The sequence below is a fragment of the Anabrus simplex genome, chromosome 2 (assembly GCF_040414725.1).
Source record: "Anabrus simplex isolate iqAnaSimp1 chromosome 2, ASM4041472v1, whole genome shotgun sequence".
In the NCBI taxonomy this organism is placed as follows: Eukaryota; Metazoa; Arthropoda; class Insecta; order Orthoptera; family Tettigoniidae; genus Anabrus; species Anabrus simplex.
Window position 1 is genome coordinate 350,361,004 of NC_090266.1, and position 72,089 is coordinate 350,433,092.

Consider the following 72,089-nt stretch of genomic DNA (forward strand, 5'->3'; position numbering starts at 1 on the left):
AGGACTTAGAATACGGCAGTAATCAATCATTTTACGGGAAAAAACACTTTAGAATAAAGTACACTCCATATATCTGTAAACTATTATGTGGCCCGATAATGTGATCATTGATATGTCCAAGAACTATAGCGGAGCTCGGGCACATGAACTCAGCTTTCAAATGCGTGCTTTATAAGTTGTGTTACAAGTTTACTACTAAGAACGCAACGGTGTTAAACATAAGTGGGATCCGATCTAGATTATATTTCGTACGCCGAAATGAAATTCACTTTTATCGCCTGACTACTGTTCATCATCGTAACTAGATATGTAGTATTGAATAATTATGATCATCTTGTAAGCACAAACCCTGTATTAAATATTACAAATTTCCTTGCTCAGCTGCATCATTACACAGTCGAATTATACTTTTGTGACTCCCTCTTACACGAAGTTTGGAACTTTAATAGTGGCAACATTGGTCCTGCCCCGTTACTGAGCACTGGACACTGATCGACACCATACGAATCGTGAGGTGGTCTAAGACGCGGGATTAGTGCATACGACTGTGCTTCACAATCTGAAGGAACGCCTGGGCTTGAGAAAAATTGCATCAAGATGAGTGCCGCGTGATTTCACGGAATACAGAAATGGTTACGATACGACGTTTTTCGTAAGCACTTGGAGCACTGTTAGTGCAAATGAGAGGCTTTCTTACGCCGTATTCTTAGGCTAGATGAGATATGAACCAAATCGTACGAGCCACAACTGAAACTCGGATCAAACGAAAGCCATCAGTGCGGGTCACCACGCAGATCGAAATTTCGTCAGAACCCCAGCAATGTGTATGACTGTGATGGTCTTATCCTAACGCACTACGTTCCTCCACAGCAGACTGTCAATGCGCAGAATTAGTGTTCATTTTTGGAACACAACCTGCGACCAGCTTTGAGAAAGAAGCGGTGACACTTTCTGCAGAACCCACCCATCATTTTGCACGACACCGCTTGGCCGCATACAGCGCAAGCTGTGGCAGATTAGTTCGGTCGATGCAGCTGGGAATGGGTGTACCATCCGCCATACTCCCCGGTCTTAAGTCCTTGTAACTTTGACTTGATTCCTAAGAAAAAGGATTCACTTCGTGGCGTTCACTTCAGAATCGTTCCGTGGATTCGTCAGGTAATAGACCGCTCCATTTGAACTATCAACACAATAGGCGATGCTAAAGATATCCTACGCCTTCCACATCACTGGCAACGGATTGTATACAATGCTGCTTACTACTTCTAAGGACAGTAGGCCTTCCTAACATGTATCTCATTCGTATCAGTTGTTATTAAATAGCTGGCACTATTAACATTCCAACTCTAGTGTTCGAGGTTGTAAGTGCTTAGCCCATGAACTACATCACGCGCTGTTGACTGCTGTGGAGGGTATATAAGTTGTGCGATAGGCTGTTTGCACTGATTCACTTATTCATGCCATGGGTAAAAGGGGCCATATAAATGAGCTGCAAACGAAAAATGGTAATGTGATTTTGTGCCAAAGCGGGCATGTTTTTCCTGAAACAGCACATTTCGTGAACTATTCGTGTGTGCATTGGTCAAGTACGTCTGGACTGACGAATTTAATCACTGTGAATAATGTATGTGACAACTAAGTAACAGCACCTGCCATTACCGTGAGAGGTGAACATTCTCTATGAAGATGAATGAGAGACGATCAGCACGCTGTAGTGAAAGCTCCCATAGTCAAAATAAACCATTAGGCTACCAGACGTGGGTCCAAAGCCAAAAATTCAGCCAGTTCTACAGCTCGTGAGGTCTACTGTGCTGAAGAATGTGCATTGACAAAAGCAGCATCCGTTTGCATGAGAGTATTACTCTTGGATCTCAGGTTATTAAAAGGATTGCCTACTGTGCTGCTCACGGTAATGGTTCTGGTTATTATTTTTTAATGATTATAGTGAGACTTCGCTATGTAGTTCTCTGTAGGAACTGGAAATGGCACTCGCGCACGATACGAGGTGTATCCGTGCCACATAAAATACTCTTCAAACGAATTTCCGCGTATCTACTGGCCTAGTATACATTACAACCTTACAGTATCCCCAGAGGAAGGAGTATGATTTACTCGCAGGTGAAATAATGTCTTCCCTCATAGTTACCCATTAGGTAAAACATAGGACTCGATGACGTAACCGAGCAACAAAACATCTGAAACGGTCATTTCAAACTAAAGTTCTTAATGTAGGTACAAAGTGGGAAGTGATTTGTCTTTCGATTGTTTGCAAAGCGATGATCACTATGTAACTAGTGCGTCATGTGGAGTTCAGCCATATGGTTTACCGCAGTCGAATTGTAGAACTCTGTGGAAATATTACCCATCGATGTTTATTACCATAGATACTGCTAGGCATATAAGTTAATATAATTCTAGAAATTGTTCCCATTATATGTCCTTTTTCATCTTTACGTGAGTGACATTTTACACTATTGCTGCTGGTATTTCGGATTCAGTGGTGCACTGTCTCACACCACTCAAGTCATATTCGAAATAAATCCACACTTCGTACCTTTATTATGCAGGCTATAATGTTAATACGTGCCCCATTTACGAAAGCAGAAAGTAGGTATTAATACCAAAGCGAGGAGAGGACATTGTTCCATTACTTCATAACATACACAAAAGGAACTCAGAATCCCTTTGGATTGAAAAATTAACACCGAAGCTCGAATAAATTCTTATTCTTTCTTGCACATTGTACAACTTGGCTTGTCTATAATACTAATACGCAGGGCAGGGATGTTTTGGTGTTCATTATTTCAGGAATTACGTGATGGATATATAAAGTATCGTGTTTATAGTTAAAAATACGCAAGTAATTTCGTAAAAATTTCGTGATAATTTTTAGTGCGATACACAATGATATAAAATTAATTAATGACGTTCCCAAGACATAACATTTATGGGAAAGTAAAGGTAAAAAATAGTAAATAATAAATTGAAAGAGCAAAGCAAAGTCACCTCCGTGCAGGCCATGAAGGCCCTTGGAGGAGTGGACCTCGGCACGTGATGGGGTAGAGTGGTTAGCTCTACGCCCGGCCGCCTTTGCCCACAGGAATTAACCTGGTACTCATTTTTGGTGTAGGCTGAGTGAACCTCAGGTCCATATGCACCTCCGGAAGTGGAAATATCGTTTCTTAAATTTTTACGACTTCCTCACGGGGATTCGAACTCACGTCCTTCCGGGTGAACCGAGCATGCCTTTACCGCATCGTCCAGACATCCCCTAAATAATAAATTGAACCTTCTGAAAATCAACCATACTCGCTTATATTTGTATATTAAAAATGCGGAGTGTATAAAAAATGTCGAACACCAAAACAATCTCCCACCCATTAATGTTCATTCATCAAATATCAGCATACAACAAGTGAAACATATTGTTCCTTCACACTTCTTCTCACTTCTAACACTACGAGATTTTACTGTGAAAAAAAGTTCACTATCGGTGTATATAACAGGTACCTACAATTAATGCGTATACATATGAACAAACTCTTTAAATACATCACCTCTTCCAGTATGTCAATTACATTTAGCGAATATTTCTCACTGAAAATTAAAATCTACAGCCTGTTTCCAGTCATTCGACCGGGTCAGGAATGGAATGAATGAAGCCCCCTCTAGCGGCGAGGATAGGAAATGTGCCGGCTGCCGAAGCCTGTCGCACTCCTTTGGGGCAATGATTAATAAATGATTAATGAAATGAAATTATATTGGAGAGTGTTGCTGGAATGAAAGATGACAGGGAAAACCGGAGTACCCGGAGAAAAACCTGTCCTGCCTCCGCTTTGTCCAGCACAAATCTCACATGGAGTGACCGGGATTTGAACCACGTTATCCAGCGGTGAAAGGCCGGCGCGCTGGCGCCCGAGCTACGTAGGCTTCAAGATTTATCATTATCAACTAATACATTACTAGATATTCTACATGTCTCTAAATAAGCTAAAAGCAAACAGCATTGTTCATTAACATTTGCAAACTCCGGTAATTTACTACACATTGCTCCAAGACTACCAAAACTATTCCCCACGACCTTGAAAGGCAACTTTCCTGGTTCAAGAATATAATATAATTTTTCAAATATTTCAATGTTACGTTCATAATTCAATAGCTCGGCTTCTAGTTTCTTAAATGATAATTCAGCACATATTTGTAATGAATTCTGGACTGCACCTCTATTCATAGAACTCACACCTTCACTTAATTTATTTGTTATCATTACACTGGGCACATTGTTTTAATTCACGTCCGCTTTTTGGAGATACAATTCGCGAAACTAATAAATGTTCTACAGGCTTCTTTTGTGTACGAAATTGTGATATAGGTTAAGTAATCAAGATGCAATTCAAAGCAACGACGGAAGCCTGAATAGTAAGAATTTTGCATTTGCCTGGATTACAAAAGTTTTCATCAACTAAGTTTTTACCCTGAGATCATAGTGTATATGAGCAATGCCGTGTTATTTTTTTTAGGAATTTAGTGAAAAATATATTAAATATCGTGTTTGTAGTTATAAATATGGAAGTAATTTCGATAAAAATTGATGATAATTTCCATTGCCTTACATTAAGGAACATTTTCTTTGTGATTCAAAAATACTCAAACAGATATTCCAAGAAGATAAACCAATTTGACCATCTCGTGATAGCAGGAACAGGAAATAATTTTCGTGTGAGGTCGGGATAGTCTTCAGCAAAGAAAAGTTTATGCTCTGATTTGATTTTTTTGCATTTCTAAAAGTACTTTTTATACCTGAAATAACACAATTAAAGATATTTCAGAGTTCTCTGTCATATTTCTACTAAGAGATTAAATGTATCATATAATCATATTAAACTAATCAAATTATCTCCCATGAGTACTTTAAGAGATTTAACACATTTCAGCATGTAAGCGTCACCGTCTGTGCAAATTGCTTTTAGGTTTGAAAAATTGATATTTAAATCATTAATTGTTTCTATTACCACTTGGCTCGTTGTAGTGGCAATTTCTGCTTGTCGAAATTAACACGAACAAGGATAACGGCTCTGAACTGATTTATCTAATATATTTCCAATAAGTACACAAAATATATACTTTACCATTAGAATCGGTCGTTTCATCATAAAATATTCAATCAATCAATACTTAACTGCATTTAGGGCAGTTGCTAAAGTGGCAGATTCCCTATCTGTTGTTTATCTAGCCTTTTTTAAATAATTTATGACTGGTTTGTCTGGAAAGATTTTCAACGATATTTGTCCTGTTTCCGCATGGTATTGTGGTACATATTCCCACCTCAACCAGCTTGCAGTTTTCCTTCAGACCCCTGTACATAATTCTTCATCCATGCCCTCACTGCAGGATGATCCACTTTTTCCAGGTAGATTTTTGCTTAAAGTTATATTTAATCGTAATCTTATTTCCATAATGCATTACCTTTTAATTAATTTTAAAATTAACTCTATTAAATAGCAGTGAAAAAAAAATATGAAGGGAGTGGGGAGATTCAACTCAACCCATTCCTGTCCGCTTTGACCATATTGTTGAGAAGTACGGCGTAAGTATAGTGCTGCGATTAGGAAGTTTCTTGATCCCGCCAATCTGATAAAGATTTTATTATCTTGAAGCAATTTTTGCTGTTCATTTTAACATTTATTTTCTAGCAAATACGGTTCTAACTACAAACCTGCCTCCATGGTTTCACCACTGTTAAATAGTATAATTAATATTTTCGTCCTTTCACGTTTTTTTTCTGTGTATGATGACTTTCTTCAATATTGCACTGTGTTTTCGGAGCAGAATAATGTCTACTTGTTAGCTGAACGCGATTTGAAAGTGTTTGATAGATTTCTTCACATGAATTGCGCCTTTTCCACTCAGCTCTTTTATTAAACACAAGAAGTTCTATTCGTCGTGCCTCCCAGTACTCTTTCAGATAATAAATAATAGTTAAAAACGAATGTATTTCTACATAAACGAAATGTTCCAAAGGAGCAGGGAAAACTTGTCATCGATGGTCCTACAGGCCATGAATGAAAATAATAGATTTTTGGGTTAATATACCTTTCCAAATTATTTCTTTAATTACTTTTCAAAATCAAATCAATCAATACTGATCTGCATTTTGGCAGTCGCCCTGGTGGCAGATATCCTATCTGTTTTTTCCTAGCCTTTTCATAAATGTTTTCAAAGAAATGGGAAATTTATTGAATATTTCCCTTGGTAAGTTATTCCAATCCGTAACTCTCCTTCCTATAAATGAATATTTGCCCCAATTTTTCCTCTTGAATTCCAACTTTATCTTCATGTTGTGATCTTACCTACTTTTAAAGACGCCACTCAAAGTTAGTCGTCTACTAATGTCATTCCACGCCATCCCTCCGCTGACAGCTCGGAACATACCACTTAGTCGAGCAGCTCGTCTTCTTTCTCAAAATTCTTCCCAGCCCAAACTTTGCAACATTTTTATAACGCTACTCTTTTGTCGAAAGTCATCCAGAACAAATCCAGCTGCTTTTCTTTGGATTTTTTCCAGTTCTTGAATCAGGTAATCCTGGCGAGGGTCCCATACACTGGAAACATACTCTAATTGGGGTCCTACCAGAGACCTATATGCCCTCTCCTTACATCCTTTCTACAACCCCAAAACACTCTCATAACCATGTGCAGGGATTTGTACCCTTTATTTACAATCCCATTTATTTGATTACCCCAATGAAGATCTTTCCTTATATTAACACCTAGATACTTACAATGATCCCCAAAGGGAACTTTACCCCATCAATGCAGTAATTAAAACTCACAGGACTATTCATATTTGTGAAACTCACAACCTGACTTTTAACCCCGTTTATCAGCATACCATTGCCTGCTGTCCATCTCACAACATTTTCGAGGTCACGTTGCAGTTGTTCACAATCTTGTAACTTATTTATTACTCTATAGAGAATAACATCATCTGCAAAAAGCCTTACCTCCGATTCCACTTCTTTACTCATATCATTTATATATATAAGAAAACATAAAGGTCCAATAATACTGCCCTGAGGAATTCCCCTCTTAATTATTACAGGGTCGGATAAAGCTTCGCCTACTCTAATACTCTGAGATCTATTTTCTAGAAATATAGCACCCATTCAGTCACTCTTTTGTCTAGTTCACTTGCACTCATTTTTGCCAGTAGTCTCCCATGATCCACCCTATAAAATCCTTTAGACAGGTCAATTGCAATACAGTCCATTTGACTTCCTGAATCCAAGGTATCTGCTATATCTTGCTGGAATCCTACACGTTGAGCTTCAGTGGAATGACTTTTCCTAAAACCGAACTGCCTTCTATCGAACCAGTTATTAATTTCAAAAACATGTCTAATATAATCAGAAAGAATGCCTTCCAAAAGCTTACATTCAACGCATGCCAAACTTACTGGCCTGTAATTTTGTGCTTTATGTCTATCACCCTTTCCTTTATACACAGGGGCTACTGTAGCAACTCGCCATTCATTTGGTATAGCTCCTTCAATCAAACAATAATCAAATAAGTATTTCAGATATGGTACTACATCCCAATCCATTACCTTTAGTATATCCCCAGAAATCTTATCAATTCCAGCCGCTTTTCTAGTTTTCAACTTTTGTATCTTATTGTAAATGTCATTGTTATCATATGTAAATTTTAATACTTCTTTAGCATTAGTCTCCTCCTCTATCTGTACATTAACTTTGTAACCAACAATCTTTGCATACTGCTGACTGAATACTTCTGCCTTTTGAAGAACCTCACATACACACTCCCCTTGTTCATTAATTATTCCTGGAATGTCCTTCTTGGAACCTGTTTTTGCCTTAAAATACCTATACACACCCTTCCATTTATCACTAAAATTTGTATGATTGCCAATTATGCTTGTCATCAAGTTATTCTTAGCTGACTTCTTTGCTAGATTCAATTTCCTAGTAAGTACCTTCAATTACTTTTTATTTCCACAGCCATTTCTGACTCTATTTCTTTCCAACCTGTAGCTCCTTCTTAGTCTCTATATTAATCTATTAACAATAATGTGGGTATTTACCATTTCTTAGCACCTTTAAAGGTACAAACCTGTTTTCACATTCCTCAACAATTACTTTAAACCCATCCCAGAGACTGTTTACATTTTTAGTTACCGTTTTCCACCCATCATAGTTACGTTTTAAAAACTGCCTCATGCCTGCTTTATCAGCCATATGGTACTGCCTAATAGTCCTACTTTTAAGACCTTCCTTTCTAAAACATTTTTTAACTACGACAAAAACAGCTTAATGATCACTAATGCCATCTATTACTTCGGTTTCTCTATAGAGCTCATCTGGATTTTACCAGCACCACGTCCAGGATATTTTTTCCCTCTAGTTGGTTCCATTACTTTCTGAATCAGCTGTCCTTCCCATATTAGCTTATTTGCCATTTGTTGGTCATGCTTCCTGTCGTTCGCATTTCCTTCCCAACCGACATTTGGTAAATTCAATTCCCCCGCTATAATCACATTCCTTTCCATGTCGTTTCCCACATAGCTGATTATCTTATCGAATAATTCTGAATCCGTGTCAGTGCTACCCTTTCTCGGTCTGTACACTCCAAAGACATCAAGTTGTCTATTATCTTTACAAATCAACCTTACACCCAGAATTTCATGTTTTTCATCCTTAACTTTTTCGAAGCTTACAAATTCTTCTTTCACCAGAATGAATACTCCCCCTCCCACCATTCCTATCCTATCCCTACGATACACTCTCCAGTTCCTTGTGAAAATTTCTGCATCCATTATATCATTTCTCATCCATGAGTCAACTCCTATTACAATATTTAGTAAATATATATATCTATTAAATTATTTAATTATATTCCTTTCTTTACAATACGTCTACAGTACAACACTAACATTTTTATGTCATCCCTATTTGACTTCCAGATTTCTGTACCCTTATCACCGCTCCCTAGACAACCCTGTTTCCCTGAATGTACCTCCCTATTACACTTCCAAACAAATTTCCCAACTTATACGTACCACTGCGGTTTAAGTGAAGGCCATCTGAGCGCAGATCCCTATCTCCTACCCACTCATTAAGATATAGAAATTTCCTTTTCAGCGAACGACTTCAAAATCAATATATTACCTGAAGAACTGAATATATTTCCCGAAAATGAATTTGAACAAAAATCTACTGGTCACGCCTCCCAGCCGCATATGTATGTAAAGTCATTCATTTTCCTATGCTATTGTATAAAGGAAAATGAACCTTAAATACATCAAACTGTAGGACTGCGTGATTTCGCCGAGCAAACAACATCCCTACAGTACGGTATGTCAAGGTCAATTCATCGTAAAATGGAACATTTTCGCAGAAATGGTCAATTTTTGCGGGAATTTACGATAAAATTCAAGTCTTGAATTAGTCACATTTTTAATAAATCGTACAATTACATCTTGCTGAATCTCTCCATTACAGTCGCATTTATCGTCAAAAAAGAAACACCTGACCCTGCCAATACGTTGCAATTTGTTGTTGCCCCCCAGACTCGATTTCAGTTCACAACGAGTGTAGTCTGCGTGATCCAAAGCACCATGAAAGTTTTAAGTTTTATGAAGTTGTATAGATATCTTTGGAAGATTTCCTTGTGATAACTACATCATGATGGAGGTAGCTAAAAAGGGAACTTTAGAACACGTACATGGGGAGCTAAATTATTCAAATTCAATATATACTTTAATTCCTGTACCTGTAGTTTATATACAATTGGATATGACAAAAATCAATGCTTAGGTATATACAGCAGGTTTTAAACTTACATAACATAAAACTACTTGCATGATATTTTTGGAATTTGCATAACCTAAAGACACATATACGAAATTGTATTATCTCACTTGAAGTATATAAAACTAATAATTTATGCAAGAAATACAGTACTGTTCAGCTCACATTGCTATTTATTAATGTTACCTTTACTGCGTTCAGAAGTACATAGCCAAGAAAATACTTAGGCACGAACATCATAGTTTTAAATTTACTTATCACAAGCCTGCAGATAGGATCATTTTAATTTGTCAAAATTAGCCTAAGGATTACAGTACTTCCTACGATAAGTAACATTCAAGATTTTCTTAAATATGGAGCTGGGCAACAATTGTATTTGCTGGGGGAGTTTATTTTAAAATAATTTTCCTCTGTTAAAAGGATCATAGTCGGGATATGTTTTACTTACACTTAGTATAAAATAATTTTCTTGACCTCTAGTTTCATAATAATTATAACAATTATTGTGCTAGTTTTGGTGGTTATAATTCTTTTTATTTTCTTCGCGTAAAGTAGCTTTTAATAAGATAAAACCATAATGTGTTAAAATATAATCTTGCTGAAACGCATGCCTACATTATTCTCTCTGTCTCAGTCCAAATATCAATCTAACAACCTTTTCCGCAATTTGAATAACATGTACATATGACTACATACCTCACTTTCCCACATTTAAGTACCAGATAATAAATGAGAAGGTATTAAAACACGGTATATTTAAAATAAATTTCCTCTCTTAAAAGGATCATATTCGGCATATGTTTTCTTATCCTTACTCTAAAACAATTTTCTAGACATCTAGTTTCATAATAATTATTGCGCTTGATGCTCAGTGTTAATGTAATCAGAAAAACGTTTAACAATGAAGGAGTTAATGTTAATGTTTGTTACATACAGTATTTCACTAATCTGTGCCTCCCATGTTAAATTATTACCTACTTTAATATTCAAAATTTTGGTTGACGTTACTTGTTGAATATTTACATGATCAGAAGTCAGGTCAATATATAGTTCTAAATTGATTTATTTCGTAATTATTATGCAGTAGATTTAGAACGATTTACTCGCAAGTTATATCCTTGAAGTACTTATTTAAGCGTCCAATTATTAAATTCTGAGTTTTGTTCAGTAAACTAGATATATTTGATTATGAGGTCAACGCTGAAGTGTAATCGTCGAATAGGACATCTTAAATGGTTTCTGGCTGTGGCGCATCATTGACGTGAAGAATAGCAACAAGAGGACCTAGAACAGATGTTTGTTGTACACCGTCGACACTTAGGGATGGCGCTCATAGAGATTTAGAATATTTATTTTTGCGTTTGAAGAAAACTGTTAACAGTCATCTGTTATTAAGATATGATTTTAATAAATGTAATATTATCCCACTGATGCCTAAGGAAACTGGCCCCGTGGTGTAGGGGTAGCTGGCCTGCCTGTTCTCCGAGGCCCTGGGTTCGATTCCCGGCCAGGTCAGGGATTATTTAACCTGGATATGAGGGCTGGTTCGAGGTCCACTCAGCCTACGTGGTTAGAATCGAGGAGATAAGCGACGGTGAGATAGCGGCTCCGGTACAGAAAGCCAAGAATAACTGCTGAGAGGATTCGTTGTGCTGACCACACGGCACCTCGAAATCTGCAGGCCTTCTGGCTGAGCAGCGGTCTCTTGGCAGGCCTAGGCCCTTCAGGGCTGTAGTGCCATTAGGGGGAGCGAGTTAGATTCCTAAGGCATCAAAGACTTGCGATAAATATATAAAAACTATTAATGAGCGTTTATTCCGTCGAGATATCAAGCAGCGTTTCAAAAACACTGCAATTGCATTTACAATTGACAAGCATTTTCCTAAACCAATCTGCGTTTCCTTAATTCTTTAATTCAGTCATTCGTTTCCAAAAACTCTATCATTCTGGTATAAGTCACTTAGCCTAGAATTTCACATAATGTTCTAATTAGAGCAAGTTCCTAATTGAGATCTATCCCACTTTTTCGAATACTGGATTAATTAGAGATAACTTTAGAAATGAAATGAAATGTCGTATGGCTTTTAGTGCCGGGATATCCCAGGACGGGTTCGGCTCGACAGGTACGAGGTCATTCTATTTGACTCCAGCAGGCGACCTGCGCGTCGTGATGAGGATGAAATGATGATGAAGACAACATACACACCCAGCCCCCGTGCCGTAGGAATTAACCAATTAAGTTTAAAATCCCCGACCCGGCCGGGAACCGAACCCGGGACCCCCTGAACCGCAGGCCAGTACGTTGACCGTTCAGCCAACGAGTCGGACACTTTAGAAATTCAGAGAATGTACCTGATTCTAGGGATATGTCTAATAACTCTGTCAAAAGTCCAAAGATCGGTTCAAAGCGATGCTTTAAAACCTATGGTGAAATTTCATTCCAGTCGAAACTAAGTTTGTTTTTTATGTTCCTTATTATGATTCTAACTTCGTTTCCTTTTACTGGTTTCACGATTTACTTAGGATACCTACTGTGAATAACATTACTGACAGTACATTTTCGTTTCTTTTACAATTTGTATTTACGTCGCACCGACACATAGATGGTGACGATGGGATGGGAAAGAGCTAGGATCGGAATAAAAGTGTCCGTGGCCTTTCTTAAGGTACAATCCTCGCATTCTCCTGGCGAGAAAAAGGGAAACCACGGAAATTCATCTTTAGGGCTACCGACAGTGGGTTCGAACCCAATACCTCCCGAGTGATAGCTGACAGCTACGTCTCCCAAATCGCATAGCCACATTCTCAAGAAAATTATTCATAAGATCAATACAGCTATTTACATAATTCTCATTAGCATTACCCTTGAACCCATGATTGTTTCCAGTTTGAAAGTAGTATATTAATTTATCGTATGGTTTACAATCACATCACAATAAAAGTATTTTAAAATTATTTTCACGTCTGAACACATTAAGTCAAAATGTCAGATTGGTATCTCTAATATAATTAACACCGTTTTGAGTAGCCATCAGGAACTCGGCTGAATCTCCTGTGAAGGCTGATAGAGGGCATTCTTGGATAATATGCTGAACAGTTTGTCTTTCAGCACCACAACTACACTCGGGAGATGGAATTTTCTTCCATGTATAAAGGGAGTCTGCACATCTACCACAATTAGTTCTGATTCGGTTTAGAGTACACCAAATTTTTCTGGCGAGCCCAAAACCTGGTGGCTTAGATGTGATGCATGGCATAGCTTGTTGTTCTGGTGTTGCTGAGGTCTTCCATAATTGCTTCCAGCTGTCAATCATGTTGAAATTACTTTCAGCAAGCTTCCTTGCAGTATTCAATGGAGGGTGGCGAGAGCGAAGTATCTTCCTGTTAATAACAGGGAGGTCATGAAGTACAAGAAGAGAAGAATTGTTGCACATATTATTGTACACCTTGATAAGTGCTTGTTCTCTTCTCACGGATGAAGGTGGTATGTGACTTAATGATGGCAGCCAGTATGTTGGAGTACATCTGATTGTCCCTGATATTAAACGCATGGTTTGGTTGAGCTGAGTATCAACAAGCTTAACATGAGCGCTGTTTATCCAGATTGCAACACAATATTCAGCCACGGGATAAACTAGTCCAAGGGCAGAAGTCCGAAGTGTAGAAGCTGTTGACCCCACGTAGTGCCGCACAGTTTCTGCAGGATATTATTTCTGGTTCTGAGTAAAGTAGTAAATCAAGTATTAATTGAATGTGGTAGCAACTTTCAGAGAATCATTTACAACATCATCGACTTTAATAGAGATATTTTCATGTACGTCAGTGCATACTGAAGGTTTGCAGATTGCACCATGCTAATGCCTATGCCATACAATGCCATTATTTTCCATTTATAAAAGTTATTTTGCACGAGTTCCAACGTTAATAAGGTTAAGAGCATCAAGTGGCTCGGTGGGGAGAGTGAGTTTATGTTACTCTTGAAATTGAACCTTGCCAGAGAAACCAAACTATTGCTGACGTAACGGTTAAAAAATGCGATCCCAGTAATTTTCACTTCTTCGTCAAGTTTCAGCGAGTTTGACGGGGAAATATTTACAGAATCTGTAAGAAGGAAGTGAGCTCCCAGACGAAACTATCTTTACATCGTTCTGTTTTCAGACCAACTTTGCTTTACGGGAGCGAAAGCTGGGTGGACTCAGGATATCTTATTCATAAGTTAGAAGTAACAGACATGAAAGTAGCAAGAATTATTGCTGGTACAAACAGGTGGGAACAATGGCAGGAGGGTACTCGGAATGAGGAGATAAAGGCTAATTTAGGAATGAACTCGATGGATGAAGCTGTACGCATAAACCGGCTTCGGTGGTGGGTCATGTGAGGCGAATGGAGGAGGACAGGTTACCTAGGAGAATAATGGACTCTGCTATGGAGGGTAAGAGAAGTAGAGGTAGACCAAGACGACGATGGTTAGACTCGGTTTGTAACGATTTAAAGATAAGAGGTATGGAACTAAATGAGGCCACGACTCTAGTTGCAAATCGAGGATTGTGGCGACGTTTAGTAAATTCACAGAGGCTTGCAGACTGAACGCTGAAAGGCATAACAGTCTATAATGATATTGTATGTATGTATGTATGTATGTTTTACCAGAAGAATACAAAACTAATACTGTAATGAATGCAAGCAATATAAAACTCTTCAATTCAAAATTGACTTTATTTCCCTTACCTTTATTGCATTCAGTTTTCCTTCACTTAGTAAAACCATGTGCAATTATTTCATTTTCAGTCTTGCGTCAGAGTATCTACCCTACTCATTGATTGTTTTAAGTAACCACTCGGAATTCTGGCCACAGTGAGCAATGATAATGTCGTCATCAGCATAAGCATAAACCTCAAATGCGCAACGGTGGCTTGTAGCAGTGGGGTATCTGAACAGTAGTACAAGAATCAAATCGAATCAAAGCATCAACAGTGGACATCCTTATCTTACTCCTTTATTAATGTTTACAGTTCAGATAATATAACTGTTGAAACGGAACATTGAAGGTGCTCCTTGTAGGACACTCCTTATGATTGTGATGAACTTATCTCTGCAAATTCTAGGGCTCCAAGTACTTCAGTTAGGCAGGTATGATTGACTCTGTCAAAGGCAAGCTTAAAGTCTAAGAGAGATAAATTTTATTTTCTTCTTGTAGGATGATTCACTCAGTCTGTCTCGAATGGCGCGCAGTGCGTTAATAATAGTGATGTGCGCGAGTGACGCTTGGACTCGCGAGAAGCCAGTCTGACGAGTCCGAGCCGCTCCGAGTAACCCGTGCGAAGTATTCGAGTCTCCACGGTGACGTCATTATCCGTAACTGCGACCTGTTGCCGAGCAGTCGGAATGCATACTCCAGTCATTAAGTATTATTACAACAACTACGTAAATGATGACCATAACGTGAAACACGCGAGTGTAAGACCGTAACATATTTGTTTCGAAATGTCATTCGTTTAGTTTGTCACACAATGACATTCTTCATTTTCTCCTTTGTCTGTATTTATTTGGTCTTTTTCATTACGGCGCCTCTGTAGCGTAACGGTAAGTGTTATTAGCTGCCGTCCTTGGGGGCATCGGTTCGATTCCCGGTGCCGCTACACATTTTAGAATGTAAGGAAGACTGGTATGTGTTTGAAAGGGTACGTGCAGCTCACGTGCAATGGGGGTTTTCCTGAAAGGTGCTACACAATCTCGGGGTGAGGACATGAGTTCTCATTTTTGCCTTATATCATCCATTAGGATAGCATTTGGTAATTTGAGATACGGAGTGAAGATTAGGAACATAATTTAACTATTCTTTGTAGTTATTACATACTTCCTCCAGGGTGATGGTGGTGGTGGTGGTGGCGGTGGTGGTGATGATTGTTTTAAGAGGAAGTACAACTAGGCAGTCTTCTATATAACACTAATCAGGGAGAAAAAATGGAATGGGTCCGAAACGTCGAAAAATTAAGGTATTGGCCAAAGGAAGTCAATAGCGTAAAATAATACCCTTTATAATAGAAATAGATTAGTCGAAAATGTATTTTTTTCCTGCCAGATCTCTAAAATGTCACAGTGTGCGCCGGTGAAATGAAATGGCGTATGGTTTTAAGTGCCAGGAGTGTCCGAGGACATTTTCGGCTCGCCAGATGCAGGTCTTTCGATTTGACATCCGTAGGCGACCCGCGCGTCGTAATGAGGATGAAATGATGATGAAGACAACACACACACCCAGCCCCCGTGCCAGCAAAATTAGCGAATAACTGTTAAAATTCGCGACCCTGCCGCGTATCGATCCCGGGACCGCTTTGACCACTGGCCAGCACACTAACCATTTAGCCGTGGAGCCAGACCGTATACTGGTGATGTTGTTGTACATAAGCACCTGTGTCCACACGTTCCTTACTTTTCGTTACAATAAAGTTTCGTTGTGTAGGCCTATACATTCATGTAAATATGGCATATTGTACATGTTCGGCTGTATATCTTCTTCTGCAGTAGAACAACGCATGCCCTAGTTCAATGTTCACAACGTTCAATTGATTGAAGGAATGCTCTGAGCATTTGGTGAGGTATCCAAGAATAACATAATTATATTGTTTCCATCACCGGTATTTTATCCTGCCGTATAATATCGTACTTATTTTTTCGGTAAGGTATTGTACGTATGATTTGGGATTAACGACTGTTTCAAAGGATGACTGAGTACACACTTCTTTAAAGTGATGTTCATTACCGCATCGCAACATTAGTTTGTACATTATATCACTGTGCATTATTGGGAAACGGAACCAATACTTATCCTTGACCTACCTACAATATTATGCATCGTGTTGTTCCCATACACAGCACACAGATAACGCTGCCAGCGTCCTCGGCCTCGAGTCCGGACTCGAGTACCTCGAGTTTTACGGTCCCAGACTCGATTCTTCGCGAGTCCATTCGCAGCCCATCACTAGTTAATGATGTATCTATCCGGGATACCACATGTACGGCAGGTATGTCAAGGTCACGAGCTGACTGACAGCTCTGCGTGCATGAGCAACAACTGTTACGAGCGCTAGGCCCGGACGTTATCAGACAGCACAAGCTTAGAGGGAAGTACATTACACGTATTTCATGCAATACATGTATATATATCTTCATAAAACAACATACATTATTAATTGTGTTGAACACGGCTTTTCCACAAAATGCGTGAAACACCATTCTTTGTAATCTCCGTGTACTAGGAAAATAAGTAAGTACTTTAAAGTTTACATAAAGCACGAAGGCCTAGCATCACAACTCTCCTGTGAACAATTATAAAGCAGAATAATGCCGAATATAATGCTACTTCTACATAACTTCTATAGAAAAACGTCTTGTTCGTATAGACATAAACAAAGGAAAATAGATTCCGATAAAAGTAGCATCTCCTCATTAACCGTTTTGACACAAAAATACACCAATACAAACACATACTTAGAAATTAATATGTAAATCCTAATGTCACATCGTATATGCAGTAGCTGTGTGTTTCAACCATTACATGCAGACCAAATCAGATGAATGGAGCCTGTCATCTACAGGCGAACAGCCCTGGATCAGCAACGTGGGGAAGTGCAAGCCGACTGAGGGGAAGCGACTTGGGTCCGCGTGCACAGATGATCCTAGCACGGGCACTGCGCTTACGGCGGGCAGGGTTTGACACCCATGGAGGCGTCTGTTTAGTATTTTGTAATTAAAGTTTAGCACGGAGACAGTTCTAATGTGTATTATCTTCAGAGCTCTTGCTTTCTGTAGAATCAGTACGATCATCATTTATATGATTAATTTCTGACTCGGATAAAAGTGTACCAATTAGAGGACGCAAGAGATCTCCTTGTGTAATTGGGCAGCATGTGAGCTAGGATCCTCTACCAAGACCATCAGAAGCTAGTGATTTGTTGGGTAAGCTCTTTCGCACAGCTTCATAAATTTATTCCTTTCTTGTATGAGCACTGAGACTTTCTGTTGGCGAGTTGTTAATCCTCCTCGAATGACATTAAAATTTTATGCTGATTTATTAAATCCTTCCGTGAGGTCTCCTCAAATAGTGTTTGGAAGTGGTTTTTGAATAGTGTCTTTGAATTCCTGGTGACTCGTACTCTGCCCTCATGATGGTAATACTAGTTTCTGACGACCTCGGCTTTGTTCCCGTACTCAGTGATTTACATAAGTTGTTTTGATATATCTGTTGTGTTCAACTCTGGAGTGGGTTCTTACCCCTTCAGCTTTCTTCCTATGAATTGCTAAGAAATTATTTCCTATTTCCTTAATACGTTGATAAGGTAGGTGATTTTTGGACCCGCTTTGTGTAACTTTCACAAGCATTTGTAGCAGAATTTCGTTGTGTGGTAGTATTGACGTCGGCGTTCCGCGCTGCATATTTCCGTGATTTATACCCTTCGCGGTTTCTCATATCTTGGACACCAGTCTAGTATATTTGCTACTTTCATTACGTATGAAACTGTTTCTTCAGGTCTTCGTTACGTAAAATATATTTTATTAAGTTTCCACGTACCCCTTCTGTGCGGTGTTCCAAGCGCCTGTTGCCGAATTTTATATATGGATAAGGACATTGCTTTCAGAATTCAAGTGGGCATACATCAGCGATTTTAGCATATTTTTTGTAATATCATGCTAATATATATACCTTCAAGGCATGACGCGTCAGTAGGACAGCACTAAGTGTAGCCTGGATATAACATATTTTGTAAGTTCCATTTGTCCTTCAGCTGGAGGCCTTGTACTAGTTCTGATAATATGGAACTAGAGATTCACTGGACAAACAGAGGAAATGTTTAATCTACTCAGAGTAAGTCTGCTATCATTTGTTATTTACATTGGTCTTGCTTATGTTGATGACATCGTCTTAATGGTAGACAATGTTCAAAGCTTGCAACATAACATCTTGGAATTTCTAAACAAAGGCAACTAATATGGTATGAGAACCACCACTTCCAGGATGAAAGTAACGATAGCAGCGGAGACAGGAGGGTTGGAACCAAGTTGTGGAAAATGAAATTGGTACAAGTGAATCGTTTCAAGATTTTGATATATGTATTTACTGAGAATAGAAATACAGTGTGTGAAGTAATACTAACGTACAGCATGGCCTATACACTGAGTCTACAGTTTTTATCCACGGCAGACGAAACTCTTCTTACATCGCTTTGTATTTAGATTGTTTTTACAGTATATGATTGGATATTAGGCGAACTAAAGGAATGTAACTACCAGTATAGAACTAACGAAGATGAAATTAATGGGATCTGATGTTAATACATACAGAAGGGAATGATTATACGTGATATTCCCAATAATGAGATGAAAGTGCAGTTAACTTCGACCACACTGCAGTAACCCCGACTTCAGAGATGAGGTCATGTGAATGTAACGAAGTCAGAAATATATTGTCTCTAGGACAATAATGGATACAGCCTTTGAAGGTGGGAGATGCAAAGGAAGACCTATAACAGAAATAGAAGACTTGATTTCTAATTATTTAAACTTAAGAATGGGGGAGGATGTGGGTAAAAACAGAAGATACCAGAAAGTGTAGTTAGACGATGGAGTTCGGTTATTCATTTTCAGAACATTTTTTGAAATCCCTTTCGTTATCAATCTGCTAACCTAAATTCAGTACGTGTACCTCACGTACATGTATACGCACCGCTCGCAAGCCCTTGACAGATTTTAGATTGTAATCTTAGCAGATTTCAGATTGATTACCCTAATTTGGGCAACTTTTAAATAATGAAATATCTGTGTGTGATATCAGTTTCCTCCGAAGTATGTAATTCTAATATTACCAGCTCTGAATTATACTTAAGTTTACAACTCACATGAATTGAAATTTAAAATATATCAAATGGAGAGACACATATTTTAATCGGATTTAGCTTTATGAAGATTTTATTACGGAAATACAACATGTATAGTTGTAGATGTTTTCATAATACGCCCTTACTTGTAAACGAGTAGATATAGTCTTTTTCATTGAACGAGTTCAGATCGGGGTCTTATAACCTAGACACACTAAAACATCTTTCTTTCTGTCGTATGGTTTCTGCAGACTTCTGTAACATTTATTCTACCAGTGATAAACAGAACCTGATCGGTCACTGGATATTCCCTCTGTAATTAAGTTAGCCTATTTATTGTTCGTACAATATCATCTATTCATAGAGATTTGACTTCAGGGTTGTTAATATCAAATACTACTAAAATATTTTGTTATCATGACACAGTCAGAGGAAATAACACTAGTTGCAATTGTAATAATTTCTATGACAAGAGTCGAGCTATGAAATTGATCCTGGTCCTAGATCGACAGTTGTAATTAACTCCGTCCTCTAAGCCACGAAGATTATCATAGAAGGAAAGGTATTCAGTTACCAAGTAGTTAGCTCAAATCCTTGAGGACGGGCATTCCGTGCCCATGTTGCTGGATTCGATCCTGGTTCCATTCGTTGCTATTTGAGCTGCTCATATACTACGTCTTCGTGCCAATAAATTTACCGAAACACAAATGACCTTCTTAGTTACAAAATTCAGACACTTCGCCATCTACGGACCCTGTAAAAATAGTCAGAGCACCTACAAAGAATACCATTACAAATATCGAAGTCTTATAATTGTTTTGTATTCCTTGCAACTCTTGCAACAACATCTTCCAAGATTTTGAACTTCTACAACAATGTTGTTGCTTCTGGAAAATTCGTAAGGAGTACTCAGGGACACGCATTCACTGAGACTACAGAGTGGAATTTGTGAGATTAAAATGCTCAACATAATTTCTAATGTATTGATAGAATGGAAGTTTAAAATAATTTGAATCGCACCCTTGCATTAAATGTAAAAATGTTCACTGTTGTACGGATAAAATATTTCTTGATAAATTAGTTGTTGTTTTATGTATTTTCTGTAACCTAGACACTACCTAACCCATTCTGCACTCTTCGATTGATAGGAAGGGCTAATGAACTCGCCCGTGCATCTGCGTATTAACCATGGGTAGGGAGGACCTATTCAACTCTTATCATATGGCCTCTGGCCGTTCATGCTCTGCAGATAGTACCAGACGAGCAAGAGTGCTTTCAAGCTTTTGGAAACCAAGATCACTGCTCATTGGGAATTAATTAGGTAACGTTTGTGAGCCAATATCTCGGCTGATAACAGTCCTCTGCTCATTGACGTGGATTTACTATGCACACAGATGGCGCAGATAGCATCAGGTGCTCGTGGAATATGTGTAAACAACCAAGATGCCAATAGGTATTCAAGCGAGTTCCCCTCAGGAATTCACTCACTTGTTTGTGCCACATTGTTACTTGGATTTATTTAATATACTTTATGATTGAACCATTGTAACTAAAGGAAGACAGCACACTTACGGAAGTCCAACAAAGCCTAGTGTTTACAGTGCAGGTAATTCTTTGGAGGAACACTAATACGCAATTATATTAGTTTCAAATAATTATGTAAATTATCGATTTCCTCATAGTAAATTAAACCAAATTCCCTCTTCTTCTTCTTCTTTGATACCTAATTACTTTAAGCACTATACGTGGATTCAGTTCACTTTTACAGTTAAATGACGTTCCTGACTTTGACAATAATGAAAGTGATAATGATAATTGTACCGGAGGTACACCTTCTCCGTCCATTTGAATTGAGCACCTTTTAGAAGGCCATCTGTGTTATCAATCTGAAACTAAATACTGGAAGAAGTTTGGGCCTTTAATCATCCAATGTCTCTACTATAGAATTATGTGCCCCCTCAGGCGGGAGGACAGACAATTATTTTTTCTGAGAAGTTAATTTTGTCCAAGGTTTTGAACCTGAAGTGTTTCTGGACTGTTTCTTGTGTGCTAAGGTTACTAGCAGTTCTATCACTTCCTTCTTCCTTAAGTTTTTAGCCAATCAGAAATTAGTTTATATATTTTTGTAGCCAATTATAATTGGGGGTGTGTACAGGCATTCTGTCTAGAGAATTCTGGAACTTTTCTTCTGCTATGTAAGTTGGGCTATTTTGGGCCAATTTTTCTTCTTCAACGCTCCAGTCTAGAGTGCATACGGTGTTAGTGGAGGCAGGGGAAGTCTTGCCCGCCGCCGGCATGCCCACAGGCTCAAGGTAATGACAGACATCATTCAAATATGTGATTGCTCCAGAATGTTAACTTGAGGGGAAGGTTTTAAAATTATTTCTTTATGTAAATCACTAAAGTATAATATTATCTTTCAAATGTACATTTTCAGGCAAGTGTAAGGATTCTATTCAAATCCCTGCTGCGAAAGATGTCACGTAGGCAATAAAGAGGGTTCACACTTTTTTAATTCTCATTCAACTTGGTCTGGGGGTGACTATGATTTTCTAAATCTCTGAATTTTTACACAATTTTGGAACTTAATATTTCCCCATCTAGTCACCCTGTGTCGCATAGGCTTAGCCTCTGTAACTTAGGGACATAAGCCCCTGCAGGTTTTTGTTTGCTACCTGCTTTACTTCGCACCGACACAGATATGTCTTTTGGCGACGATGGGACAGGAAAGGCCTGGGAATGGGAAGGAAGCGGCCGTGGAATTAATTAAGGTACAGCCCCATCATTCGCCTGGTGTAAAAATGGGAAACTATGGAAAACCATCTTCAGGGCTGCCGACAGTGTGGTTCGAACCCACTATCTCCCGGATGCGCGCTCCCAACTGCACGGCCAACTCGCCCGGTGCTCCTGTAGGACTTTAACGGTTTTTCAAAGTGTGTTTCAAAAGGAGTGCAAGTGTTTCTCCTCCTAGCATTTTGTTCATGGCAAATTTCTTAAACCTTTCTTTTGTAATCTAAGGCCATTTAGAATGGGCACTTCTTGCCTCTCTTTAAAGTATCATTAATTATGGACAAGTGTGTCGAGCAGAAGTGACAGTAAAGACTGCTTTCGAAGTTATCTAGAGTGAAATTTGGATAAGAAACTTGTGCCTTTGAGAGGCTGGACTGTAGTAAATTTTAGAGCTCAGTCTCCTAGAGTATAAATTTAGTGGAGCAAAAGTGATCTTTGAAATAGTGTAAATTGGAGCTTCAAGCTCATTTTGTGTAAATTATTGTGTACGTGAAGTTTGACGTAAGTCATTCTTGTTACCTGAGCTGACGAGCTCATCGCTATTCCACTCAACTGTTATTTGTTGTTGTTAATCTAAATTATTTGTCAAACTTCAAACTCAGAGAAATTTCAAAATTTAATGGTTTAACTTATGCTTTGATCTTTTCTCTGTCCACCCATTCACACCCGCACCCACGATATTACGGTATCAATAATAATAATTAAAAATGGTAAGATCATCGGGAATTGAGGGAGGAAATCGAACATGGGGCTCTATGAACCGAAGGCCACTATGCCGACGATTCAGCCAAATATTCAGACGTAAGGGAGACACAACGTTATTATTTGTGATTGATTCGACTTCTAATTTAAACAATGATATTACGTAATGACACGTCATATACTCTATAATAATGACCACTTCCTACCCTCCGGAATACTCCATTACTAGCGTAATATCCACTATTGAAACAACGACTTATTTTATGGCCATTCAATGGGTCCCATTGAATTTTCTCGGATTATGATGGAAAAGGGCATAATTTTCTTGGCCCTTGATTTCAAGAGAGTAAATTTCACTTGAAGAATTTTTTCAAGTTAATATTAACTGGATTATATGTACAAATCCTGCCTGCTGCCATTTCTTGATGGATACGGTACTTTTGCTTCCATCTCTTGGCACAGGCCAGAGTAAAGTGTAGCTTCCACCGAAGTCCCAGTCAACATCCATGGCTGTGACAATATGGAAGTTGCTGGGGTATGGGTAGTGCTGAGTAATGACATTCGGAGCATGACTAGTGCATCTGAGTGTTATGAAAGGTGCTGCTCATACGGTCAGTCGTGCAGCAATGGTACTTTTTGACCCAGTGAGGAAAGCAATGACAAACTACCTCACTCCTCATCTCTGCTAGTACGCTTCATTTTGGTGGTGCCATTGGTTTTTGGGGGTTTCCTTATAACCGCATAACCTTTGGTGGTGCTATTTGAGGATCCAACCAACCTCTGGGCTGATGACCTAACAGGCAGTTGTACAAATCTGTACTTTATTTCTTGTGAATAACTTTTAATCTCCTGTTGTATTTGGCCTCAATGTTTTTAATGGAATTTCTACAATTTTCTTATATCTTCGTTCAAATGCGTGCGACATATAATTTGTCTACGGTACCAGCTCTCTGTAGGAAAACCCACGTTGTCCTAAGTTTGCCCTTGCACTCTACTTTGTGATAATCACAAACACTAGGATGATCAGGAATTCTTGTCTTTTTTGGTGTGAAATTTAAATATGTTCGGCAAAGCAAATGCCTTCAGCAACTGATTTCAGTAACTCTCTTTGGTAGAATACCGGTGAGAATTTTTAGATGGCCATGTATTCCTTATACGATAGGGGTTCAGTGATTGCAGGTTTTCTGCTTCCTAGGCCCTCTAGTCTGTGATATGCTGGTAAATTTTTCACGACAGATGGATGGAGATCTGGCTAATATATGCTGTAGGCCTATATACAGTATGATATGCTGGAATACAATGGACACGATTACACAATTTGAGGTTCATCTGTCGTTTGCATATACTGAAGACTCACTGTGTACCACAAGGAATTTCATTTGGAAATCTCGAAATTATGATGTGGTCAGCCTGCATAAGGTGTTGTTCAGGGCTTCGAAGAACATTCTAAGGATATCTGAACTGTTGCAGAATGATTCCTGATGTTTCTAAGTAACGTGCTAATCTGTGAACAACTGACAATAGATGAGTGAGCTACAACATTGTCCTAAGCGTCGGGATAATGTAAAACGAACGAGCATTGGGTGTATGTTCTAATTTTTTGCTTACTTCGCTCAGATGGTTGCTACTAATGTATCCATTGGTTGACATTAAAATTAAATTTCAGTAAAACTACTGTAATATTGATCTTAACAATCACCGGAGGTGTATAGCAATGCTTTCAATAAACGTCGGAACTATGCGAATTATACTGCAAAATAAACTTTGTGTGATTATTGCTAGCCTGGTGCAGTTCTTGTATGGAAGAACTTCCAACGAAAATGGCGGTATCTGGCATGTGTGGGAAAACTGCGTGTTATTGCGTCGGAGGATAGTAATTGTGTGCATGATGTATGAGTTACAGGGATAATGGGACAGCACATATAGCCAGTCCGCGAGCCAAAGGATTTAAACATGTGAGATTAAAAACTCCGAATTACCGGGAATCGAACCTGGGGACCTCTGAGCCGAAAGCTACTACGATGATCATTTAGCCAGGGAACCGGACTATGGGAGTTATAATGCCACTTTTCACCCACTTGGATGACAAGGGGATCCTTGGAAGAAACCCAGCGAAAGCTGACAATATCAATAAAGTCTCATTAACATTAACGGGGTGTATGTAAGTATGACAATGTGATTGATATGGCCAGGAAACAGGATGGGAAGGAATGTGTAATGAACTAGGTAAGGGTAGAAACAGAAGAAGTTGTTGATAATTATGAGATTTTCCTAACAACAGGCAGTTATGGCGGGGCGGAGTACGTAGTTGAACTGTACATCATGAAAACCGGAGAAAGCAACAATGAAGAAGTGAAATGGGTACATTATTTTATTACAAAATTTAGGGCAAAAATTGCCTTACTATAAATAATGTTCACTGGAACAGATAAGGATGAGATAGTTACAATTGGCTTTACGTCGCACCGACACAAATAAGTCCATGGGGGCCCGCAAGGGGAGCGCCTGCCCCCCTGGAATTCTAAAACAGGTTTATGTTTAATTGTTTAATATTATACCAGATTATTTCATAAATTGAAGTTACTGACAGTAATCTAACACATGCTATAACCGGAAATTTCTGTAAACAATTTAGTGTTGCCAGCGTTATATTGGTTTTTATATTCAAGAAAAAAATTCTAATAATATCATACATTAGGCTGCTAATGGCCCCGCCTCTGTGGTGTAGTAGTTGGTGTGATTAGCTGCCACTCCCGGAGGCCCGGGTTCGATTCCCGGCTCTGCCACGAAAATTTGAAAAGTGGTACAACGGCTGGAAAGGGGTCCACTCAGCCTCGGGAGGTCAACTGAGTAGAGGTGGGTTCGATTCCCTCCTCAGCCATCCTGGAAGAGGTTTTCCTTGGTTTCCCACTTCTCCTCCAGGCAAATGCCGTGATGGTACCTAACTTAAGGCCACGGCCGCTTCCTTCCCTCTTCCTTGTCTATCCCTTCCAATCTTCCCATCCCCCACCAAGGCCCCGGTTCAGCATAGCAGGTGAGGCCGCCTGGGCAAGATACTGGTCTTCATCCCCAGTTGTATCCCCGACCCAATGTCTCACGCTCCAGGACACTGCCCTTGAGGCGGTAGAGGTGGGATCCCTCGCTGGAGGGTAAGCAGATTAGGAATGAAAGAAAGCCTGCTAATGGAAACATTGCTACAATTTCCTATATGGTTACGCCTACCCCATGTTCCCATTACACAAATCATCATCATGAGTGGCGACTACCTACTTTTGCCAACCCTCGTACGGTACCTTAGGACTTTTCTCTAGTCAGTGACTACAAGGGAAAGCACGTTCTGGAGATATTTTCAGATATTGTCACCCTTCTAGCGAAGCTCAACCCCTAAACCAAGGTCGTGTTTGCTGACTGGTAAGACATTAGTCCCGTATGGTCGCGCTTATTTTTTGTGCACTCACCTAATTTCACGCCTTTTCATCTTACCGCAATCTGTGTTCGTGCTACGGAATGCTGTATGTTGTTATTTTTAAGGCGAGCGAGCAATAATACGGTGGCTAATTTCTTGCGAACAAAGTGACGATTGCTATAATAGAACGGCAGCCTGCCATTGCTGTTGTAGAGTAGGTTCGTAACTTGTAGTGTGTCCGGCTCCAAGGCTAAGTGGTTAGCGTGCTGGTCTTTTGACACAGGGGTCCCGAGTTCGATTCCCGGCAGGGTAGGGTATTTTAACCATTATTGGTTAATTTCGCTGGTCTGGAGGCTGATCGTATGTGTCGTCTTCATCATCATTTCACGCTCGTCGTGGCGCGCAGGTCGCCTATGGGTGTCTAATCAAAAGACTTGCATCTGGCGAGACGAACTTTTCCTCGGACACTCTTGGTACTAAAAGCCATACGCCATTTCATTTCAACTTGTAGTGTTAAATCATCTACAGTCGAATCATTCTATAATAATTCATTGATTCTGCGATGAATGTGTTGTTATCAAAGACGCTATTTTAGTGAGAAGTGGTTTAGTCATTTTTATCCATTTGACTTAGCGGCTATAAATTATTGATAAAATCAAACGATTTAGCGAATTTTATGCATTAGGAATGGATATAAGACGGTTTTTAAAAAAGGCTGAACTTAGTAACTTAAGCGAAGGGGCTGGAAGTTCTGAGGAAATAATGCGTCAAGTAAGTGTTGAACAGAACAAACAGTGCAGCATTCGCGACCTGGAATACTCACGAGATATAAAACAATGCTGTGATAAAGCGGAACTTGATGTGGGGATTGTTAACGAAGTTTATGAAAGATGAAAGTGACAGAAAAGACTCTGGCATGTTCTTAACGCAGGAAAATATATGTGACACTCTTAATTACGAATCATTGTTAAAACCATGGGTTCCACAAGTAACCTATGACTTGAAAGGTGATTTGCGAGCTGGAACAAGCCACGCTTTCATACACCAGTGGCTGGAGGATTATTCTACGTGGGTATGCTGTTCTGGTGAAAAAGAGGTCTTCAAGGATCATTAATTACTAAACCTCTTACAAAATATAAGGACTTCAATGCCAGCGCCAAATACGATATAAAATGAAATTAGCTTAAAGGATCATCAGAAATGGTGAAAACGTTTGTGGATATCTATGAAGGAAGGCAACTCACGGTAGGTGATCAAATCAGTAGTAGTGTCAACCATCAGACTGAACAAAAGCTGAAACCAATTTTGTCAACTATCATTTTCTGCTGCACACATGATATCTCACTCCGAGGGAAAAAGCCAGAGATCGGAATTTTACATGATTTATTGGAATTCCGCCTGGAGGCGGAAGATGCTCGACTACAAGAACACCCCTCAAATTCTGTTGTGAATAATGCGGCAGGTACCATCAACGGATTAATTCACTTTTTTGGTGAAAGTCCACTCCGAAGAAAGCAGACCTGCAACATACCCCTTTTCTGTAAACAAGATGGTCCTCCAAGTACAAAAGCATTAGGCTCTTTTCAGAAAACTTTTCCAGTATCATGAAGGCTCTCGAAAATATGTTTAACTGCCGAAGTTTCAATTCCAAGATTCGACAACGTGCAAATAACCTTCACTGTTCAGCATCGAACTCGGCCTCTATTGTTGCAATGCACGTAATGGCAAATTACAGTGGCATTTTAGAGCCCGTAACAAACTCCCTTCAAGCGGAAGGACCGGAGCTCTTTAAAGTTAAGCATATCTTGTTGCTTCTGGACCTTTTTAAAAATCAACGATCAGACGCAATTACCCACTTTCAGAGAATATTGGTAGATGCTGAAGACACATCTTGTAGTTGTGGATTTGAAATAACGCTCCCTCGCCTCGCTGCCAAGCAGCGTCACAGGGTGAACCACAGTGAAACTAGATCTGAGGTCTTTTACAGTTTACATTCCCTACATGGACTCACTGATGCAGTCTCTATAATTACGTTTTGGAGAACAGAACAAGATCATGCTCATGCAGTATTCTCTCCATCCTTGTTAAGACAGGGGTATTTTTTCATTCCATGAAAGTATTTTCTAGGAGGGAAGGGGGGGGTACAACCGGAGAGTTACTGTTTCCGGACACTCGAAACGTCTATGTGGTATACATTTGAAATAAGCGCCAAATGTGCTTTCGAAACAGATAACTAGATGACAGCATCCCCTTGCGGTAGAATGAAACAGTAGTGAATGGTAGGAGTTGCGCGGTTCTTGCTCCAGACAATATCGAAAGAAGCAGGGTAAAACACGCCTCCTATACTTCTCCTTGACTACATATTTATTCTGATTTTTCGTTTCACTTAAACTGAGAAAATGTAAAACCTGATATTTAGGGAATCAGTAATATTGAAGTTGAAAGATTTAACCAGGCGATGTGTGGGTGGTAATATGTAGGTCAGGGCATACTGAGCGAAATTTGAGTGATGGATAGACTTGTTCCTATTTCCGGACGCTCAATTGTTCCCAATTCCGGACACCAATACATACCAGCGCTATATTCAAAGCTGGTTAACTGTACAGGTTAAATAGACCACCGACATGTATAAAGACATTCATTCATTCATTCATTCATTCATTCATTCATTCATTCATTCATTCATTCATTCATTCATTCATTCATATCCCAAAGGCAAGACTTTGTCGCTGCAACCACATTTGTCTCTCCTCTGCTGAGCGTTTCAGGTCAACATATTTTTTTCAAGTTCAGCCTGTCCATCACGGAATCCAGATACTTCTTCCTCGACCTTCCCTTTCCCTTCTTACCCAGAACTTTTCCTTCCAGAAGAGTCGTGTGGAATGTGTTATGTCGAAGTGTTTGGCCAAGGAATTTGGTTTTCCTCCTTTCGATAATGTTGATCAATTCCCTGGTTTCGTCTATTTCCTTAAGGACACTATTGTTTGACTTTTTCTCTGTCCAACTAATTTTCAGCATCCTCCTCCATATCCACATTTCCATTGCTTCCAGGCGTTTTATATCCTGTTTTGCTAAGACCCATGTTTCACAACTATACACCCAAAACACTCCACACAAACATTTTGGCAAATTCTTTCCTAACTTTAACGTTAATGTTCCTGCTTGTCAGAAGCTATTTCTTGTTACTGAAGGCTTGTTTAGCTAGAACAATCCTCCTCCTGATTTCTGTGGTGCACCTGTTGTCCTGAGTGATAATGCTTCCCAAGTAGCAAAATTGACTTACTTGTTGTACATTTTCATCACCTACCTTATTGTTTATTGGTATTTCCTCAGTTGATTTCTTGACACTAATACTTTTTGTTTTCGAGGTGCTCAGTTTCAATTTTGATTTTTGTAGTGTTGATGTTAAAACTAGTAGCATTTTACTTTGTTCCCTCTCTGAATCTGCAATTAATGCAATGTCATCGGCAAACCTTATACAGTGGATTTGTTGTCCGTTAATTTTGATTCCTCTGGGTTTTGCTTAAGTTTTGATATGGCCTCCTCAATGAACATGTTGAACAACCTTGGCTCACTCCCCTTCTAATGGATGCTGTCTTAACCTTACCATTGATTTCTATTGTTGTGCTTTGGTTTTTGTACAGGAGTAAAGTGAGTCTTCTGTACCTCCAGTCCAGGCCTATATTTTTCATGTTCCTAAAGAGTTGTTTCCAGTTTACTTTGTCAAAGGCTTTCTCTATATCCACAAATGCAATGTATGTTTTCCTGTTAACACTCAGTCCTCTTTCTAGAATAGTTCTTAATGCTAGAAGAGCTTCTCTTGTTCCCTTTCCTGTTGTAAAACCAAACTGATCCTGCGATGTATATTGTTCAATTTTCTTTTTAATCCTCTTCTTAATTACATTAAGCAGTATTTTGGATGCGTGCGATAGCAGTGTTAATGTTCTATAGTTGGAACGATCAGTAGCATTTCCTATCTTTGGTAAGGTACCTGTCCAACTTTTAGTAAAGTCTCCAGGAATTTCGACATTGTAATAGCATCTTGCAATGATATTATACAGTTGTTGTTTCATTCTTTCTCCTATTCACTAGAGAAGTTCTGCTGGCATGTCGTCCGGTCCGGTTACTATCTTGTCCTTTAATTGTTTTAGTGCTAGGTCAAATTCTTCCCATGTGATTATTGGGCCTATACTGTCTTCTTCCACCATCTGTTCGGGTTAAAGATAGTCTGGAATTGCCATTACTTCTTCATCCCAGTAGAGGTCTTCAAGATATTCCTTCCACCGCTCTGCGATATCTTCACTATCAATAAGTAGCTGGACATTCTTATCCTTTATAACTGAACTTCTTGTTTTGGGTTTATACTGGAGTGATTTGACGATGCCATTTGCTTTATCAGTTCTTCCTCCTATTTTATCACTCTCTATAGTCTGCGTAATTTTCTTCATCCATACTTCATTTGCCTGCCTACATTTTGTCACAATGAGATTCTTTGCTTTTCTATACTGATCTTGGCTTAATGCTGTGTTTATCTTCTTGTACTGGTTTCGTTTCTGAATGAGGCCTAATATCTCTTCAGTAATCCATGGCTTTATTGGATCTAGTCTTCTATTCCCTAATGTTCTATGTGCTATCTCGGAGATTCCTCGTTTCATCATTTCCCAGTCCATCTCACAATTATATTCCATGAGTGCATTTGTATCCTCTGCATATTTCTGTTTAATTTGTTCGTTTTGCAATCTGTTTAAATCCCATCTGATTTTATTCCTGCTGATTATCTTCTTAAGTCTAAAATTGCACTTTGCCATCACAAGTGTGTGATCACTAACCACTTCAGCCCCAGGATAGCTGTGGCTTGATTTGATTTGATTTCAATACCTAGCTTTAACTAATATGAAGTCAATTTGGTATCTTTGCATGTCTCAGGGACTTTTCCAAGCACATCGTCTTCTCAAAGGCACTTCAAACATGGTGTTAGTTATTACCATATCATACTGTTCACAAAAATCTAGTAGCCTTTCATTTCAGCTGTTGTCCGACTCGTTGGCTGAATGGTCAGCGTACTGGTCTTCGGTTCAGAGGGTCCCGGGTTCGATTCCCGGCCGGGTCGGGGATTTTACCCTTCATAGGTTAATTCCAATGGCCCGGGGGCTGGGTGTCTGTGCTGTCCCCAACATCCCTGCAACTCACACACCACACATAACACTATCCTCCACCACAATAACACGCAGTTACCTACACATGGCAGTTGCCGTCCACCCTCATCGGAGGGTCTGCCTTACAAGGGATGCACTCTGCTAGTAATAGCCACACGAAATTACAATTATTATTATTATACTGTACCTCAGCTGTTTCTCTTTCCCAGTCCAAATTTCCCTATTCCCATTCTATCTGGTTTTGAGCCAACCACAGCATTGAAATCTCCTATAATCACCAGATTTTCCTTGTCATCAATTAGTTTTAGTAGCTCATCAAGACACTCATACAGCTCTTCAACCTTATCTTCATTACTGTTCGATGTTGGAAAGTACACTTGTATAATGGTCATATCCCTAGGATTTGCTTTGATCTTCACCATCAGTATTCTGTCATTTACATGATAGGTGTTCTCAATATTCTTCGCCCAGTTCTTCCCAAGAATTAGTCCCACACCGTATTGACCAGGTATTGTTCCTCCGCTATAGATGATCCTAAATGCATCACTAATGAAATCGCCATTTCCTTGCCATCCTGTTTCACAAAGTCCTAAAATATCAATATTATTAACTTGCATCACTCCTTTACTTCTTCTAACTTTCCGGGTGTCATTAGTGTTCTGACATTCCACGTTGCGATTCTCATCTGTTCTTTCTGTCCTTTGCAGGGATTTTGCTGACTGATGACCTGGGAAGCCTTGCAAGTCTGTCTTCCCCTGCCGCATCTTGAGTTCCGATGCTCATTATCAGTAATCATTTGCTCAAGTAGAGACGATTGCATGGTTGCATTGCGAGGGATAATAATGCATTGGTTTCCCGTTGCCTTATGCATCCTAATGCCGTTAACCAAAACAAGGAGGTTCATCCGCCTTTAAGGGTAATTTCTCACCCCATGGGCAATAGGATGCCCGGAACCTCCACCCGCTCATCCACCCTACGAAGAGAGTGTTGGCATTAGACAGAGGGATCTCATACCGGGAGACACTCGGTCCCATCATTCATTAGCCGCCTGTATGCAATAACATTGTCATTACATACATTCGTTGCCCCCTCTCTACTACGGGGAGGTGAATGCCTGGATTTCCCCATCATTGTAACTAGGACCATAGAGGCATTTTCCCAGTTCCTCAGGTTCTTAAGAGAGGATATACAGTATAAAGACAATTATTAAATATTAAAACTCTTTTACGTTTGATAACTTTGGTTCTCAAACTATCAGTTCTACTTACAGGGGTGCCCAGGATTAGCGGTATGATTTTTTCTTCACATATCAGTACAGTAGTGCCGGAGATACATTCTGAGATGATAAAATTACTCAGTAATCGCAAGATACTATCTGCGCCTGACGGAAAATCGCGGCAGCTTGTAGATACAGCAGGAGTAACAGATACCGGTACTGTACTCATTAAAACCATTAGACGGGACAGAAAAATCAGATCCATGTTCATAATTAAGCTGTTCATTATGCAGTACTTATAGTAAACTAGCAATTATCCCCGGCTTCGCTCGCGTGGATTTCATAATTTGATCAAAGTAATCGTTCCTCGGCATTGTACTAAGACATTATCTGAAAATTTCTAAAGTATAAACATTCACCAAAAAATTGAGTTACATTTTCCCCGGAAATAATTTTTAAACTACGTTTGTGGTATTACCTTTTGAGGCTAAGATGACCGTGCGACATAGAACTGTACAAGTGAGAATGAAAAAGTCTCTTCTCTCCAGTCGAAAAAATAAATACATGTTTCTTTATTTTTATAGGAGATTCCAAATACCCACTCCCACAACTGTAACATCTTAAGTTCTAGAGATATACATATCCCCATAAAATGAATTCAACCCCTCGATCAGTCCTTCCCCCACCTGATCAAAGTGTATTTTCCGAAAACAAAAATGCATGCTTCTTTATTTTAAATGGAGATTCAAAATACCAATTTTCTCGTCTGTAACATCTTCAGATTGTAAGATATCAGTATCCTCATAAAAAACAATTATAAAATTTGTCACTCCTTTTAACCCCCTGTTAAGTGCCTTTTCTGAAAACTAAAACGTACAGGCTCCTGTATTTTCTTTTTGCTATTTGCTTTACGTCGCACCGACACAGATAGGCCTTATGGCGACGATGGGTCAGGGAAGGCCTAGGTATGGGAAGGAAGTGGTCGTGGCCTTAATTAAGGTACAGCCCCAGCATTTGCCTGGTGTGAAAATGGGAAACCATGGAAAACCGTATTCAGGTCTTCCGACAGTGGGGTTCGAACCCACTATCTCCCGGATGCGAGCTCACAGGGCGCCCTCCTAACCGCATGGCCAGCTCGCCCGGTCCTGTATTTTTAATGGACCTTCCAAATACCAAGATTCTTGTCCCTAACATGTGAAATTTTTTACATATAATGTAGATATACCGGTACTTATTTTAAAAATTCACCCAGTTTCCAATTCTTTTCAGCCCCGGACCTGGGTTTTCCGAAGATCAAAAAAGTACGTTTTTAATTTTTTAAAGGAGATTACAAATACGAGTTTTCATGTCTGTACGTCTGTAACACCTGCAGTTTTTGAGATAAATGTGTACTCATAAGAATAATTGTTCTTCACTTCTTTCCACCCCTCTCCCTCCTTAAGTGGACTTTCCGAAAAAATACGTGTTTCCTTATTTTGAAAGGAAACTCAAAATACCAACTTTCACGTCTGTAACAACTTCAGTTTTTAAGATAAATTATCCTCATAAACCGCAGTGGTACATTTAAGTTAGGAAACTTGTTTAGAAGGGTTATAGGCAGGTACATTCAGGGAAACGGGGTGGCCTACGGAGCGGTGTTAAGCGAAAAGGGAACTGGAAATCAAGTAGGGATGACATAAAAATGTTAGTGCTCAACTGTAGAAGTATTGTAAACAAAGGAATCGACTTAAGTAATTTAATAGATATATACTTACCAGATATTGTAATAGGAGTTCAATCAAGGCTGAGAAATGATATAATGGATGCAGAAATATTCTCACGGAACTGGAGTGTGTATCGTAGAGATAGGATACGTCGCACCGACACAGATAGGTCTTATGGCGACGACGGGGCAGGAAGGGGTAGCAGTGGGAAGGAAGCGGCCGTGGCCTTAATTAAGGTACAGCCCCAGCATTTGCCTGGTGTGAAGATGGGAAACAACGGAAAACCATCTTCAGGGCTGCCGACAGCGGGGTTCGAACCCACGATCTCCCCAATACTGGATACTGGCCGCACTTAAGCGACTGCAGCTATCGAGCTCGGTGGGGATATACTAAATGCAATGGTTTGGGATATAGTGCCATATCTGAAATGCTTATTTGATTATTGTTTGGTTGAGGTTGCTACACCAAATAAATGGATAGTTACTATAGTAGCCCCTGTGCATAAAGGAAATGGTGATAGACATAAAGTTGTAAATTAAAGGCCAGTCAGATTGACATGCTTTGCATGTAAGTTTTGGGATAGCATTCTTTCTGATTATATTAGACATATTTGCGAAATTAATAACTGGTTTGACAGAAGGTAGTTTGGGTTTAGGAAAGGTAACATAGTAACTATGTTGGCCAAAAGCGGCGCACATCGCACCAACATAGTTCTTGACATGCTAAGTCACCCATCTGTGGCAATGGGTAATATCAGCTACTATTCCATCCAAACTGACAAGTTACTGCGTTCAAACAGGCGTAAAGGAGGTGCAATTGAGTGGCTATGTAAGACAAGCATTGGATTATATTTTGCTGATTCAAGGGGTTAGCTTACGTGTAAAGAAAGAATCCAGAGAAGTTAATAGGGCGTATTAATTGACAGACAAGCAAAAGAAAGGGGCATTGAGTAGTGAGCCTGCACCATGCCACTGTGGTCTCAAGGTAAACAGGAATATGAGGAGAGGAACACAACTTTCAAACATGTGTATGTCCAGCAGCTTACACACGAAGCGATAGACAAGGTTTCTCAAGAGGACTTGGTAATATATGTGAGACCTAACGAATCCTTAGAGGAAAGTGATTACTTCAAATAGTGCGCAAGAGAGAAAACACAAGGCAAATGTTGGAGCTATAACTTAATTCAGGTCATGGCCTATTCCATCATAGCCATAAGACCTGTGTGTGTCGGTGTGGCGTAATGTAAATTGTATAAGAGAAGAGACAACAATAGAGCCACTTGAGTGACGCTTGAATGAGAGCAGGGACTGAGTGCAATGAATCCTATGATGAATTAAGATACACAAAATGGTGGACGACTTTGACGGATAACGTTTTAGTACTTTACCTCTTCAGAACTATTGCAGTTTATGAATGTTTCATACAATTCAGATATGTCTAGCCTTTGTAGAGTTTCTCATCTTTCTACTTCGTGTCTCTGTTTTCGTAATATCTTCTGTAAACTTTAACACATTTATTGAACTCAATAGGGCGATAATGGCAATATTTAGTGAAAAATATTGGACACCAGGTCTGAAAGGGTTAACCCTTGAAATCTGAAATTGGAATGTCAATAGATTTCACAGCTCCTGCTTCAGATTTGAATATCGCACAAACTACTGTTTCCCTATATGCAAGAAGAACGTTGATGTTTATCAGTACACCATAAAACATTTTATTTAAAAATTGTGGTGTATTACACGGCTTCCTAGGCAATGAACATATCTGATTAGTCAGCGTCGAACATACACTAGAATGTGAATTTCTTCCTCGTTGAATAACAATATCAGCAAACTAACACGGAAGAGATGATATATGATTAACATCAAGGCTCGAATCCTAACCGGGTGACTTGAGCTACAACCCTGACTGCGACAATATTTTCAGCCCATTCACACTAGATGACGACTACTGTATTTTAAGGAAGCCTACCATGAAGAGTCATTCTAATATGTAGTTTACTTCCGAAAATGTCTTCAGTTTTGTGCGCTTGAATTTTCTTTATCTTTGTTCGTTTTCCTCAATGCTGTGCTACAACAATATCATATTCTTTATTTGAGGGTATTTTGTTCACCTTTTCCTCCTTAATACGCACGTTGTCCTGAATTGCATTGTACCAGGATGTTCACATTTGTGCTGCTGCTACCCACCAGGAATGGCAATGGTTTGTGGCGCCCCAGGCTCTATTCATCCAGCTTTAGCATTTAATTAGTTTATAAATAATAACAATAATAACAGCAGAAAAAATCTGCTTAGCTTCATTAGAATTGGATTGGCTTCTTGGATGATATCTTATTTGTGAGAAGAAAATAGTCATTACCTGTGAATAATGGTGAATGACACTTCTAGTCTTGGAATTAAGCAGAATACTATGCACGTTTCGTTTCACTGTCTGAGTGGCTGAAACATTTTAAAAATATTTACTTTCTCTTCTATGTTTGCACCAACATCTGGCAAATATAAACTTCGTAATTTCCCTCAGCTCAGTTCTGTCTAAAGTCGAGAAAAATTTGTATGTCGCACTTTAACTCATAAAGGCTACCAAGCCATCCACTGTAATTCTAGACCCTAATTATTTCAGATGCTATACCAGTAGCCAACAGAACAACAAGAGTGATTCGTTTCACGCTAGATCATTCGTTCCGAAAAATGATCGAAGATGTTAGTTGGCAAAGGCATCAAAAAAATGGTCATTTGCAATTAATGCGTCACAGAATTCTCACAAGATTTAAAGAATTAGAAAAGCCTTGTTTCCCTTCTTCTCCTCTCTCTCCAGATTTCAAGTCATGAACGCCGATCTGCAGTTGAAATCTGAAAGTAGGGCCTACCACAAGTGTCCCAGAAAACTGATGAGCGAAACGTCTGCATAATTTATCATTGAAGTCCTGACTCCCAAAATATGTTTAGAAAAGTGGGGTGTCTTCCTAACGCCTCACCATTCTCATCAAACTGTAATAATAATAATAATAATAATAATAATAATAATAATAATAATAATAATAATAATAATAATAATAATAATAATAATGTAATTACTGCGTCACGGAATTAATCGTATCCAATACCTCTATATCATGCCATTGTAGTACATTTTCTATCTTCTTTTCGGAGGTGGAACTCTAGGCTCAAGAAGAGTGAATGGAAATGCATTTTGAAAGAAAATCTCTTCTGTGTTTATGTTTTGTATGCATTATGTTACAATATGAATATATCTTCCTTTTGTTCCTCTAGATATTCCTGCATCAAATCAAAATCCTTGGGAACAAGGTTCCTTTAAAATGTATTCAGTCACGTTACAGTAAATATGAAATCGTAAGATCACACGAAGGAGGAACATTTATTACATTGTTCCCCTGCATCTATTGAACTGTGTTTACTTTTTGAAGGCAGCTCCTTGACTAGGAGAACCTTGTGTAGCATGTTTCTGATAGTATGCTTTCTGAAACTCTTGAATATATTTTATATGCATTCGTTTCTGGGAGGAGAGTCGGAAATGCAAATATTTCCAATAGAGATATGAAGATGAAGGGAAGTAATGTAAACAGAAGTACGGAGATCTAGGGCGGTATACAGTGTAACGTGCAATGCAGAATGGATTATACATGTCAATCCGCAGAGGAAAAGTAAATTAAGAATGAGAAGTAAATTGGATTAACGCGTTTTTCCTTCGTAAACAGGGATAATAATTGTATTTCAGTTATATCTCTATAGACGCATATTCGTGAATTAAACTACCAACGACCACATATACCTTCACATAAGTTTGGCGTCAGTGGGGTCAACTGGCCGTACAACAGGGCCTCATCCGTCTCATGCGTCGACCACAAAAAAAATAGGAAAAAAGGCCTAGAAAGAATAAAATGTTCACGAAAGGTAACATTTTTCGTGGAAGTAAAAACAAAGAAAAAATGAAAATCCACAGACTGTTTCCAGTCACTCTACCGGGTCAGGAATGGAATGAATAAAGCCCCCATCTAGCGGCGATGATCGGAATTATGCTGGCTGCCGAAGTCTGTCGCACTCCTCTTGGGCAATGATTAATGAATGAAAGATGAAATTAAATGATATTGGAGAGTGTTGCTGGAATGAAAGTTGACAGGGAAGACCGGAGTACCCGGAGAAAAACCTGTCTCGCCTCCACTTTGTTCAGCACAAATCTCACATGGAGTGACCGGGATTTGAACCGCGGAACCTAGCGGTGAGAGGCCGGCGCGCTGCAGCCTGAGCCACGGAGGCTTGCACTAACATCAAGAATAGAATAAATTAATGCACCTAAGCAATGACCTTAGGAAATTATTTTGACACTAAAGACACGGGATACAAATACCACCGGCTGTCATATTGGAGATGGTTTCCCATTTCCTATTCTGAGTTGTTACTTTACTGAGCCTTTATATATAAACGCATTTCAGCACTGAACGATAAATAATTCAACTGTATGTGATCACAACTTATCACAACACGTTTTAATAAATAATAAAATCACAAAATGATCCGTGAACTTCGGAAACCAGGGTCTGTATACAATTGATGATTTACGGTCGTTTTACGGAAACTTCTTGGAAAGTTCACAGCATACTCTGCCGACAAAACGAATAAATTCTAGCACGGTAGCACTTGCTGATGACTAAATACCGTACATCTGAGAGGTTTACACAAACTACAAGCCACTAATTAAACTCTCTATTCCATATTCACACATGCAAATATGACATGTTTTGTTATGTTCTCATTTCATTAGGAAATGTTGGGTATAATGGGCCTGCAGCAATAGTCTAATTATCAAACTATGTCAACTAATGAGGAAGATATTATATTCCATATCAGTGTTTCCCTGTGTCCTGCTCCTCGGCTAAAGGAGTGGTGGCCTTCGGATGAAAATGCTCCGGTTTCGATTCCCAGCCGGGGTGGCGATTTTAGTCACGTTTGGGTAACTTCTCTTGCTCAGCACAAACACCCAGCTCCGAGACCACTGGAATTAACCAATGAAGGTTAAAATCCCCGACCCGACCGACAATCGAACCCGGGACCCTCTGAACGGAAGGCCAGTACGCTGACCATTCAGCCAACGAGTAGGACAAGACGAAGTGATAGCGAGGTACTGCTGATGAATTCATCAGCTCAAATATATTATTATCTTCGCAGAAGGCCTTTCAAGGTATTATAATGGAATAATACAAGTATCCATCTTTTTTGTACCGAAGACAGGGGATATGTGACGTTAACGCACCATTATAAATTTATGCTTGAGGAATTACGTTTTCATCAGTTGACAAATCGTCGTGTCAGCTGTCCTGACCCTGTGTGCTTCCACTGCGCTAAATCATATCAGTATGTGAATCAAGGGGCGCGAAGATAATCAATTTACATAACGATGGCTTACTTCTAAAACCTCGTATCTCCAAATGCATTTCCTACCCATTTTCTTCCTTAAGACTGGTCACGCTTCCCAGCCACATATGGATGTATAGTCCATCAGAACAATTTTCGTTGAATTCATTTTTCTATGGTTGTGTGTAAAGCAAAATGAGCCTTAAATACTGTACGTTAAACTGTAGGAGTGCTTAAATTCGCCATGAAAACAACATCCCTACAACACTGTATGTTAAGATCCATTTTCCTATACACGTTTGCACAGGAAAATGATCTCTACGAAAAAGGTTCTGATGGATTGCATATAAATATGTGGCTGGGAGGCGTGACCAGTGTTATGGAATGTAATGGGTAGGAAGAACTTTGTGGCATACGAGGATTTAGAAGTAAGCCGACGATAAGTGTATCCTCCTACATTATTTTATTGAATTAATTGTGACGAGACGGTGAAGACGTTATCTCATATTCGTTACTACGTATATTTTGTATGGGGATTAATGCTTATTAAAAGAATGTTCATGATGAATGAAAGAAATAGATCGCCCAGCACATGGCTGCAAGCAATATAAGCGAGAGAATGATTCTACTCGTTCTCAATTCTACTGCATTACTAGCTCCATTGGAGTTCTTACGAGACACTACATTAATTAGGGAAGTATAGGCTTCACGGTAGTATGTGTGATTCCACACAACACCAGCTTCTTACATTAGATTTTAGGTTTCAGGTGGAATTTAACTAAAGAAGTCTGGTCAAGAGGACATGTAGAGCACGAGTCAACATCAGATCAAGATGTCGGAGGTAATCGCAGATTTCGACATGGAAGACAATGTCTATATTAACTTCTAATTGGAGAGAGGAGAAAAGAAGGATTCTGCGATGTCACCGTAGTCACGAAGACAACCTATCATAATTTCGATGAGAATAATTAACCTTTGCAGATATTTTCCTATAAAACGTGTACTTCGCTGAATTGTTTATTAGTAAAAGCATTCTGCATACTTGCTGGACCCATGATGTAGGGGTTACGTGCCTGCCACTTACCCAGAAGCCCCGGGTTCGATTCACGGACAGGCCGGGGGCTTTTACCTGGATCTGGAGCCTGGTTCGAGGTCCACTAAGCCTACGTGATTAGAATTGAGGAGCTATCTGACGGTGAGATAGCGGTCCCGGTCTAGAGAGCCTAGAATAATGGCCGAGAGGATTCGTCGTGCTGACCACACATAACCTCGTAATCTGCAGGTTTTTGGGCTGAGCAGCGGTCACTTCGTAGTTCAAGGACTTCCAAGGGCTGTTGTGCCATTTGGGGAGGGGAATTCTCAATATTTTCTTATTTTAACCGGGATGAGTGGCTAAGGCGGTTAAGGTGCTGGCTTTCTGAGCCCAAGTTGCTAGGTTCGATACTGGCTCAGTCTGGTGGTACGTCAGCACCGCGTTGGTAGGTTTACCGGCACGTAGAATAACTCCTGCAGAATAAAATCCCGTCACCTCGGCGTCTCCGAAAACCGTAAAAGTAGTTAGTGGGACGTAAAACCACTATTATTATTATTATTATTATTATTATTATTATTATTATTATTATTATTATTATTATTATTTCTTTCTAAATCATTTTACATTCACAATTTCTTCTATAGCTATTTTTTGTAAATTTGGGTATTGGTAGTAGTATCACTTGTCTCAATAGTGATTTTGAGTCATTGAAACCTCCTGTGCTTTTCAGTCATGTTAGTCAAGTCATCACCGAGCTCGTTAACTGCAGTCGCTTAAGTGCGGTCAGTATCCAGTATTCGGGAGATAGTAGGTTCGAACCCCACTTTCGACAGTCCTGAGAATGGTTTTCCGTGGTTTCCCATTTCCACACCAGGCAAATACTGGGACTGTACCTTACTTAAGGCCACGGCCGCTTCCTTCCAACTCCTAGCCCTTTCCTGTCCCATCGTCGCCATAAAACCTATCTGTGTCGGTGCGACGTAAAGCAGCTAGCAAAAAAAAGAAGTCAATCATCAGCTCTCTGCATTTTGTTGGACATTATAACTACAAATACATAATTGTAACAGCCCAGTCGCTTAGATTAGAAGCTAAATATTTGTTATGCTCCCGATGAATTGTATGTTCTTTTCAAGAAGGTAAATGTTATAATCACGTAATATCTTCTCAAAACGACATTACTGAGTGACATAACCTCCAAAATAATTCCTAACTCTCGTTATCATGGGAAGTCAAGTAAGGATGACCGAAAACATTTAGTGTTAAACTGAAGAAGGAAATTTAATAAATAGACTACATATTTACTAAATATTGTAATGTCATGGCAACGTTAAATCTGCCACCTTCTCCATAACCTACCTCCCCTCTACCTTCCTCAAAATCGGTCTTAATAATGTATTTTTACTCCCCAATTTATAGGTTGTCAAACATGACAAATTACACCAGATCAACATGTTAAATAATAACAATGATCAGTCGTTGTTAAATTGGATTGTAAAGATAATTACGAATAATTTCAACTGACCTCTGTATCAGTAATACTGATATGAAGGGAACGAATTTATACGTAAATACATATCCCTTTAGGAAGCTAAAATTAATTATATTTTGCATTATCTTTACGAATCATGACGTGTGGAGTTGAAAAAATGGAGTATTCATTTTCCATATTTTTTCATATTTTGGAGTTTAGCACATAGGTTCCATATTTTTCGTCATTAAAATCAATATTGTCCATATTTCGACTAAAAAGTATTAAATTATATTAAATTAGCAGTCCTCTCAATAATGGAGAAATAAATTAAAAATCTATGTTCGAAAAATTAATATTTCAACTGGTGTGCAGGTCATTATCACGCCTTTCCACATCTGAGCTGATAAAATAAGCTGATAAGCGGTGAGAAGAAAGAGAGAGGTTGAGCCCGGAAGTGGTGGAAATCAGCCGGTCAGTACCGTGACTATCTGAATCACACTTACAGCACTGATAAGCTGCTTTACATAATATCGACAGTGTCTATGCCATAATTTCGTAACTAGGGCAATCTCATTCATCGACGATGTGCTAGTGGTTTCCGGATTAGTTCGTATAATTCGGGCATTCCCTTTGATTGCTTCATAACTCCATCCAGTTCACTACCAGTCATTCACAGTTTGAATTAGCAGTGAGACGGATCATAGTGTTCTTGTACGTTCAGTGTGTGCAGTTGTATTGTGATATTCATTGAAGACATTAACGTTGTTACAATATGCCTAAGTAGCTCAGTCAACCAGTTTAAAATGGAAAAGTTACGTATCAGAATTTAAAGAAGATGCTTTATCAACTGACAGTAAGATATTATTTTGTAGTTTGTGTCATTGTACAGTGACATCTACTCAAAGGTTCCTTGTGCAACAGCACGTTTCAAAAAGTAAACACCAGGCTAACAAATAACGATATTCCATGCATTTTCTGACACAACCAGCAACTTCCAGTGTAACGTCCGAAATCAACACCGATCTCTGCCGTGCTCTCATCTCTGCTGGCATACCCCTCTTCAAACTGAATAATCAGTGCTTCAGGGAATTCCTCGAGAAATATACTAAACGGTCCATCCCGGATGAGTCAACGTTCAGAAAACGTACTGTTCAGCCATATACCATGAAACTGTTATGAAGATAAGGCAAGAGATTAAAGACGGTCCAATTTGGGTTTCCATTGATGAGACAACAGACAAAGAAGGCAGGCTAATTGGCAACGTAATCATTGGTTTGTTAAGCGAAGATTATTGTAAACGGATTCTCTTACACTGTGATGTTCTAGAAATGTGCGATAACAAAACTATAGCAAAACCGTTCAATGAGTCTATGGGTATCCTCTGGCCACAGGGCGTTAAGTATAATAAAGTGTTACTTTTAATTAGCGATGCCGCACCTTATATGATAAAAGCCGGAGAAGTACTATGTGTTGTATATCCTAAGACGACTCATTCAACATGTGTAGCACATGTCTTTCATCGTGTGCTAGAAGTGGTAAGAGGCAGTTACCCCAAAGTAGATTTATTTATTTCCTCAGTGAAAAAAATTGTTCTCAAACCCCACAGAAGAGTTCATCTTTTGAAAGAAATGTACCCAGAGATGCGATTGCCGCCTAAGCCGATTCTAACTAGGTGGGGTACGTGGCTGCAAGTGGTTGAATATTATTTTGAATATATAGACTGTATTAAGAACGTTCTGCATGCCATGGACTCTGAAGATGCAGCCTCAAGTGAAGTCGCGAAAACAGTTGTCTGTGATGCAAGTGTGAGAAATTACTTATGTTACATTCAGCATAATTTTTCATGAATCGAAAAAACACTGAAAAATGCTCCAAAACTAGCATCTCTCACTTTCTGAAAGTTGTGAAATTGTGAATAAAACTGTGGAACAACTAAATCGTGGTACAGGTAAAGTTGCAGATGTAGCAAACATGACAATGGCCACTGTACTTTCAAAGAACCCTGGATATGAAGAAATGACAAAGGTTGCTGCTATGCTGTGTAAAGATTTAAGTGTAAAATTAACATTGGATTTAACCCCAGCAGAGATTGTGAAGTTGAAATATGCCCCCATTACCTCCTCTGATGTTGAACGCAGTTTCAGTCAATATTAATCAGTCCTTAGAGATAATAGGAGAAGATTCACTTTCCAGCACTTAAAAGAACATTTTGTAATCAATTGTTTTGGTAACAGAAAATGAAATATTGTGTGTTCTTCAAATATATTAAAATGAGAAGTGCAACATAATGTTGCATGTAGACCTACTTTGTTTAGCTTCTTTGAAGTTTGATATTAAATAGAAATTAATGTTAAACATATATACATTATCATCATAGACTGTTATGCCTTTCAGCGTTCAGTCTGTAAGCCTCTGTGAATTCACTAAACGTCGCCACAATCCTCGATTTGCAACTAGTGTTGTGGCCTCATTTAGTTCTATACCTCTTATCTTTAAATCGTTAGAAACCGAGTCTAACCATCGTAGTATTGGTCTACCTCTACTTCTCTTACCCTCCATAGCAGAGTCCATTATTCTCCTAGGTAACCTATCCTCCTCCATTCGCCTCATATGACCCCACCACCGAAGCCGGTTTATGCGTACAGCTTTATTCATCGAGTTCATTCATAAATTAGGCTTTATCTCCTCATTCCAAGTACTCTCTTGCCATTGTTCCCACCTGTTTGTACCAGCAACCATTCTTGCAACTTTCATGTCTGTTACTTCTAACTTATGAATAAGATATCCTGAGTCAACCCAGCTTTCACTCCCGTAAAGCAAAGTTGGTCTGAAAACAGACCGATGTAAAGATAGTTTCGTCTGGGAGCTGACTTCCTTCTTACAGAATACTGCTGATCGCAACTGTGAGCTCACTGCATTAGCTTCACTACACCTTGATTCAATCTCACTTACTATATTACCATCCTGGGAGAACACACAACCTAAATACTTGAAATTATCAACCGGTTATTAATTTGTATCATCAATCTGGCATTCAATTCTGTTGAATTTCTTACCTACTGACATCAATTTAGTCTTCGGGAGGCTAATTTTCATACCATACCCATTGCACCTATTTTCATGTTCCAAGATATTAGACTGCAGGCTTTCGGCACAGTCTGCCATTAACACTAAGTCGTCAGCATAGCCCAAACTGTTTACTACATTTCCACCTAATTGAATCCCTCCCTGCCATTTTATACCTTTCAGCAGATGATCCATGTAAACTACGAACAGCAAAGGTGAAAGATTACAGCCTTGTCCAACCCCTGTAACTACCCTGAACAAAGAGCTCATTCTACCATCAATTGTCACTGAAGCCCAATTGACAACATAAATGCCTTTGATTGATTTTAATAATCTACCTTTAATTCCATAGTCCCCCAGTATAGTGAACATCTTTTTCCTCGGTACCCTGTCATATGCTTTCTCTAGATCTACGAAACATAAACACAACTGCCTATTCCTCCCGTAGCATTTTTCAATTACCTGGCGCATACTGAAAATCTGATTCTGACAGCCTCTCTGTGGTCTGAAACCACACTGGTTTTCATCCAACTTCCTCTCAACGACTGATCGCACCCTCCCTTCCAAGATGCCAGTGAATACTTTGCCTGGTATACTAATCAATGAGATACCTCGGTAGTTGTTGCAATCCGTCCTGTTCCCTTGCTTATAGATTGGTGCAATTACTGCTTTTATCCAGTCTGACGGTACCTCACCAACACTCCATGCTAACCTTACAACTCGATGAAGCCATGTCATCCCTGCCTTCCCACTATACTTCGCCATTTCAGGTCTAATTTCATCTATTCCTGCTGCTTTATGACAATGGAGTTTATTTACCAACCTTTCCATTTCCTCGAACTTAATTTCACCAACATCATTTTCCTCCTCCCCATGAGCTTGGCTGTTCGCAACAACACCAGGGAGACTTCCTTTTATATTGAGAAGATGTTCAAAATATTCCATCCACCTCTCCAGTGATTCCCTGGGATCTATTATGAGTTCACCTGAATTACTCAAAACATTGTTCATTTCCTTTTACCCTCCCTTCCTAGGATTCTTTATTACTGTCCAGAAAGGATTCCCTTTTGCTTGACCTAACCTTTCCAGTTTATTACCAAAAACCTTCCCATGACTTCTTTTTGGATTCTACAACTATTTGTTTCGCTTTGTTTCTTTCATCTACGTACAAATCCCTGTCTGCCTTTGCCCTTGTTTGGAGCCATTTCTGATAAGCCTCCCTTTTACGTTTACAGGCTGCTCTCACTTCATCATTCCATTATGATGTTCGCCTTTTCCCATCTTTACACACAGTTGTTCCTAGGCATTCCCTTGCTGTTTCTACTACAGCACCCCTGTATGACACCCATTCACTTTCTATATCCTGAACCTGTTTACTGTCTACTGTTCGAAACTTCTCACTAATCATATCCGTGTATTTCTGGCTAATTTCCTCGTCCTGGAGATTTTCTACCCTTATTCGTTTGCAGACAGATTTCACTTTCTCTATCCTAGGCCTAGAGATACGTATTTCACTGCTGATCAGATTGTGGTCTGTATCATCGAAAAATTCCCGAAAAACTCGTACATTCCTAACAGATTTCCTGAATTCGAAGTCGGTTAAGATATATTATATTATAGATCTGGTACCCCTAGCCTCCCATGTGTAGCGGTGAATAGCCTTATGCTTGAAGAATGTATTCGTAACAGCTAAACCCATACTAGCACAGAAGTCCAGCAAACGCTTCCCATTCCCATTAGCTTCCATATCTTCCCCACATTTACCAATCACCCTTTCGTATCCTTCAGTTCTATTCCCAACTCTCGCATTGAAATTGCCCATTAGCACTATTCTATCCTTGCTGTTGACCTTGACCACGATGTCACTCAATGCTTCATAAAACTTGTCAATTTCATCCTCATCTGTACCCCTCACATGGTGAATACACGGACACAATTCTTGTCCTAATTCCTCCAACTGACAAATCTACCCACATCATTCGCTCATTTACGTGCTTAGAAGAACTATGTTGCGTGCAATGGTATTCCTGATAAAGAGCCCTACCCCAGACTCTGCCCTTCCCTTTCTAACACCCGTCAAGTACACGTTTTAATCTCCTATCCCTTCCTCGTTATTTCCCCTTACCCGAATATCACTTACTCCTAGCACATCCAGATGCATCCTCTTTGCTGACTCAGCCAGTTCTACCTTCTTTCTTCCATAAGCCCCATTGATATTGATAGCTCCCCATCGAATTCCATTAAGTTCGCCAAGTTGTTTCCACGGAGTCCCTCCCCTGTCAAATGGGAGTGGGACTCCATTACTCCCATAGGTCCTAGGCTTGCTTAAAATGTATTGAGCTTGCTAAATTCATCAAGCAGGATGCTACCCTACTTGCACATAGTCCAAGTGAGGACCTCTCCTCTAACGGGTTATGGACCACCGGTGAATTGTATAGTCCTAGGCACCTGAGCGCAAGGAGGGCCATGACTCAGAATATGTCCGAGATGCCCACTCCCATTCCATAGCAACTGGTATCCCGACTCCCAGGACCACTTACTAGGCCACTCAGCCGTTGCCCATGGTTCACGAACTAGGACGTGACTACAGTAACCCACAAACATGAACCTAATGTGTAATTTTAAATCCATACATAATTTCATATTTCAGTAAAAAATAACTAGATGTATATGTACATATTTCAATAATTATTAGAACATATAAATCCGTTCCCTGCTGATATGACTCGGAGGATGCTGTTAGGAACCCCAAATCTCGCAGGTTTATCATATAAAATTTTGTAATATTCCTCCAGCACCGATAACAGTCCGAGAAGTTTAGCGCTACGAACTCAGTAAGCATCTGAAAAATATTCTATTATTTTTCTCGCAGATAGCTTTATTTTCTTGGTCTACCTTCTTTGTTTGCTGGAGCTCACTTCAAATCTGATAATTGGTATTAAGATCGTAAGGCTATCCTTTCTGCGGTCGATGGCGATTATGTCGATCCGTCTGATGCTCCCTCCTGTGTCGATACATGGAACTTCCTCACAGATTTCCATGCTTTGCTGGGAAAGGTGAGTTGAAAACTTTGTCCGAATTACTTGATGTCTGGTGCTTCGAATGAACTGCCTTCTAGGAAAAGAATCGAGTACATGTGCGATTGTTTCAGACTCGCAGCAGTATCTGGAGTGCTTTCCGTTTGGGTTTTGTCCTGGAAGGGTAAGCACTGGAACGATGTTATACTGTAGCTTGAAGGTTTACACTCGGACCTCGACAAACCCTTGAGGGTCTAAATCTAACAGTTCAATGGGGTGTGTTCTTGATAAACAATAGCTCCTTTCCCGAATATAGTCAGTTCACCGCATTTATCTTACTTTCGCCAGTGTGAATACTCCCCTACCTGTGGATTCCATTCTGTCGCTACGATAAACACAATATTTCCGAGAGAAAAAATACCCGTCCATAATATATTTTTTGGCAGTCACCTCTCTGTACTCCCATAAAGCTCCTTACGTACCCCTGCAATTTAAGTGAAAACCATCTGGGTGCAGATGTCTACATCCTACCCACCTATTAGTATTTACAAATCTCACTCTCAGTTTGCCACATACCAATCTATAGCCTCTTTTAAATCTTAGATCACCTACATTTATTATAGTATTTATTCTAAGGAACCGCTCTCTTCACAAGATAGAGAAGGACATTTGTAACGATTGCCCACTGTATCGAGTCAGTAATTTTCGTGAATATAATCGAAAAGGGCATATTGCCAGATAAAATGGATGAAGACAGCAAAAGGAGACAGACAAGGAAATGGTTAAAGAACGTTATAAATGTAGAATATTTCTTTTGCTGCAACAGGATATTTTACACGGACTTGTTACAAGGCAACATGTTTTTTTATCTAATTTACACAGTATCCTACTGATAATAATCTACTCTTTCTTCATCACCCCATTATTTCTTTTCTGTTTTGGTACGTTCATCTGTTTCATTGTATAAGATAAAGCCTTACATTCATCCACCAGCAGTGCACCAAACATCTGGAATTTCCATTCACCCTACCATCCGCTCTCAAACTAGACCATTTGTACTGTAAACCGGCTATGTTAAGTCTCGCATTATTCAAGAGGTGAAGCTAATTTTGCTTGCACGCCATATTAAACCAGAATTTATGGAATAGCCAAGAGACTACGCGTGATGTGTAAATCAGGACAAAATCATAATATTTCATATTATATAATTCTTGATAATGGCCGTATTCCAGTCATCAAAATGATGTTTCTATTCACATTAAGACATCGTGAATGTTCTATCCTTAGTTAAGTGAGAAATTGTCAGCACGGAATGTCCAATGTTGGACAAAACTCTAAATAAGAAAATTTATTTCTAAAAATTACCTTCTTATTGTGCCAGAATAGACTCCCATGCGTTGTATTTGGATTAAAATATTACCACACTCAGCCATTTAAACGGAAATTTGCTTAAAATTTAGATAATATTGGAAGACTACAGTGAACAGAAATACATTTATGATAGTGTTTAGTCAAAGCAATCTCTCTCTTCACAAGATTTAGAAGGACAATTGTAACGATTGTCTACTGTATCGAGTAAGTAATTGCGTGAATATAATCAAAACTGACATATTGCCAGATAAAATGGATGCAGACAGGAAAAGGAGACAGACAAGGAAATGGCCGAAGGACGTTATAAATATGTAATATTCCTTTTGTGTAACGGGATATTTTACACATACTGGCACAGGCTAAATGTCTTATTATCTAATTTACGGATCAAACAGTATACGACCTGAAAATTAGAGAACAACTCATATCACATCACCTTCATAAAGTGCTAATGGTTATTTATACTCCAATCTTAATTTCGATGACCAGTCCACAACTCATCTCCAGACAAATAAACCAATAACTTTTAGAGGTTAGCATGAATACTGGGGAGTTAAAACTATGACTCGGTGATAGCAAATATGATAGACATACTTTTCCTATACTGTTCTGCAATCAGTATCATCATTCAAACTGCTCGGGGCCGTGTTCATCGTGAGTTGTTATAGCTCAATTCTGTTAATTTGTGACAAAAGCTGACATGTCCATTTACTCAATTTTTTAGGAGAAAAAACAACAGACAACCTGTTTTCAAGTCAATGACTGGGTCAGGGATGGGATGAATGAAGCCCCCAACTTGCGGCGAGAATATGAATTGTACCGGCTACCGAGGCCTGTCGCACTCCTCTGGGACAATTTTCAGGAGAACTACTTTAAAATTTGGAAATGCTCTGTAAATAAAGGTATGGTTTAATTGCTTATATCTGACAAAGGAAACTAACACTTCCTAACACAAATTATTGTTTATTTTTCCCTACATGACCTTATAATGTACATGTCATAATTTGATATACTACACATCTTGTCCATCTCAGATGCCAGTATCTGACATGTCCATCGATTCATTTCTATACGAAAGGAAACATAACTTTCTTGTTGATAATACAGCTCACCGCTGGGTTCCCTGGTTTAAATCTCGGTCACTCCATGTGAGATTTGTGCTGGACTAAGCGAAGTCTGGTGAAAATTTAAAGTAAATAACATAATCTGAATTTAAAGTCGTGTACAGTGATGGTGATTACCAACGCATTATTATATTTTATCTTCAGTCTCTGAAATTCTATATCATTCTGTACTTCACTTCTTTTTTTTTTTGCTAGGGGCGACGATAGGATAGGAAAGGCCTAGGAGTTGGAAGGAAGCGGCCGTGGCCTTAATTAAGGTACAGCCCCAGCATTTGCCTAGTGTGAAAATGGGAAACCACGGAAAACCATCTTCAGGGCTGCCGATAGTGGGATTCGAACCTACTATCTCCCGGATGCAAGCTCACAGCCGCGCGCCTCTACGCGCACGGCCAACTCGCCCGGTACACTTCACTTCTATTTCACACATTTTACTCGTCGTCACCATTATCGTCATCATCACTCTCAGGGCAAATACAAGGAGCTCTTGCAATAATGGCTAACAAGTAGTAAAATTTACGAGAGTCCACCATGGTTTATGAGTGCCACGTCTGGCTCCATGGCTAAATGGTTAGCGTGCTGGCCTTTGGTCACAGGGATCCCGGGTTCGAGTGTCGGGAATTTTAACCATCATTGGTTAATTTTTCTGGCACGGGGCTGCGTGTATGTGTTGCCTTTATCATCATTTCATCCTCATTACGACGCGCAGGTCGCCTACGCGCGTCAAATCAAAAGACCTGCACCTGACGAGCCGAACCCGTCCTGGGATCTCCCGGCACTAAAAGCCATACGCCATTTCATTTCTTATGTGTACCACTACCAGTATCGGGAATGATGCCACTGGTATTGGCTCGTTGCTCCTAATTTATTACGGTTAAGTTTACCTCCCCCTCTTCCCTACAATTTTCTATTTTACACACTTCACTCGTATTAGCTGATAAAGAAACGCAGTATTTCACTCTTATCAGTCTGTCGCAATGACGATTTTTTGTCTTTTTATGTGGGCTGAGTTGCTCAGAATGTTAAGATTCGCTTTCTGAGCTCCAGTTGGAAGGTTCCATCCTGGCTCAGTTCGGTGGCCTTTGAAGGTGCTCAAATACGTCAGCTCCGTGTCGGTAAATTTAAAGGCACGTAAAAGAATTCCTGAGTGACTAAATTCCAACACTTCGGCGTCTCCAAAAACCGTGAAAGTAGTTACAGGGACGTAAAAGCAATAGCATTATTATTATTATTATTATTATTATTATTATTATTATTATTATTATTATTATTATTATTATCGACCCTGCTTACAAGCAGTTTTTTTTCTTTATTTCAAGACCATCCATTAGGAAATGATCTTGAATTTTGGAATCACCTAAATCATAAAGATCGCCATAAGACCTATCTGTGTCGGTGCGACGTAAAGCAACTAGCAACAAAATAATCATAAAGTCCAGGAAAATATTTTGTTATCGTCTTCCGTAGTGTTCACATTGCACTTCATACGAAAACATGTTCCTACACTGGGTTTCAAGTTGTTAGCAAGAACCACTTTTCCTTGTCGGGTATTGTAATTTAACCCTAAACTTTTCTTTGTTAGCATCATTTTCGTCTTTTCGATTTCCTCGTTGTAAGGGGTATCACGTTCTTCTGAAGTTATTTCATATTCGGCCTCATCAGCACTTAGAGTCCTACACCGAAAGATTTTCTTCTGTAGTCATATTTCTTAAAACTGTTGTGTTCAGACATATGTCCTGTAGACCTATCTGTGATTATATTCTGAGGTGCAGGACTTGGGGCTATCTCCAGGACGGTGATTTCATTGAAGTTTCTTCTCTGGTAGGCCCACATAATCACCCGATTATAATTAACTGAACTGTAATCCAATCCCAAACGTTCTGATTCAGATTCACATTCGTCATTTTCACTATTATGCAACAAAGTTGTGAACATCATAAGGGATAGCAATAACAAGCACCCGAAACTTAAAGTTAGAAAGACACCCCGATTATATTTTTTACTTGCCTTCATTTATTTCAAGTGCCTGATTACCTAAAGCCATTCCCATTATTTTTTGGTGATCAATTTGTAACTTTACCTGTTGTACGAAGCTATAACTTTGTGCACATGTTATTTTATACAACAAACACACAAAAACAGAGAAAAGGTAAGTGATGCCACGATTGTGTATATATTGTCTTGTACTGAAACTACGAGTACACTGGACCGTCCACCTAATTTACAGCCAACCAACCAGGCGCGTACGACCTCAAGGTGTGATGAGTGCGGCACACGCTTTCAAATAAAGTAGAAGATGCATCGCTTTAATGTTAAATTATTTGATACTTAACACAGCTGATTGTACTCTGTTATTTATTTTACGCTCTTAATATTATGAATGATAGACCGTTCTAACAAACTACAAAGTGAGTTGAGAAGAAACTCTTTGTTCCACAGCAGAGTTGGCTGTTGCATACCGCGCTCAGTCCGTGTGTGTTGTTTGTAATGGGAGTGGTGGGGACTGGAGAGAGAGCCAGTATGCGAGTGGCGGGGACGCCGAGAAATAGCGCTGCCTTGTGTGCGGCTTCCTTCCCGCACAGCTCTCTGTAGCAATAATGCACATTACTCCCCTGCGTTGTTTAACCGGTCAGGAGCGGTATCAAGCCAACTGTGGTGATTTGAATGTTTTATCGGCGTGTTTATATGGACTTTGGTGACAATTTAGAGTACCATAAATGTGTAATCGTACCGACACCAAATATCTGAGAATGGAAAACTTTTCGTACAGGATATCTATAACAGCAAACCTACAAGCTCCTTACCCGCGTGTGTAAACTTTTTGGAAAGCAGGTAGACGACATTCTTGTTGATTCCCTCCACAGAGCTAATGTAAATAAACAAAAATGAGGAACTATGGAAGAGGAGTGAGGTACAGAGAAGATTAATTGATGCGGTTTGCTTCTTGGTTAAGCAAGTACTTCCTCTGAGGAGGCCATGATGAATCAGACGTGTCATTGAACAAGGGAAATTACATGGAACTTCTTGAGGCACTCAGAGCATATGACCCTGTTCTGGATGCTCAAATAGAGCTCCGTTTCAAAATGTCGTTTTCTTCAGATTTTTCGTCATCAAAAGTTTGAAAACTACAAAATAACATTTCCAGATGAACTTCTCGACTCCTTAAAACCCTTCTATGAGTCATTGCTTGACTTTATAAGAGTAAAATGTGAAATAACAATAATATAATATCAAGGAAAGAATTTAAAATTTACCTATCTATATGTAAGTTCACTAAGAATATTGACTTAATTTCGCGATTTTAAGAATTAGTGTACAAGTTGGCTGAGCTGATTCTGACAACGAGTACAACTAGTTCTGTTGAGCGCTCGTCTTCAGCTCTGAAGGTGCACACAAGGTCAAGACATACTTAACAATTTAAGTACTGCATCGTAGCAATTGAAAAAGACGTGCTTCAAGAATTCAAACTCAAAGATTCATTCTGGGAATTCAATGAAGTTTTCAAAGAGAGGAGCCTTGAACTAATTTGCAAAATAAGTTGTAAGTAACCTTCAAAGACATACAATATTGCATTAATATTTTAACTGTCTTAAATTTAGTATATAAATGTAGGACATCCTTTTTAAATAATATTATCTTTTAGTTTCTCCTCTTGTTATACTGAATACCCTTATAGAAAATGTATGCGTACACGCTATGCGAAGTTATTATGCTAATGTATTAATAATCGAATTATAGTAAAATGATTAGAAATTTAAATTTTCTAAATGCCACCAGCAGCACACCTCATTATCCGGGCCGGCATTCGCCATTGCAACCGACAGTGAAGTACATACTGTACTAGCCGTTGTTGTCTGCTCTACAGAATGACAATTGTACATTGTTACTGGAAAGATGATGTCAGTTATAGACATAAACAAACTTTTTCAAATAGGGTGCCAAAACATGACATGTACTCAGGTTAAGAGCATGGCGGTTTTTGGCGTATGAGAAAAAGTATCATTTGGACATGTCATCAACTGACTGTGGCTTTATCTAATAACCTACTATACAAGGGCATATCATTCTTCACCATCTGAAAGAACATATTATTGTCAAGGCATATGATGACAAACATTTTCTCCAAAAATGAACGCGTCAGCTTTTGCCACATGACTACAGAATTTCATACTTTTCATTAAATGTAGAAACTTCTATTGTAACATTAAAAAACGTTTTTAATACATAGTTGAACGTACCTTGAACCTGATGCACTGCTTTGGCATGAACATAGTTTACCATACCATACTTTGTCATCTCCGTCAATAATATCCAGGAAAGTTTGCAATTATTTACATTTTTCTTCGATGTAATTTTCTTGTTATGAAATTTTGTGCATTGTTATCTGACATGACATAAATTCTCAAACCAGATACAAATTTAAAACGTGGTATATATTCCAACAGTTGTCAATTGATTTTTGAAGAGTATTAATATAATGTAGAACAATGCCAAGTGTATTTTTAAAGAAAAATGTACTAAAGTACTTTGAGCTTACTGTAAAATTTAATGACCGAGGTTAAGTGGTGTCGCACGCACTCCGTCGTTACAGTTACTGCAGTAAAAGCTGATCTCCTTATCAGTGACCCTTAGTTATGACCTACAGTTTCTAATAGATTGGTAGACCTACCCAGGTACAGACTGTACAGAAACGACAGGGAATGTAGGATTTCATGTCGGATATGATTCAGGAAGTATAATTTTTGTTGTTATTCCTGATGAATTTATATATCTGGTTCTGAGAATTTTCTGTAAACTGATATCTTCCTGAAGGGGTGTTTTATTTATGTAATCTACCTGCAACCTAACGTATCTTTCTTTACTAAATTAGAAAACTTTCTCCACAAGCACCATCTCGTGATTTAATGGGTAACATAATATGAAATATTCCTTAGAATAGTAGGGTGAGTCAACCGCACTGTGACATTTTTCAGTTTTTAGACTTAAGAATTCCGCCTTTCAATGATACCCAATTCACTTGTAATTCGCAACCTTTGTTACATTTGATAATTACACTTTCTCCCATTGATGAATGACAACATGGGCAACTCCCAGTAGCAGGTATAGTAACGCAATACATGACATATTCTCTACGTTGTCCTAACCATAAAAGAAAACTAATTTCCTTTACACACCTGAAGAATATATATAATGGATCACTTAAATTTGACGCTATAAATGATACGTGGCAATGTATTCATGAATGAAATTCTGTAGAGGACAAACTTCAGGTACTGACTTCCTTCACAATAGTAATATATGACAGGCAAACTATAGTGACGGTGTTTCAAATAAAACATCAACGTCCTGATTGGTAAAGTTGATGAATCAAAAATATCATGGCTCAAAGTAATAGTGCCTTCAGAAACTTTTAAAAAAGCAGAACTGACGGATTCCTCGAAGCGAACAGAGTTCAAGAAATGAAGCTGCCCATTCAACGCGAAATGTTAAAAAGTACTCAATTTACTGAACAATGATCGTTCATAAAAATATTGCGGTAAAGGTACGGACCAAAGGGGTAACTAATAAAAGATGCAGTGATGGTATTGACATAGCCTCTCTGAATAAAAGTTTCTTTACTCCTGCCATTCAGATAGAGCCCGACCCTAAACACGCAATAACTTCCAATCTAAGTACACAAAAGCCTAACTGTGGGGAATCTGTAATGAATGCAATCTCCATTAATCAAGTGCAATAGATGCAGCGTAACAGTAAGAATACGTAATATAAAAGCAACGACGGTATCAGTTCTGAAATGCTTGTCTAATCTTGAACGAAATTCTTCCCGTAATAACGCACATTTAAAATTACTCGTTGACAACATGCAGATTTCCATCCCAACGGAAGGGTGTAACTGCCTTCCCCATTTATAAAGTCTCAAGCCACCCGCCACGTTCTCGGATTATCGGCCCATTAATATCACATTACTTCTCTCCAAAGGTCTTGAACGGATCGACCGTGGTCAAGTGTTGGAATGTATACTCAAGCATAATATATGAATCGTTTATTTCAGAAACCACCTAAGTGACACTTTTATCAAAATTGAGTTTTTGACGGGATTGTACTATTCGGAGATAAATATATTGTTTTTTAGCAGAAACAACCCATATTCCATACACGCAATGCTGTTAGGCAGCTGTGTAAATAATGTGTTTATTTCGGGAAGAACCTAAGTACCGTAGCTCAGGTTCTTTCTGCGGTAGATTCATTCCTCCACTCATGACGGTCGGTGGCCCTGTTAGGATAACCTGTTTTGTGACTCACGCAGAATCACACAGTTGTGCGTTTCTTCTTGAATCTCTGTGACAGAGGTCATTTTGAGGCTATTACGCATAACTTCCCTGTACGTGGCCACTTTTTTTTTGCCTTGTGACAGGGATTTTTGGAAGTATTAAACGGCTCTTGAGGAAGGTGGTCAGAATTTATACTCTAGATGAGTATGCTGAGCAAGGCAAGTGTATCAGGTCGTTTTACCGTTTATCATCTTACGTGGGACGATGTCTTCACTTTTAAACATTGGTGTCCTATATCGTACAGGAAAATAACAAACTCTAATGAAACATCAGGCAGGGAAGTACCAAGAGAACGTAAGGAGCCATTCAAGGTTTCTAGTTACAAACAGTTTCTGTACTATAAAGATACTTCAGGACAAGTTGTTACAAAGGCGTTTATTGGAGGATTTTCATCTACTTTCGCACAACTAAAAACTGACAGCTTACCTGAGCTACCTTCCGAGAAAGCTTATCTTTGGGAAAGGAAAGTTGATTACAATAATATTATTAAAGGGATATAAATTATTGAGCAAGTAAAACTTTTTGTAGCCTATAATAACTTTATAAATTTTTAATGGATTCTGCACAACGCAATGTTTTTATTTTAGTTTCCAATCAACAAAAAGAAAGTAGAAGACTTGAAAAAATTAATGGACTACACCGTTGGTTATGAAGACTTTTATGACAGCATCATTCAGTGGCCAACAACCGAGAAGGAACCTGCTGAGGATATGCCAGAGGCTGAATAAAGCCAGAAAGGGCTTTACTGTTCTAATTTGTATTTTGTGGTTCATTAACTGATGTCTGTTAAATTTTGTATGAATAGAACGGTGTTATTTACGTAACCTTTCATCTTAAAACTTGCATAGATTAATCAATTAGCTGTTTTTTAAAATAATTGCTACAAAAATTAACAGGAAAAGTTATTTATTTCAGAAACAACCTAAGTGTAAAGTTTTAAAAAAATTGTTTATGGCATGTAAAATTTTTTAAAACTTATTTCATGTTTACTACACTTTTCTAGCACATTAAAGTTTAATTTTTAAAAAAATTAGAAGGAGATCAGACTTCAAATTATACTCCCCCACAGTTTTTTCATTTTCCCAACAGTTAGAAAAAGTGCATTTAAGTGGTTTCTGCAATTAGCGATTCATATTAGACCTTCAGCAGTCGGGTTTTATATCCTAACGTAGTACTTGTACAGCCCTTCTTAAAGTCACAGGATATATTGGAAGCGGTAATGATAAGAAGAAGGTTTAGTTTGAGATCTCTATCGATTTCAGTCTACGACTTGATAGCAGGAACCTCAGCATGACCAATGTTACGCTACATGATTCACTTCGTGTCTTAGGAAAAGGTATGTATGTTGCATGTTGGGTATTCAGACCGAAGGCTGTTTTGATCCTCCACAGCCCCGCTAACAGCTATTATAGATAGCCTAGGTGCCACTGAAGAGGAATACTAGGTAAATGAGAAGTGAGGTAGTAGGAAAAGGTATCAGAGAATAATTGTCGGAGAAAGTTCAACTTTCTGGAGTGAGCCGACTCTGTAGTTCCTCAATGTCCTATGCTGGGCCCATTATTATGTTTAACTTTTGATTAACGGAATGTCTAAGTCATTACCACCCTCTAGTTTTAAACTATCTGATGATGGACTGCAGGTTTAATAACTAACTGACTTTGGAAACCGTACTAAAGTTAAATTCTGATCATCAATCGCTTTAAAATAGGGCTGCAAAAATGGATTGGAAATCCGTCCTGAAAAGACCTGATACTTCATTGTATGACACCGTAGGTGCTCTAAGCGAAACAGTAAAACATATTGGCATTGAGTTTAAAGAGGGCCCCTCATGGGTAGTGCATGCAAAATATGCATGTTCGAGAGTGTACCTTTCCCTCTAGAAAGAGCTAGAAAATTTCTACCTCTATCAAAGAAATAACATAATAAACACTCTATTAACGCCAATATTCAACTACTCTGGTGTTGTGTAAAGCGACTTAAAATCTGAGCCAGTAGACTGAAAAGATCGCATAATTCCTGAACTGGCTTAAATTTCAGTGCGAAACGCTTCAACACATTTTTCCGTACTTTACCCATCAGTCAAGACTATACCTGCAATGGCAAAGGCAATTTCATGCCTAGGGTGTACTGTACAACACTCTAAGTATGTCCACACATCAGTACCTAGCATTTAGGGATACGAAGCTCTGAGACAATCATAATATAAACACACTTTCTCACAAGACGAACATCCTGTTAATTCCTGTGTACACCACCTAACAGTCCAAAAATTCCATCATGGTAAGGGCAGCAATGGTCTGGATTTCCGTACCACACGGGTTATGGAGCCTGACGACGGAGTGTTCATCCAAAATCCAGTATTAGAAATATATCCTTCCTATTTGGTCGTGATTATAATTCTTACTACTATTATTAGCGTACACCTTACACGTTACCGTACACGTTACACCTTCTCCGCCCAGTAAAACTGCGCGCCTTCTATAAAGCCATCTACACGTAATCTAACTTGAACTGATGTATTATAAAATATTTCAGTTTCCAGCTGTCAGATGTCTCTACCATAGCTTTAATTGCTCCATCTTGCGGGGTAAACTACAATTACTCCATAAAGGAATTTGTAATTTTGATGTTTATCAACGTGGTTCATAGGATAATTTTTAATGTATCAAAGTTGTCTACAATTCTGCTGGTTCCTTCTCCAATAGTACTGTAATCAACCTATCAGAAATTCGTAAATATATTCTCTAGCCAATGAAATTTGGGGGCGTGTACAGAAATCCAGCCTATCAGTAAAGAGTTCTGGAAGCTTCTCCTCAAGAAAACTATAAATTCGGGGTGATGTAGGCCTGTATTGTCTTGGTTGCTCTAGTTAATTGTGTGCGGCGGGTCGTTAGGGAGGCAGGGGCCGCGGGCGGCGTTCGAAAGGCCCAGCAACGCAAGATAATGGCAGAATTTCCATAAACATGTGATAGATCCTCCGGATAGTTGAGAGGAAGGTTTCAATCTCTTTTATTTCATGTACATTTCTAAAGTTGGAGGTTTAAATGTAGAATTTTCGCAAATCTGAGGATACAATTCTATTCCCTTCTGGAAAATATGAAATGTAAGGGAACAAGAAGTGATTACCCTGTGTTGATTCCCATTCAACTTTTCATGGGGTGACTAAAATTTCTAACCCTTTCAAATTCTTAACACGTTTTTCTATTTAATTTCCTCATTTAGTCACTCCGGTGTAGAATAGGCTTAGTCTCTGTATAATTGGGCCATACGCCCACTTAGCGTTTTAAGTATTTCTAGAAGGAGTGCAAGTACTTCGCCTCCTTGAATTTTGTTTATGGCCGCTTCAAACCAACATTTTCTTTTCAGATTAAGGCCATGTAGTATGGGCACTCGTACCGCTTTTTATTTGGTACTTATTTCTGGTGTTAGTTCCCTCTAGGAACAGTGTGTTACAAAGTGTTGAGCAATAAATAAGCCCACATCAGGGCAATGATATGTAAATACTTTAATTGAGGACAACCGATACGTTGTAAGTGCGCAATTAGAAACTGATGCCTCTGCTTGACGTTGATATAGTTGGAGTACAGACTCCCCTGTAGTATAAAGGATATGAGCAAATCATGCTCTTGCAAATCCTGCAACTGCCAAGATTAATTCCGCGTTTTACTGTGTAAAGAAGCATTTGTAATTGTCTCATGTTTTGTACCTGATTTATTGAACTCTAAGTCATTGTTATTGTTGGAGCTGACGAGCTCATCATATGATTGTTATTAATTCAGATTTTCTATTTTTCTAATTTCAAATTAGAAAACAAAGAAAGAAAGAAAGAAAGAAAGAAAATTTTGAAATTTGTTGCGTTATGTTTTGTTCTAGTTAATTCCTTGTCCACCCATTCAACCCTCACGCTTCTTACAAATCTGTGAGCCACGGAAACCCCGGAAAAATTAATATTATTACTATTATTATTGTTAATTATTTATTAAATTTTTAATATTTTCAACCACTTCTGTGTCATTTATTGGTTTTATTTTAGATCTATGTTTCCTGTTCTTTTCTTAGTTATTTGGTTTTATGTTTTGTGTTGTTATGGGATTCGCAACTGGATTTTATCTTCCAAACTGGGGAGCGAAGCTCTTTGTTGATGGTTGGCACTTCATTAGTTACCACTATTTACTGTATATTTGTATACCTATATTCTCGAAGGGCAATACGACCAATATAAAGGTTATAAGATATAATATTCTAACTTTTCACTGCTACTTATTTAGTTCTTCATCCAATACAATCAAGAGAATTAAGGCAAACACCAATCCATTTGAACATACGCGAGGTTAACGGCGAGCGCACTCATATATACAATGTTTAATATAATTGGCAATAAATATTCATTTGTTGAACAAGTACGACAACTGATTAATAAAAGATGCCTTCCAAAGATATTCAAGTCCCATCCACGTCAGCCAGCAGAGTCCCTGATTTTCTAAACGGCGCAATACCGTACGTGCGAAGCGGCTTACTAAAATAGGAATTACTGTCCACATCTCCAAAAGTCATAATTGTTCCCATGAACCTACAACAGACTCTCGAGGAGATATAATTAACAACACTGCTTCGATTAACTACATTCCAGGATTCATTCTCTACCATCGAGCAAATATTAGTTGCCCTTGGTGTGATCTACGTTCCAGTTCTACTCATGTGTTGATGGTACACGAATTTACAGGCATGCTTTACAGTCAAACAAAAGGAATATTGAAACTATACTAAATTGTACAACAAATAAGTCCCGGGAGGTTGCCTGCCCATGCATTAATGCAGGCCTATCCAAGTCGAGCACTTGGCGCTGGGGAGCACCAGCGCTGCATTCAGCTGCATTGTACCCCTCCTTCCCCACCTACCCCACGTAGCGGCCGGTGTGACTGCATGTGTGCGTCAAAGTCAGTAAACTAACATATTATACTTCGGTGCAAGAGGGAAACAGGTTGATTAGCACCATGTGTGACAGGATTAAGGCTTTCAAAATGCAGAGTTTGTTATTTGAAAATCAGCTTTGAACAATAATTTTTTACAATTTCCCTTTATCAAGCCAACGGCCGTAGCCGTGTTGAAACACCGGATCCCGTGAGATCTCCGAAGTTAAGCAACATTGGGCGTGGTCAATATTTGGATGGGTTGCCACGCGCTGTTGGTGGGGGTAAGGGGATGGAGTAGAGGGAAGGAACTGGCCACCCTACCGTACGTAAACTCCGGCTCAGGCACACCTCTGAGGAGGTTCGGACCTGCTTTCGGGCAGAATGCACCCTTACCTGACCTTTCCCTTTATCAGAATCATTAAATTTTTCTACTTACAAAAACCTTGAAGAGTCCCAACATCGTTACAGAATTCGCACGATGAATTCAATGCCCGATTCAAAAAAATTAACGAAGTGCACCTCAAATTTAAATATTTATGAGGCCATTTTCAGAGCGTCCTAACAAACCATCATCATATTTCCAAACAGAGCTTGTAAAACCACAATGCGACGCAGTCTTAAACGGCAGGTACTACAGCCACAGCGGTAATTTAATTTCAATTTACCAAGACGTCCATCCACAGGAATTTCCCAAACTTCATACACTTAACTTAAAATTTACTTCAAATTAACCTTACTTTACCGTATTATACGAATGTATGCTTGCATTACGTATTTACGCACTCCTATTGTATAATGCATGTTAGGTTCATTTTCGGTTACTCGTCGGCATAGGAAAACGAACACAACGGACATTGTTCTGATGGGCTGCATACCCATACGTGGCTGGGAGGCGTGACCAGTCTTAACGAGAATAATTGATAGGTAGAGCTTTGTGGATTACAACCTTTTACCGGTGAAGCGACGACATAATACTGCAACGTTTTCGAAACGTCGGCAATCTGTTTATAACGTACATAAAACAACAACAGTAAAATGAAATCGCGTATGACTTTTAAAGCCAGGAGTGTCCGAAGACAAGTTCGGCTCGTCAGGTACAGTCATTTTGATGTGACTCCCGTAGGCGACCTGCGCGTCGTGATGAGGATGAAATGATGATGAAGGCGACACATACACCCAGTCCCCGTGCCATAGAAATTAACCAATGATGGTTAAAATTCCCGTCCCCGCCGGGAATCGAACCCGGGGTACCTGGGAACAAAGGCCAGCACGCTAACCATTTAGCCATGGAGCCGAACACAACAACAGTTGTCAATCCGGAAAAAGGAACCTAATAATAGTAATTTGAGAGATCATGGAAATTTCGCATATAAGGTTTTCAGAAAGTGGAAGAACGGCAGTTAGGATAATTAACTGAAAGGATCTTGTAACATTACGACATGAATTAGCATTCTTTATATTGTTACATGGCTGAATATAACGTTGTGCATGATCGTATGAACAACTGCTCATGGTTTCCAGCTGTAAAAACATTCAAGAGATTCGAAGGATCCTTATTTAAATCTTTTGATGAGGTTTAAGTGAGAGGAAATATATAACATTAGTTTGACTACTGACAGTCTGAGTGTTAGAATGTGTAGACTGAATTGGCTAGAAAAGTGACAAATAGGTGTAAGTGGGTATTGTCGGCAGGAAGAGCAAGAGTTTTGCACCGGTGGACTACGGAATTTTTAACACAAAACTAAGCAAAGGAAATTCAGGTGTTGGCTTAAAAATACTCAAAACCAGGGCAATGAATAAGTTACTCTGACAAGTACGAAGAAAATTCCGGTATCATTGATGCAATTCTACATCCGAAGCATTTCAACACATGATGGAAATTTTAAAAAATATGAGAACTGGTTTAATATAAGTAAAGTGTAATTGAAGAATATATTATAATGGCGCAGAGGCGGCTCGTCAAGTAAATAAAGTGAAAGGCTTCTTAAAATCTAAAAAATAAATTACTAATAATGTACTTCAGCTTTGTGGATAAAAATCATTGGATCAAATTTACTGTAAATGAACAATTTGTTGAAGTGAAAGGAGTGAGTGACAGGTTCCTAGCCGTGAAAATCATGTTAGGTACGGTAACGAAACTCTGAACGTCATTACTATCTACGCTCCACTAGCTGGCTGTGATCCGGAGACCAAAGGGGGAGTTCTGTGCAATATTCGATGGCATTCTCCAAGATATGTCAGCAAATAAAGATCTACTGTACTTTTAGCCGGTGGTATGAATTGACATGAAGGTCAACAAGTATTTGGGTTCGAAAAAAATGCATAGAGTAGAGAGTTATTCAGCAGGGAATGAACAAGAGAAAACGTTTTCAGACAGCCCTTACATAATATAACCTTGCCTTGCCGAATACCTTCTTTAATAAAACTGAAGAACACTTGATAACGTACACAACTGGATACGTGACGTCCCAAATTGACTATATATTTACCTGGTGAATAACCCTACAAAATTAACTGAATCCTGTTAACGAAATAGTGTGTATTTAGTTGCAGACAAAGTTTTCCAAATTGAAGTATGAAGTCACAAAGGATATTTTGATCACTGAACGGCCTGTAACGCTCGTGGTAATAAATTTGTGAAAGGGAAATAACGATATATCGTTGGCTTACTTCTAAAACCTCGTATGTCATAATGGTCTTCCTACCAATTATATTCCTTAAGACTGGTGACGCCTTCCAGCCACATACTTATATGCAGTCCATCAGAACAATTTTCGTTGTGTTTATTTTCCTATGCTAGCGTGTAAAGGAAAACGGACCTCACCATACTGTATTGCAGGGATCTTGTTTGCATGGCGTATTTACGCACTCCTACAGTTTAATGTGATTAAGGTTCATTTTCCTTTACACGTTCGCATAGGAAAATGAACACAGCGAAAATTGTTCTGATGGACTGTACATCCATATGCGGCTGGGAGGCGTGACCAGTCTTAAGGAAGGTAATGGATAGGAAGTGCATTCGGAGATACGAGGTTTTAGAAGTAAGCCATTGATATGGTAGTGCGTTCATTTTTATATTTGCCGAATTTCATTGGCTTTTCAATAGCTCCATCTTAGAAAGATATATTTGGTGGATCTGTTTACTTTTAACAACAATCATAATGCCTGGAAAAAGGAAATATTTTCAGATTCTAAGAAAATAAAGTGAGTTCTGTATAAGCATAAAGACTCTTGTCAACACGCGAAATGTTTATTGAATTTCAGAACGTTCTTTAAGAACAGAAATTCAATTACTGACGCCTTTAGGGCATGCTTAAGTTTCTTTCTTGATGAGCTTAATGAATATGTTCGTCTCTAGCTTACAAACATATTTCAGCTCGTAATTGATGCTCTAACATATTTAACCAAAGAGGAACTGGCGGTTCCGGGACTTGATGAGATTCCTGCTTCCCTAAGTCGTGGCAGTTTCCAATACCTCCTTTCATCAAGAGGCCTTTAGAAATCCAGAATTAATATTCTAAAATTAGTGGTGTATTTGGTGGGGATCCAAAGATTCTAGAGAATGAAGTATTAAAATGTATATCACAACACATACAGTAACATACGTAAAGTGAAATTCTTAAAAACCAGTTTTTATGTTCAAGTAGATTATACCATAGACATCTGTCAGAAATCAGGGTGTTCCATAATTTTCAGACTCGCTATTTCAGAACTTCAAAAAGAATTTCTTGTTGAGCGTTTCCTTATGTTCTATTATGTTAGTGCTACTTTTTTTTATCAAGTTTATTCAATACAAACCTAATTTTCATCAAATTTTCATATTGACGAATTTGTCAGAAAATGTACTTAATAATATACAAAATATACGTTATGATTCTCTTTTATAACCATAAGTGATCATATATATTTTTAAAATGAAAGAATGTACACATCTTGGAAGTCTCTCCCCCTATAACAACAATTCACGTAACTCGGACATAATTCTGTCCACACAGTACTCAGTGGTGTCTCCAGTTACATATCAACATATCAAACAAAATATCTATGTTGTCAGAGTAGTGTTCACGAGTTAACTATGTCACCGATAACGCGCTATAAAAACAAAAACAAAACGCACACACATAGCACTGACATTCTTAGTCACAATGATACTATATTGTTTATCCCTTGGTACAAAACATACGAGAGAAATTCACAACATGGTAGATAATCCATGTTTCAAACACAAAACCATCTTGATGCACTACACATATCAGTTTATATCAGTTCATTTTGCCCTTGACTGTACAGTCATCATTTTCATTAATTGGAACCTATCTAATGTTCACACACAATTGTCATACAGTTTAAATTGCAGGAAGTGTAAACTGAACTTGCATAATTATGCTGCAATATTTTTAGTATATTAAAAAGAAAAGTAGTTCATATTTGTGTAACTAAGCTGTCTTAATACATAGCTGTGAGCAAGTGGGGTTTCTCAGCTGGTCAACACAATATTGCTTTCCTCTACTATAGGATGAACTTCACTTGTTTCGCACACAGTAGAGCCTGTGGCGAACAAAAGATTTCCAAATGGCGTTCATGTTTTAAAATGTTTAGGAAACTCAGTAAGCAGGGTTCCCCGTTTTTTGAAGATAGTGGAAGAAGCCCATTGACAGCCATGTCTGTACAAAGCGATTTTGATTGTTATTTATGCCCAGGTTGAGGATGAATCTGAGTAGGTGGTCCGGGTTGTTGTAACAGTTCACACGCTCCATAGAGCTGCACATCCATGTCCAGATTTCACGTACGTTTGTGCAGGTGGTATTGCATGTCCACTCACTCTTCAACATACTCTGCAAAGGGATGAATGTTCTATATCACGAAGACATTTCTCTTTCTCTGTCGCAATTATTTCGTTCACTGCTTTATAGGCACTTGCATTCCATTCCTTGGCTATGTATGGTGTCTTAAATTGCTTCCAGATATTATTCCAGTTTCTATTTGGAAAATTTACCATTATATGGGGTATGCTTGTCTTGTTTTCCAGTGGGACTACGGACGATTTTGGTAGCTCGCTGAGGCTGTGGCTCTGAAATCCTGATATGTTTGTCTGATAAGTATAATATTTGTTAGAACCTTGTGGGATGATGGAATAACCTCTTCAATAGCGAACATTATTCCAGAAGAATGTGTCTTGTCCGTCACCTAACCCTTTCTTGGCCAACATTATTTACTTGATAAGAAGGATTTTACCCTTCTCAGATACTGCTATTAGACCTAGTCCTCCTTTATCTTGCTGTTTCCAAAGTTACTGTTTTGCTATTCTGAAGAAGTATCCTCGCCATAGGTAGTAACTGATGCCAAGCTCTACTCGTGTGGCTAATTTTTCGGATAACGGTAAAATTTGTGCGGTGTACCACATCTTTACCAGTACAAACCGGTTAATGTGACAGACCTTCTGAAAAAGATTTATGTTAAATTAGATGTAAAGTGACAATTTGTTGATTACCATGGTCCAGTTTATTTCAAACAACTGTTGAGTGCTCTTCGCAAATTTCAGACCACGTACGGAAATGCTACTCACGCCGGAATATTGGCTACTGGCATTGATGTGGGCCAGCCTTCCAAGGGCAGGAAATTGGATTTCTGATAGTTCACTTTCGCATTAGATGTTTTTTCATATGTTTGTATTGCTGTGGCTAAATCGTTTCCTCCCTCATGACCTTGTAGCAGGATGGTGTTATCATCAGAATAGGCACGTATAGTGAAGAGTGTATGGGTATTCGGGATGCTGCTCAGCAATGTGCGAACTGCACGGATTAAAGTTTCTACATTTAGAGAAAAGAGGATCATCGTTAGTGGGCAACCTTGACGAACAGACCTTCGGATTGGGTATGGCTTTGAGAATTACCCTTTAATCAAAATCCTCGAATGACTCGTTGGCTGAATGGTCAGCGTACTGGCCTTCGGCTCAGAGGGTCCCGGGTTCGATTCCCGGCCGGGTCGGGGATTTTAACCTTCATTGGTTAATTCCAATAGCCCGGGGGCTGGGTGTTTGTGTTGTCCCCAACATCTCTGCAACACACACTCCACACAAAACACTACCCTCCACCACAAAAACACGCAGTTACCTACACGTGGTAGATGCCACCCACCCTCATCGGAGGGTCTGCCTTAGAAGGGCTGCACCCGCCTAAATATAGCCACACAAAATTAAAAATAATCCTCGAATGGGCAAAATTCTTGTAGGATATTTCGTATGCTTTTCGGGATACCAAAATGGCCGAGAACTGCAAATAAATATCAGTGGTTGACTTTATAAAAGGACTTTTCGAAATCCGAGTTGGTTAGTGCTCCTAGCTGAACATGATTTATTTCAAATGCTAGAAATGCATTTCCTACTGCTTGTTGGTTGTGTGTAATCCTTCGATTAGAGATTCTACCAGTCTGACCTTGTTTTGTTAACGTATTCATGAATGGTCGCATCCTATTGGCTATGAATTTCATAAAGATGTTATAGTCCATATTGTGTAGTGTGATGGGTCCTCTGACATGGTCCTTGGTGATGTATTTTTGAGTAATAGGAAAATAATGCCTTCACTGAGGCAAGTGCAGTATTGACGGCTTTCCAGTAGAATATTCATCAATTCAAGAAGCGTTGACTTCATAATTCTCCAGTAATATTCGTAGAAAGTATAAGTGATTCCATCAAGGCCGGTCGAAGATCTATCACTTCCTGATCGAATAGCATCATATAGTTCATATTCAGTGATCTCACGGTTAATTCTCTTCGTTCCTGATGGGGCAGGCTGTGTAGGATGGTTGACAGGAGAGTTAGTTGGTCAAAAATATAATTATGTTTGTCGAAACTCATAGTGGAGAATGATTCTGCTTCTGGAAATCAGTCTGTTGGTGTTGTTAATGTCCTGTAGTCAATATAGCGAAGAACGGATTTCATTATCTTATTTGCGATTCTCTTCTCGGCAGCCACGTGATAAAGTTGTCCTTTTTCATTGTCCACTAAGGAGAGGGTTGGTGAGCGTATAATAGAGCCCAGAAGAATTTTTCCTGAGTAGATATTATTCCTTTCTTAACTAGAACAATATCATTGTAGACGTTCTGATCGTCTGCTGGCGTTTCATAAGATCGTTTAATATCACATAATAGGAGTGTAATTTCGTCCTCCTGCTGTGTGCCTTTTCTATTCCCACTCTCTTAAAGAACGATTGGGTTGCTGGTTTAACTAAGACTAAATGTTAAAGGGACATTCCCGTTGCTCAATCTGTAGGGTATTCCGCCACATCTGAGAGAAATCAATTCCGGTTTCCTCATCTAATTGAAGTGAATTACTTAACTTCAAAGAACCTTCCACATACTGTGGAATAGGATTATCAGCTGCTATCTTCATTATTTCACTATCGTGATCTCTAAACGGTGGTACTCTAACTGCTACTTCGTGCACTTTGGAACCGACTTCTTTGTTAATGTAAAATCTGTAGATACGCGAGGCGGCTGTACCTCGGTGGAACATAAACTGTACTGTAGTGCCGTGTTTCATTTCCCAGACATCTTTCAGGTGTAGACTTCGACAGAGCATACCAAGCGTAGTGGACGATTTTTATTCTTCAATCTGATCTTTGGCATTTAGAACATAGTTGAAATCACCACCTAAAATTATTGTAGTGCACTTGTGTCTGATGTGAAACGGTAGCTGCGATATAATGAAGCCTCTTCGTTCGTGTCTGCGAGATTTACCGGAGCGAAGGTACACATTCAAAAGGATAAATTGTCAAATTTTAATATTGTAGTGATTCTTCAACTTCGATGAGTTTCAGTTAGTTTAACTGATATTCCGTTCCTTCTAGACGATGGTCGTTCCTCTCGCATCTTCCCCGGTGTTAAAAACGTAACTGAATTGTAAGCACAGGAAAGAAAGTTTCTCAGCGTTTACTGCTTGTAAGAATAGAACGTCTAAGTCATAATCCCGAATGGATTCTCGCGAAGTACTTGTGTACATCTGTTCCTGAGTCAGTTTACATTTGAAGTACCATATATATGTAATAACACCACTGTTATAACAAAGAACACCACAGCATTACCTGACGTCCTTCTCATTACGATATTCTGAGTTTTTCCCTATCTCCAGATTACAAAGGTTTGTCGATGCCGTGATCTCTAATAAATTTGTAAGTTCGAAGCAGTATAATTAACAAAAGGAGAAATATTATAGCAACCGACATTTTACTGACTGTTTTGATCTGGCCTCTAATTTTGCATTGCGAGAAATTTTTAAGAATATTCGGTCCCCGCTTAGTACTAATGTCGTCAACCGGGCGCTTTAATCTGGTGTCTCTCGAGCTGGTGCCCGAAGATGTAATGCTGACATCCTTTTTCGTATCATCGTGTGAGTTGGTTGGGATAGAAAGGGTTTGTAGTTGACCTGGACCTTTATCAATACATGTTCCTGCTCTAGATGATCTGGAAGAGAAGGGTGTTGCTCTGGATCACCTATCATTGGTTATTCGTCTTCCGATATATATTGTTGGTCGCTTATAGATTGAAGATCTTGGGGTGTTGTTGTACTAGGACATCTAATGGCTGGTGGGGGGATCTTGTTTCGTAGGCTTGTAAACTAGTGTTGAGGAGAGATTCGTGATAACAGTTATCTTGTCTGCACGTAGCGTGACATACTCACATGTCTCAATGTTTGCATAAAGATCCCTCGGGGGTTGTAGTGAAACATGTTTGGAGTTCGGTGGGTCCTCATTCTCTGCTGGTGTTAACTCAGATATTGTGTCCACTGTATGTATGTTGTTGATTTTTCCTTCTGGTGTGAGTTGAGCAGCCGATAAAAGAACTCGTTTGGTGGGTAGTTTCCCACTCGCCAGTGTTGCCCAGGTCGGGACGTCGCCCCGGCCGGCATTTGAACGGAATGTTTCCTTCTGGAGCATTGTCCTCTCTCATACCCTGCATTACTACATATCAAGCAGGTTGAGGGCTGGCTTTCGTAGCTGATTAACGCTCGGAAACTACCTATATCAATATAGGAAGGGATATGCGGTTTTAACATAATTTTATCTGCACGGACACCATTTTCAACTTAATGTCGAAAGCTTGAACCCCAGGTCTCTCAATTAATGGAAAGCATGGTACCGAATTTACCAATCCAATCTGAAGTTAGTTTGTCTGACATTTCAATCGGTAAGCTAAAAATCCAGGCCAATTTAGTGCCCGAAGATTTTATAATCCTGACATCCTTTTCCGTACCGGTATCATCGTGTGAGTTGGTTGGGATAGAAAGGGTTTGTAGTTGACCTGGACCTTTATCCAATATCTGTTCCTGGTCTAGATGATCTGGAAGAGAAGGGTGTTCCCCTGGATCACCTATCATTGGTTATTCGTCTTCCGCTATATATTGTAGGTCGCTTATTGATTGAAGTTCTTGGGGGTGTTGTACTAGGACATCTAATGGCTGGGAGGGGTGATCTTGTTTCGTAGGCTTATCACCTGGTGTTGAGGAGAGGTTCGTGATAACAGTTATCTTGTCTACACGTAGCATAACATACTCACATGTCTCATTGTTTGTATAAAGTTCCCTCTGGGGTTGTAGTGAAACATGTTTGGAGTACGGTTGGTCCTCATTCTCTGGTGGTGTTAACTCAAGTACTGTGTCAAATGTATGTATGTTGTTGATATTTTCTTCTGGTCGAACACCATTTTTTACTTGATGAAAGCTTGAAC